The following is a 72,089-nucleotide window of genomic DNA, read 5'->3' on the forward strand; positions in this document are numbered from 1 at the left end:
CTAAACAGACATTCCTCCAAAGAAGACATACAGATGGCTGACAAACACATGAAAAGATGCTCAACATCACTCATTATCAGAGAAATGCAAATCAAAACCACAATGAGGTACCATTTCTTGCCAGTCAGAATTGTTGCTATCCAAAAGTCTATAAGCAATAAATGCTGGAGAGGGTGTGGAGAAAAGGGAACCCTCTTACACTGTTGGTGGGAATGCAAACTAGTACAGCCACTATGGAGAACAGTGTGGAAATTCCTTAAAAAACTGGAAATAGAACTGCCTTATGACCCAGCAATCCCACTGCTGGGCATACCCACTGAGGAAACCAGAATTGAAAGAGACACATATACCCCAATGTTCATCACAGCACTGTTTATAATAGCCAGGACGTGGAAGCAACCTAGATGTCCATCAGCAGATGAATGAATAAGAAAGCTGTGGTACATATATACAAGGGAGTATTACTCAGCCATTAAAAAATATTTTGAATCAGTTCTAATGAGGTGGATGAAACTGAAGCCTATGATACAGAGTAAAGTAAGCCAGAAAGAAAAACACCAATACAGTATACTAACGCATATATATGGAATTTAGAAAGATGGTAATGATAACCCTGTATACGAGACAGCAAAAGAGACACACATGTATAGAACAGTCTTTTGGACTCTGTGGGAGAGGGAGAGGGTGGGATGATTTTGGAGAATGGCATTGAAACATGTATAATATAATATATTAAATGAATCGCCAGTCCAGGTTAGATGCATGATACAGGATGCTTGGGGCTGGTGCACTGGGATGACACAGAGGGATGGTACAGCAAGGGAGGTGGGAGGGGGGTTCAGCATGGGGAACACATGTATACTCGTGGTGGATTCATGTTGATGTATGGCAAAACCAATACAATATTGTAAAGTAAAAAAAAAAAATAATAATAAAAAACAAAAATCCTAAAAAAAAAGAAAACAAAGATCATGGCATCTGGTCCCATCACATCATGGCAAATAGATGGGGAAACAATGGAAACAGTGACAGACTTTATTTTCTTGGGCACCAAAGTCTGCAAATGGTGACTGCAGCCATGAAATTAAAGACACTTCCTCCTTGGAAGAAAAGCTATGACCAACCTAGACAGTATATTACAAAGCAGAGGCACTACTTTGCCAACAATGATCTGACTAGTCAAAACTATGTTTTTTCCTGTAGTCATATATGAATGTGAGAGTTGGACCATAGATAAGGATGAGTGCTAATGAACTGATACTTTTGAACTGTGCCAACGGATGCCAAAGAACTATGGAGTTGGAGAAGACTCCTGAGAGTCCCTTGGACTGCAAGGAGACCACACTAGTCAATCCTAAAGGAAATTAATCCTGAATATTCATTGGAAGGACTGATGCTGAAGGTGAGACTCCAATAGTTTGACCACCTGATGCGAAGGGCCAACTCTTTAGAGAAGACCCTGATGCTGTGAAAGATTGAAGGCAGGAGGAGAAGGGGACAACAGAGGATCAGATGGCTGGATGGCATCACTGACTCAATGGACATGAGTTTGAACAAACTCTGGGAGATGGTGAAAGATAGGGAAACCTGGCATGCTGGGTTCCATGGGGTGGCAAAGAGTCAGACACAACTGAGTGACTGAACAACAACACAGACAGTGTAGATACTCACTATCAGAAGGGTGGTTGCATCCATATACACATACCTGCATGTGTTAGCTGGGGCCACCTTTCTTCCCTCAAGAGCACACTTGATCACTGTTTCCTGTGAATGCCTACTTTTCATGCCATTTTGTCAACTTTCTTTACAGCATGGATGCCCTGATGTTCAAAATATTTGCTTTCATAAATTTTTACCATTTAGATGAATGCAATGCAGAAGATGCAGTTGTTGTCTCAGTCCCTCTCTTCACACCCAGAAATACATTGTTAGTAGGTCCTCCTTCTCTGTGCACATTGTACAAACATGTATTAACGTTCACCTACAGATTTTAGCTCATTCATTATCAGTAGCAAATGTTGTGTTCATGACAGGAGCTATCATTTCCCTAATAGAGCCACGTGTGTACGACTTTGTTCACACATACCACTCATAGATCTAATATGAAGTAGATGATGGCCACACAGATATACTTTGGGCATCACCAGCACAAACTTATTCCTGGTCGAGGTTTTGAGTCTTGTGCTCCAGGGAACTCTGTGTTCTGGCTCTCAGAGCACAGGTGTCATGTGACGACTCAGCAAAAGAGAGAAGGAGAAACTGGTGAGTGAGCCACTGCAGTCTCCCTGCATTAGCCCATCACACAAACTCAGGGATGGCTGAGTTACCTCAGCCCCAACCAGTGAGCTCCCCATACCACAAGATACACACACATGCACTTACACACACTTTCTCTCTCTCAGCGTGACATTAGAGACCTAAGATACCCTATATGGTTGCATATCATCCATGCTTTCTGCCCCTACACATGCATGCACATGATTCTGCTTCCAGGGTAGATGTTATTTTCAGCTCCTTCTAGTTTGTGATTTTAAAAGGACACTTGGGAAAATGTAAAATCATGCTCACAATCCTAAAATAGCACCAGTAAACTAATCACCTAGGAATACTTAATGTAGGCACATCAGTCCAAGGACTCTAGAATTTTTATTCTAGCCATACCTGTGCTGTATATTAAAAAGTTTCTAAAAATTGTATGACCTACTTCAGTATTCTCTCATATTTAGTTTTGTGTACATTCTTTCAAGAATGAAACACTTTCTTTGAGTGCTTTCACTGCACAACCAAGATGCCAATTGTAGTTCTTTTTTTCTGATTACTACAGCAATGCTCCTTAAGCGGGACCATCAGAAGGAAAGGGTGTTAAGTGACAATATTACGCATTAAATGTCCCTCCCAGCATTCGCTTTGGCACATTGCCCAAATACCTTCCATTCAGGTTTGGTACACAGACATGCAGAAGAATTTCTTTTCATATTTTGCACTAACTGGTGTGCAATACTCTTACAGGTAAGGTGGATGACAAATGACAACAAGGTAGATAATGACTTGTCAGTATGGATCACCTTATGCACAGGAGGAACTATGTGTTAACAACAGAACTTTGAACTAACCTTTAAAGTAGCCTGAATTTTCATAGGGCTTGGAAAAATTAAAATGCATCCAATGTTTCAGTTCACAATCAAATCAAACATGTCTGTAGAGACAGAATGCACAGAGGACAACAGATCGGAGGCTGAATTAACAGTCACCCTGCTGCCAGAACTTCACTGTCAATTTCAGACCATGGAGAGGTAAAGCCCTCAAACGCACAAGCTTCAAGTTCCTAGGTCCCGGTGCACCTCTTGTTCTATTCCAGTTGTGCCTTAGGTGAGGGACCCAAGAACATGATGGCACAGAGCTTTTATTTCTCCAATCAACAAGCCTGATGCTATACAACTTACCAGAGGACATGAAAGACGTGTAAATGCAGTGGAAAAGTCTAGAAAGGCAAACAGGAATGTCATGACATGGTTCCATCAGAAAGAGAAGAGGAACAAGGATGGAAATGTGTGGTGAGGGCAGATGTTACTTTTCAAATCACTTTGCAAGTCAGTACGGGGAATCACACATTTACATGTCCACAGGCACCAAAATCTTAATTTTACAAAGATGCTGAGGGGATAGGAAAGGAATAGGAAACATTAGGCTACATGAACAAACAGAAAGCAAGTGTAGAAAATGGTTCCATACCATTACATAGAATGCAGTGAGGATACATTTGAAATGTTTGGCATGTCTTCTGAGGTACATTTTTATTCAGAAAAGGAAATATTCACTTTTAAAATGTGTGTACACCTAGCCACATAAGAGATGTTCAATTGAAGAGAGAGAGGGGATACAGAACATGCATACTGAAGGAGCAAAGAGCCGACAATTTCACAAATAGAAAATTTCCAATGTGGGGAAAATATCACCTCAATGTGCTAAACTCCAAGCATAATATGTTCACACACACACACACACACACATGTGCACACACACACATGAGATATGCAAATATACACACAAGCAGTAACAGTAAGGCTTTACAAAACCAAAGCAAAAGGAAAGACCTTAAGAAATAAAGACAGCACAACTCACCTGATTATTAGGCAGGGTCCACTTATTATTTTCATTAGAGGGAGCTTGATAGAATTATCTGGAGTCCAAAAAAGACAAAAAGGGAGCAATGGGACCAGAAGGAGGGCACCCTGGTAGGAAGATTGGGGCACTGGTCTTTCTGGAAAAAACTCTGGAAGATACCTCAGCTCCTAGAACCCATGATCTTTGGAAGAGAAGGCCTCAGAGCTTGGGCTCAGACTTCTGAGGAAAGGGGCTGTCCAGCTCTGTGAGGTTCCTCAAGGATGTCAGGGGAAGGGTGCATGAAACTGAGACCCCTCACAGGGAAGTTGGGAAAAAATGATGAGCCTGCACCACAGGGTCAGGATCTGAGAGGAGGCCCTTCTACCCTGTCCTCCCCACCAACTCCCCCTGGGGCTCAGATCCCTTAGGAGAGAGTTCTCCAGTTTACTGATGCTGGTCTTTCTGTGGGCAGCCATGGAGACAGCCCTTGGAGTTTGGAGATGAGCCACATTATGGACCAGTTGCTCCTACTGAAGTCACACGTCCCTATCCCTGTTGTGTGAAAGGGCAGTCGTGGGGGTGACCCTGAGAGGAGCAGGAACAAACAGGAAGGTAGAGCCAGTTGTCTTGCTTCCAGACCACCTGTCACACCCCACCAACCCCACTGGCTGACCCTCCCAGGGAGCCAGATGGCAGAGTGAAAATGGGGTTGGCAGAACCCCGTCTCAGCACCACTCAGCAGCACACAGAGCTGGAGATGAGAAGCGTTGACATCCTTTACCTGGAGCCTGATTCTCCTGACAGCACTTCCCTACCCTGATGAAAACTGCAACAGTATATCCTGTAAATGCTGTTGCAAAGAACTGACTCATTGGAAAAGACCCTGATGTTGGGAAAGATTGAAGGCAGGAGAAGGGGATGACAGAGGACAAGATGGTTGGATGGCATCACCGACTTGATGGACATGAGTTTGAGCAAGCCCCAGGAGTTGGTGATGGACAGGGAAGCCTGACGTGCTGCAGTCCATGGGGTAGCAAAGAGTCGGACATGACTGAGTGACTGAACTCAATTGACATCCTATAAATGCTCCATTTTCTCTAGGAACAAAGAAGACACCCCCAAACCATAACATCAGCAGCATCCATTTCTAAACATGCTGCTAAGTCTCTTCAGTCATGTCCGACTCTGTGCGACCCCATAGATGGTAGCCCACCAGGCTCCGCCATCCCTGGGATTCTCCAGGCAAGAACACTGGAGTGGGCTGTCATTTCCTTCTCCAATGCATGTAAGTGAAAAGTGACAGTGAAGTTGCTCAGTCGTGTCTGACTCTACTGGGGTCGCTAGGAGCCCACCAGGAACCCACCAGGCTCCTCTGTCCATGGGATTTTCCAGGCAAGAGTACTGGAGTGGGGTTCCATTGCCTTCTCCGATTTCTAAACATAACCACGACCAAAACCAAACAAAATAAACTTACCCCACAGTCTTTTAAGAAGGAGCTTGTGTTCATGCTTCCATAATAAAGGAGCCACTTCACTGCTTTTAATCCAATTTACCTAACCGTAATTAGTGGTGTGCTACAAGGAAATCTGACTTTTAGAGAACATGTTTCTTGGTTTGCCTGTGCCAGCTACTCAGGGTAGGTATCTGATGATGTCCTCCCCTGGGCTATGCAAAGTTACCTTAGATCTTTCAATCCTGTTCACCTGTCCCATTTGCTGACTTCAAAATTTCTCCCTTATATCATACACATCAAAACACTTCACTCTCAGTAGGTGTAAATGATGAGCAAACTGAAGATCTTTAAGAGCTCACACAACAGACAACCATTGTGAAGCAAAGGTGTAGGATGAGAAGTGTTTGGGGATGCCTGCTTTCAGGGACTCAGGTAACAATGTCCTCACACAACAGGTGTGACATGACATGGGGCAGGGTATGACAGGTTACTCAGGCACCTTAGCACCCCACAAAAGGAGGAGCTTCCATGCTCTCTTTTAAATCAGGAGGGATCAGAGCTCTTAATATCCAAGTAAAGACCACACCACCGGCACCACACACACACACACACACACACACACAACTCACATTGAGCAGACACCAACTAGTGTCCATGTCTCTACACTTACTCCATCTCTCCAGTCAGTTTTCTTGTGAAATGTTTCTGCCTCTGGGAAAGAGTGCCTTACCCTGGTTGTCATGGAAACAAGAATGCCATCACAATGTTCTTTGTGCTGTTAGCTTTCTGTGGAAATCAGGAAGGATTAATACATCAGATGCAGAGTGTTGGTCTCCTTTTTAGACAATGACCCAGAGATAATCCAATGAATGAATGAACAAATGAACAACCAGACCACTGGACTATTAGAGACAGCATCTTCATGGAATAGGCAGTGGGGGACAGGAATTGTCACCAAATGGGTTATGGAGGGAGTAAAGTGAAAGCACAGGAGCTTCTGTTTCCCTTGAGACACATACTCTTAGGATGCAGGTCCCATTAAGGACCACCTTTCAACCTGCCATGACACACGAGGCCAGGGATGTTTGTGCAGATGGGATCCAAGGACTCAGGGTCAACTAGAAAAGACCTGCAGAGGGGAAAATGTGTGAGGATGACACACCTGGATGTCAGGGGGAGGCGAGTGAGAAACTGGAATGCCCAAGTCAGCTCTCCTGAGGCGACCTCTAGTTAGAGACAGCCCCAGGACCACCCTGGACTCAGGACCCCAGAGTAAGACAAAACCATGCTGCTCCATGTGCAACTCACAGGAGGAGAGCCAGCCAGACTTTCATATCACTGTGTACCAACCAGGTGAAGGCTTTCACCAGCTTCTTAGCATGGAGGAAAGAGAGGGACATACCAGGAAGTGCCATCTAGCCTGTCTATTTTTGTTGCTATTATTCAGTTGCTAAGTCATATTTGACTCTTTCCGACCCCGTGGACTGCAGCCTGAAAGGCTTTCCTGTCCTTTGCGATGTCCCAGAGGGTGCTCAAATTCATGCCCCTTGAGTCAGTGGTGCTATCTAACCATCTCGTCCTCTTCTGCCCTCTTCTCCTTTTGTCTTCATTCTTTGCCAGCATCAGGTGCATGTACGTGTGCCTTGTGGTATGGGGAGCTCACTGGTTGGGGCTGAGGTAACTCAGCCATCCCTGAGTTTGTGCTATGGGCTGAGAGGTCCTGATTCAGGGAGACTGCAATGTCTCACTCACCAGTTTCTCCTTCTCCCTTTTGCTGAGTCATCACATGACACCTGTGCTCTGAGAGCCAGAACACAGAGTTCCCTGGAGCACAAGACTCAAAACCTCGACCAGGAATAAGTTTGTGCTGGTGATGCCCAAAGTATATCTGTGTGGCCATCATCTACTTCATATTAGATCTATGAGTGGTATGTGTGAACAAAGTCGTACACACGTGGCTCTATTAGGGAAATGATAGCTCCTGTCATGAACACAACATTTGCTACTGATAATGGATGAGCTAAAATCTGTAGGTGAACGTTAATACATGTTTGTACCATGTGCACAGAGAAGGAGGACCTACTAACAGTATATTTCTGGGTGTGAAGAGAGGGACTGAGACAACTGCATCTTCTGCATTGCACGCAGCTAAATGGTTGAAATTTATGAAAGCAAATATTTTGAACATCAGGGCATCCATGCTGTAAAGAGAGTTGGCAAAATGGCATGAAAAGTAGGCATTCACAGGAAACGGTGATCAAGTGTGCTCTTGAGGGAAGAAAGGTGGCCCCAGCTAACGTGTGCAGGTGTGTGTATATGGATGCAGGGAAACTGTGTGGGAATCCCATATACCACCATACTGAGAGTGAGCATCTACAGTGTCTCCTGTATATATCTCTCTGCACGTTTCAGATTCTCTGAAATCCCACTTGATTAGTTCAGAAGCACAAGGAAACATACAAACACTATGGGTCCTGTGTTTGGTATACACACACACACACTGCTGCTGCTATTAAATCTCTTTTATTGAATTATAACTGACACACAGTATTATATTTTTTCAGGTACACTACTTAGTGATTATGTGTTTTTATACATTACTCCATGATCCCCACGACAAGTCTAGTTACCTCCTGCCACCATACAGAGTTATTACAATATGATTGACTGTATTCCCTATCCTAACATTACATCCTCAGGACTTTTGATTCATTGCTTGTTCTTTTGGCCTCAATCCAGAGACATCACTTCCAATCCCAATGTCAAAGAGCTTATGGCCTATGTTTCATTCTAGGAGTTTAATGGTTTCAGGCCTTATTTTGGTGTGATAAAGGGGTCTAGTTTGATTCCTTTGCATGTAGCTCTCTGGTTTCTCCAACAGCACCTGTTGAAAAGGCTGTCTTTTCCCTGTCATATACCCTTGCCTCCTATGGCATAGATGAATTGACCATGTGCCCCAGGCTGTATTTTCTACTAGTGTGTGTGTCTGTTTTCATGCCAGTACCATACCTGTTTGATGACCATAGCTTTCTAGTGTCATCTGAAATCAGGAGCCTGATTCCTGAGGCTATATCCTTCTTTTGAAGGCTGCTTTGCCGATTCAGGGTCTTTTGTGGCTGCTTCTACTAAACATATGTGTACAGGCAGATGAAGGCTCTCATGGAGCTGGTCATCCCCACTCCTCTGAGACAGGAGGGAGTAGCAGAAAGTCAGCAGCTTACAGTGGAAGTATTTCAAAATGCAACAGAAGGGAGAAATAAACATGAGCTCCACATTATAAGTGAGATTTAACTAACATTTCTGTTTTAGAGTGGCATGCACTCCAAACTTGGGGAAGGGAGTATGACAAACTAATCTCTGGTTCAGTGGCTTAATTTCCTATCTTCTTTTGCATTTTCTAGATCCACTTTGGAGGTGCTCATGTCCTGGGTCTGTACAGCTGATGCTGTTTGACCCCTGAGAGAACTCTGTGCACTTCAGAAGCACCAAGCAGGGTGAAGGGTCTGCCAGACATGCAGTTTGAGTCTGGGAATCAACAGATCCAGCTCCAGAACCACAACTGCCACAATCCACACTCCCAGGGTAAGCCTTTTCCCTTCTCCTAAACATTTCATCTGGAATCAGTTCTCTATGCAACTCTGGATTCCAAGCTCATGCTCTTCAACATAGCAATGCACTGACACCCAGTATATCTGTACACTGGTGATCACCTCTGGCTCCCCTGGGTGCATGGGCAGTGAGGGCACTGGCTCCTTAGCAAAGAAAAAGTGAAGCATTGCCCTGGGATCAGCCACAAGGAGTACAGAAGGCACAGGACATCCAGTGACACAAATGAGATCCTGGTCATGAGACTCCCTCCCACATGGTTGCCCTTTCCTGCACAGTAGTAACAAATTAGGCAAGGTGTTGGGTTGGAGGGCTTATAAAATGCCTCCAGAATCTTTGGCAATTTCTCCCCATGTATCTGCCATGCACCTACCCCATAGGCATGTGGATGCGTGGCCTTTATACTTCTTTGCTTTATTGCTCATCAATTAATTCTCTTTGGCCAAGCCTTCTGCTTTGACAAATAACTTGTGGCTCAGATGGTAAGGAATTTGCCTGCAATGCAGGAGGAGACCTGCATTGCAGGAGACCTGGGTTCAGTCCTTGGGTTGGGAAGATCCCCTCGACAAGGGAAAGGCTACCCACTCCAGTATTCTTGCCTGGAGAATCCCACGGACAGAGAAGCCTGGTGGACTAGAGTCCATGGGGTCGCAAAGAGTCAGACACAACTGAGCGACTAACACTTGGTGACATTTAAGCACCTACCCAGGGCTACCATTGGCTGGAAGGGTGCCTTGATGACCAATCAATGCCTAAAGGTGTGGATGCTCGTTGCCCCAGGGAGAGTTTAAGTGAAGGAGGCCATGAGCCTGGGATAGGCCACTAGGAGACTATGGCCATGGTGACCCAGAAACCACAGTGACTGAAAAACTGACCGCAAGCAACAAAGGGAGGAAGAAAAGAAAGCCCTCCCCACTCCCCCACCCCACCCTCCTACCATCAACCCAGGTCCACAGGCACTTTCATAGTGAGATGACCCCATCCAAGCTCTTCATCCTCTTTCCCACTGAATACCCCCACACACACACCAAGACTCTTTCTGCATGCTTCAGACTCTCTGAAATCTTACTGTGTGTGTGTCTCTCAGTGTAACTCTAAGTGCCTAAATCTTTCTCACTGGTGTCTCTCAGTGTGTTTTTCTCTCTCTCAGTGTGGATGTCTCTCACTCTCAGTGTGTGTGTGTCTCTCTCTCTATATGTGTATGTCTCTAAGTGTGTGTGTGTATGTCTCAGTGTGTGTGTCTCACAATGTTTGTGTCTCTCTTTCAGTGTGTATGTCTCTCTCAGTGTGTGTGTGTCTCTGTATGTTGTGTGTTAACTCTTTCACAGTGTGTGTCTCTCTCATGTGTGTGTCTCTCTCAGTGTGTGTGTGTTTGTCTCTCTCTCTCAGTGTGCATGGCTAACTCTCAGTGTGTGTGTGTCCCTTTCAGTGTGTGTGTCTCTGTGTGACTGTCACAGTGTATCTGTTTGTGTGTCTCCTTTTGTGTCTCTCTCTCAATGTGTGTATTTCTGTCTCATTGTGTGTCTGCCTCAGTGTTTTGGGTCTCTTCTTTAGTGTGTGTGTGTGTGTGTCGCTTGATGTGTGTGTCTCTCCCTCTAAGTTGTGTGTGTGTCTCTCTCTCAGTGTTTTTGTGTCTCTCTAAGTGTGTGAGTGTGTGTCTCACTCCCTGTGTGTAAGTTTCTCTCTCTCAGTGTGTGTGTCTTTCACTCTCAGGAGTGTGTCTCTTCCTGGATGAGGGTGTCTCTCTCAGTGTGTGTGTCCCTCTCAGTTTGCATGTCTCTCTGTGTCTCTTTGTGTTTCTCTCAGTGTGTTTTTGTCTCTCAGTGTGTGTATCGCTCTCAGTGTGTGTCTCTCTCATTGTGAGTGTCTGGTTTTAGCATGTGTGTGTGTTTCTCTCTGCATGTGTATGTCTATCAGTGTGTGTGTGTCTCACTCTGTATGTATGTGTTTCTCGTGTGTGTCTCTCTCTCAGTGAATATGTGTCTGTGTGTCTCTGTGTGTGTCTCAGTGTGTGTGTCTCTGAGTGTGTGTCTCTCAGTGTTTGTGTCCCTTTCAGTTTGCATGTCTCTGTGTGTCTCTCGGTGTTTTTGTCTCTCTCTCAGTGTGTGTGACTCTCTCAGTGTGTGTGTCTCTATCAGTGTGAGTGTGTCTGGTTCTCAGTGTGTGTGTGTGTCCGTGTTTTTGTTTTTCTCTCTCTGTAAGTGTATGTCTCTCAGTGTGTGTCTTTCAGTTGTGTGTCTCTATATGTCTGTGTGTGTGTCTCTCAGTGTTTGTGACTCTAAGTGTATATGTCTCTCTCAGTGTGTGTATGACTCTCAGTGTGTGTGTGTCTCTCTTTGTATGTGTATGTCTCATGTGACTCTCAGTGTGTGTGAGTCTCTCTCTGTATGTGTAAGTCTCTCAGTGTGTGTGTCTCTATGAGTCTCTGTGTGGGTCTCTCAGTGTGTGTGACTCTCAGTGTGTGTGTCTCTATGTGTCTCTGTGTGTGTGTCAATGTTTGTGTCTCTCTCTCAGTGTGTATGTCTCTTTCAGTGTGTGTGTGTCTCTCACTGTGTGTTTCTCTCTCTCATTGTGGATATCTCTCTTTCTCAGTGTGTGTGTGTCTTTCTCAAAGAGTACATAATTCTGTATGTTGTGTGTTCACTGTTACACGTTGTATGTCTACTCCCATAGAGTGTGTGTCTCTCTCTTAATGTGAGTGTGTCTCCATTGTGTTTTTCTCTTGGTGTGGATGTTTCTCCCTCTCTCCCAGTGGTGATGCTTCTCTTGCTTTCAGTGTGTGCATCTCTGTATGTGTATGTCTCTCAGTGTGTGGCAGTGTTTCTCTCTCTGTGTGTCTCTGTGTGTTTCTCTCTCAGTGTATGTGTATGTCTATCTCTCAGAGTGTGTGTGTTTCTCTCTCAGCGTGTATGTGTGTCTCTCTCTCAGTGTGTGTGTGTCTCTCTCTCCATATGAGTATGTCTCTCAGTGTCTCTGTGTGTGCCTTTCAGTGTGTATGCCTCTTTCTAAGTGTGCGTGTATCTCTCAGTGTATACGTCTCACTCTCAGTGTGTGTGTGTCTCTCACTGTGTGTTTCTCTCTCTCAGAGTGGATATCTCTCTTACTCAGTGTGTGTGTGTTTTCTCAAAGAATATGTGTTTCTGTATGTTGTGTGTTCAATCTTACACTGTGTGTCTACTCTTATATAGTGTGTGTGTGTCTCTCAGTGTGAGTGTGTCTCTCAGTGAGTTTTTCTCTTTCTTGGTGTGGATGTTTCTCTCTCTCTCAGTGGGGATGCTTCTCTAGTTCTCAGTGTATGTGTGTCTCTGTAAGTGTGTGTCTCTCAGTGTGTGTCGGTGATTCTCTCTCTGTGTGTTTCTCTCTCAGTGTATGTGTATTTCTGTCTCTCAGGGTGTGTGTGTTTCTCTCAGTGTGTGTGGGTAACTCTCTCTCAGTGTGTGTGCGCCTCTCTCTCCATATGTGTATGTCTCTCAGTGTCTCTGTGTGTGCCTCTCAGTGTGTATGTCTCTTTCTAAGTGTGTGTGTATATCTCAGTGTGTGTGTCTCAGTCTCAGTGTGCATGTGTCTGTCAGTGTGTCTGTGTGTTTGTGTCTGTGTGTGTCTCACTCTGTAGTTGTGTGTCTCTCTTTTCAGTGTGTGTGTCTCTGTGTCTCTCTAAGTGTGAGTGTGTCTGGTTCTCAGTGTGTGTATATGTGTCAGTGTGCATGTGTCTGTCTCTGTATGTGTATGACTCTCAGTGTGTGTGTCTCTCCATTGTGTGTCTCTGTGTGTGTCTCTCAGTGTTTATGACTCTAAGTGTTTAAGTCTCTCTGAGTGTGTGTCTCTCAGTGTGTGTTTCTCTCTCTCAGTGTGGATGTCTCTCTCTCTCAGGGTCTGTGTGTTTCTCTCTGTATGTGTATGTCTCTAAGAGTGTATGTGTGTGTGTCTGTGTGTGTCTCTATGTGTCCCTGTGTGTGGCTCACATTGTTTGTGTCTCTCTCTCAGTGTGTATGTCTCTCTCAGTGTGTGTGTCACTCACGTTGTGTTTCTCCTTCTCAGTGTGGATGTCTCTTTCTCTCAGTGTGTGTGTCTCTCAGTGTGTGTGTCTCTGCATGTTGTGTGTTCACTATTTCACAGTGCTTGTCTCTCTCATGTGTGTGTATTTCTCAGTGTGTGTGTGTTTGTCTCTCTTTCTCAGTGTGTGTGGCTAACTCTCAGTATGTGTGTCCCTTTCAGTGTGTGTGTCTCTGTGCATGTTTGTCTTTGTGTGACTCTCACAGTGTCTCTGTTTGTGTGTCTCCCATTGTGTCTCTCTATCCATGTGTTCCAACCAGTCCATTCTGAAGATCAGCCCTGGGATTTCTTTGGAAGGAATGATGCTAAAGCTGAAACTCCAGTACTTTCACCACCTCATGCGAAGAGTTGACTCATTGGAAAAGACTCTGATGCTGGGAGGGATTACGGGCAGGAGGAGAAGGGGACGACAGAGAATGAGATGGCTGGATGGCATCACTGACTCAATGAACGTGAGTCTGAGTGAACTCCGGGAGTTGGTGATGGACAAAGAGGTCTGGCGTGCTGTGATTCATGGGGTCACAAAGAGTCAGACACGACAGAGTGACTGAACTGAACTGATCCATGTGTGTGTTTTTGTCTCATTGTGTGTCTGCCTCAGTGTTGTGGGTCTCTTCCTTAGTGTCTGTGTTTCTCAATGTGTGTGTCTCTCCCTCTAAGTTGTGTGTGTCTCTCAGTGTGTGAATGTGTGTCTCGCTCTCTGTGTTTAAGTTTCTCTCTCTCAGTGTGTGTGTGTATCTCGCTCTCCAGAGTGTGTATCTCTTCCTGGATGAGGGTTTCTCTCTCAGTGTGTGTGTCTCCCTCAGTTTGCAAGTCTCTGTGTGTCTCTGTGTGTGCCATCTACCCTCACGGACCCATGGATTTAAAAAAATGGGCTTCTGTGCCAATGCCTGGGCTCCTGCTATAAGCTCAAGGCATGGAGCATGCAAATTCAGTTGCTTTATCTTTGTGGTAATGAGAATTAATGATCCATTTTAATATCCATTGCTATGTATCTGACATCTCCATGCCTTGGGAAAGTTAGAAAGATTAAGAAGGCAGAAATGGTCAGAGGAGGAAAAGGAAAAGAAATACTTTACAATGTCTTGACACATTAAGTTTAGCACCTCATTTTTATATTCATACCCTCCAAGCACTGCATGGAGTTTTTTGCCATGGAAGCTCTTACTACCAACCACTTTTAGTTAAAACTGAAGCTGCAAAAAGAAAAAAAAAAAAAAGACAATACAATTAAAAAATGGTCAGAACACATGAATAGACATTTCTCCAAAGAAGACATAGATGTCCAAAAGGAACATGAAAAGATGCTCAGTATTCTTTATTATTCAGATCAGATCAGATCAGTCGCTCAGTCATGTCTGACTCTTTGCGACCCCATGAATCGCAGCATGCCAGGCCTCCCTGTCCATCACCAACTCACGGAGTTCACTCAGACTCACGTCCATCGAGTCAGTGATGCCATCCAGCCATCTCATCCTCTGTCGTCCCCTTCTCCTCTTGCCCCCAATCCCTCCCAGCATCAGAGTCTTTTCCAATGAGTCAACTCTTCGCATGAGGTGGCCAAGGTACTGGAGTTTCAGTTTTAGCATCATTCCTTCCAAAGAAATCCCAGGGCTGATCTCCTTCAGAATGGACTGGTGTAGACATATGCAAATGAAAACTTCAATGAAGTATCACCTTACACTGGAAAGTATGGCCATCATCAAAAAACCTACACAGAAAAAATGCTGGAGAGGGTGCAGAGAAAAAGGAATCCTTGTATACTGTTGGTGGAAAAGTGAATTGATACAGTCAATATGAACAGTATGGAGGTCCCTGAACAACTACAAACAGAACTACTATATGATCCAGCAATCCCAATCCTGAATGCTATGCTATGCTAAGTCACTTCAGTCATGTCCGACTCTGTGTGACCCCATAGACGGCAGCCCACCAGGCTCCCCCATCCCTGGGATTCTCCAGGCAAGAACACCAGAGTGGGTTGCCATTTCCTTCTCCAATGCATGCAAGTGAAAAGAGAAAATGAAGTCACTCAGTCGTGTCCGACTCTTAGCGACCCCATGGACTGCAGTCTACCAGGCTCCTCCATCCATGGGATTTTCCAGGCAAGAGTACTGGAGTGGGGTGCCATTGCCTTCTCCTCCAATCCTGAATATATACCTGGAAAAGACAAAAACTCTAGTTGAAAAGATACTTGCATCCCAATGTTCATTGCCACACTATTTACAATAGCCAAGATGTGGAAACAATGTAAATGTCCATCAACAAAAAATGATAAAGAAGATGCAGCACACAAACACACACACACACACGTGTGCACCCAGAGGAATACTACTCACGCATGAAAAATAATGAAGTAATACCATTTGTGGAACCATGGGTGGACCTAGAGATTATCATATTAAGGGGAGTATGTCAGAAAGAGAAAGACAAATATTCTATTCAGTTCAGTTCAGTGGCTCAGTGATGTCCGACTCTTTGTGACCCCATGAATTGCAGCATGCCAGGCCTCCCTGTCCATCACCAACTCCCAGAGTTCACTCAGACTCACGTCCATCGAGTCACTGATGCCATCCAGCCATCTCATCCTCTGTCATCCCCTTCTCCTCTTGCCCCCAATCCCTCCCAACATCAGAGTCTTTTCCAATGAGTCAACTCTTCACATGAGGTGGCCAAAATACTGGAGTTCCAGCTTGAACAACATTCCTTCCAAAGAAGTCCCAGGGCTGATCTCCTTCAGAATGGACTAGTTGGATCTTCTTGCAGTCCAAGGGACTCTCAAGTCTTTTCCAACACCACGGTTCAAAAGCAACAATTCTTTGGTGCTCAGCCTTCTTCACAGTCCAACTCTCACATCCATACATGACCACAGGAAAAACCATAGCCTTGACTAGACAGAACTTTTTTGGCAAAGTAATGTCTCTGCTTTTCAATATGCTATCTAGGTTGGTCATAACTTTCCTTCCAATGAGTAAGCGTCTTTTAATTTCATGGCTGCAGTCACCATCTGCAGTGACTTTGGAGCCCAAACAAATAAAGCCTGACACTATTTCCACTGTTTCCCCATCTATTTTCCATGAAGTGATGGTACCGGATGCCATGATCTTAGTTTTCTGAATGTTGAGCTTTAAGCCAACTTTTTCACTCTCTACTTTCACTTTCATCAAGAGGCTTTTTAGTTCCTCTTCACTTTCTGCCATAAGGGTGGTGTCATCTGCATATCTGAGGTTATTGATATTTCTCCCGGCAATCTTGATTCCAGCTTGTGTTTCTTCCAGTCCAGCATTTCTCATGATATACCCTGCATATAATTTAAATAAGCAGGGTGACAGTATACAGCCTTGACATACTCCTTTTCCTATTTGGAACCAGTCTGTTGTTTCATGTCCAGTTCTAACTGTTCCTTCCTGACCTGCATACAGATTTCTCAAAAGGCAGGTCAGGTGGTCTGGTATTCCCATCTCTTTCAGAATTTTCCACAGATTATTTTGATCCACACAGTCAAAGGCTTTGGCATAGTCAATAAAGCAGAAATTGATGTTTTTCTGGAACTCTCTTGCTTTTTCGATGATCCAGCGGATGTTGGCAATATGATCTCTGGTTCCTCTGCCTTTTCTAAAACCAGCTTGAACACCTGGAAGTTCACCGTTCACGTATTGCTGAAGCCTGGCTTGGAGAATTTTGAGCATTACTAGCGTGTGAGATGAGTGCAAATGTGTGGTAGTTTGAGCATTCTTTGGCATTGCCTTTCTTTGGGATTGGAACGAAAACTGACCTTTTCCAGTCCTTTGGCCACTGCTGAGTTTTCCAAATTTGCTGGCATATTGAATGCAGCACTTTCACAGTATCATCTTTCAGGATTTGGAATAGCTCAACTGGAATTCTATCACCTCCACTAGCTTTGTTTGTAGTGATGCTTTCTAAGGCCCTCTTGACTTCACATTCCAGGATGTCTGGCTCTAGGTCAGTGATCACACCATCGTGATTATCTGGGTCGTGAGAATCATTTTTGTACAGTTCTTCTGTGTATTCTTGCCACCTCTTCTTAATATCTTGTGCTTCTGTTAGGTCCATACCATTTCTGTCCTTTATCGAGCCCATCTTTGCATGAAATGTTCCCTTGGTATCTCTGATTTTCTTGAAGAGATCTCTAGTCTTTCCCATTCTGTTGTTTTCCTCTATTTATTTGCATTGATTGCTGAGGAAGGCTTTCTTATCTCTTCTTGCTATTCTTTGGAACTCTGCATTCAGATGCTTATATCTTTCCTTTTCTCCTTTGCTTTTCACTTCTCTTCTTTTCACAGCTATTTGTAAGGCCTCCCCAGACAGCCATTTTGCTTTTTGGCATTTCTTTTCCATAGAGATGGTCCTGATCCATGTCTCCTGTACAATGCCACGAACCTTATTCCATAGTTCATCAGGCACTCTATCTATCAGATGTTGTCCCTTAAATCTATTTCTCACTTCCACTGTATAATCATAAGGGATTTGATTTAGGTCATACCTGAATGGTCTAGTGGTTTTCCCTACTTTCTTCACTTTCAGTCTGAATTTGGCAATAAGGAGTTCATGATCTGAGCCACAGTCAGCTCCTGGTCTTGTTTTGGTTGACTGTATAGAGCTTCTCCTTCTTTGGCTGCAAATAATATAATCAATCTGATTTCGGTGTTGACCATCTGGTGATGTCCATTTATAGAGTCTTCTCTTGTGTTGTTGGAAGAGGGTGTTTGCTATGACCAGTGCATTTTCTTATGATACCACTTATATGTGGAATCTAAAAAGATGATACAAATGAAATAATTTGCAAAGCAGAAACAGACTCAGAGAATAGTTTTGGTTACCAAAGGGGAAAAGCAGGGGAAGGGATAAATTAGGAGTTTGGGATTAAGAGATACACACTGCTATGTATTAAATAGTAGCGCTGTCGTGCTGGAGGCAATGGCACCCCACTCCAGTACTCTTGCCTGGAAAATCCTATGGATGGAGGAGCCTGGTAGGCTCCAGTCCCTGGGGTTGCTAGGAGCCAGACACGACTGAGTGACTTCACTTTCACTTTTCACTTTCATGCATTGGAGAAGGAAATGGCAACCAACTCCAGTGTTCTTGCCTGGAGAATCCTAGGGACGGGGGAGCATGGTAGGCTGCTGTCTATGGGGTTGCACAGAGTCGGACACGACTGAAGTGACTTAGCAGCAGCAACAGCAGTCCTGCTGGAGAAGACTCTTGAGAGTCCCTTGGATAGCAAGGAGACCAAGTCAGTCAATTCTAAAGAAATCAACCCTGAATATCCATTGGGAGGTCTGATGCTAAAGCTGAAGCTCCAATATTTTGGCCACCTGATGTGAAGAGCCAACTTACTGGAAACAACTCTGATGCTAGAGGGTGCTAGAGGATGAGATGATTGTATGGCATCACTGACTCAGTGGACATGAGTTTGAGCAAACTCTGGGAGAGAGTGAAAGACAGGGAAGCCTGGTGTGCTGCAGTCCATGGGGTCACAAATTCAGACACAACTGAGCAAAAGAACAAAAATGTATAAAATACATAAATAAGGTCTTACTGTATAGAACAGGGAACTATACTCATCATCTGCAATAACCTGTAATGGAAAGGAATCTGGAAGTGTTTTATGTATGTGTGTGTATATATATATATATATATATATATATATATATATATAAAGTCAATCACCTTGCTATACACCAGAAATGGACACAACATTGTTAATCAACTATGTGAAAGTTAGTGAAAGTCATTCAGTCATGTCCGACTCTTTGCGACCCCATGAACTATACAGTGCACAGTTCATGGAATTCTCCAGGCTAGAACACTGGAGTGAGTAGCCTTTCCCTTCTTCAGGGGATTTTTCTGACCCAAGAATTGAACTGGGGTCTCCTGCATTGCAGGTGGATTTTTTACGAACTGAACTATGAGGGAAGCCCTAACTATACTTCAGTTTTTAGAAACAAACACACAAACAAACAAACAAACAAAAAAACTAGTGAAGTTGGAAGAGCGGGTGAGGACATCACAAAACAAGCAAGCGTCACATTACTGTCAAACCCTAGTGTCATTTCACATGTAAAGCTGGCCCCTTTCCTAAAGCCTCTTCCAATTGTCATTTGGGAACACTAGTTGGGCAGTACAACAGGCCAAGGTCACCTGCCACACATCATCTTGTCTTTACTGCCTCCACTATTCCTTCAAAGGCAGTAAGCAAGAGGCCCACACTGGTAAACTCCTCCTGGTGCTTGAAGCTTCCACAGCTCAGGCCACTGGGGAGTTGGTGTGTTCAAACCTGTATCACATCTTCCTTCTCTGCACGATGCATCAGCAGCAGCCACTCTGCTCAGCCTGGGTGCCACAGAGGGCAAATCAACCTTCTTCTGGGGGCCAGGAGCATCTGGGCCCAACTCCCTCACCTCTGTGTGTGTGCAGTTGCTAAGTCATGTCCGACTGTTTGTGACCCCATGGACTGCAGCACACCAGGCTTCCCTGTCCTTCACCATCTCCCAGAGTGTGCTCAAATTCCAATCCATTGAGTTGGTGATGCTATCTAACCATCTCATCCTGTATCCGGGCAATAACTCTCAGAACATGAAGACCAAATGTCATCTCTTGAAACTTTTTATGCAGTAACAAGGATTGGAAACCTCCACATAAGCCATGAGAAGTTAGCCTGCCAAAGATGGTGCCTGTGTCCAGTTCAGCGAGGACAGGCACCAGCTGCCAGAACCACTCATCCTGGAAAGAGCCATGCTGGTCATCACCTGACTCACCTGTGTGCCCCTCTTGTCTACTTGCTGCTTGACCCTGTGTATGGGAGGCACACAAAGTTTTGTCCAAACACTGACTAATCAAATGACTGAATCAGTGAATTCTTCTCTGGAAGGGAAGCAATGGCTTGCCTTTAAAACTACAAGTGAGGATATGAATCAACTGTATGAAGGACACAGGCCAGATGCCTTAGAGTTGCCCCTGAGTTGGACCCAGTCTAGTATCCCAGTCTCTTTCCCATGACCTTGCTCCAGCTACACACCTGGGCTCAGTTCCCTCCATGAGTCTGACCCTTCTGGGGGCCTTTCCCCCATATCCCAGCCAAGGAGACCCTCTTCACTACAGGACCCAGTCCAGACAGCCCTCCCATCTAATAAGCCCTCCATGGTCCCTTGTTGTGAGTCAGTGGTTGGTTCCCCATGCTTCATGCTCCCCAACATCTGCCTCATTTCAGGCTCTGCACTTTACAGGTCTGCCTGGAAGATGTGCTCCAGCCTCCCCACCCACCATCCCTGAGTAATGCAGCAGTGAATGGACATTTGACAGCCTGCATGGTGGAGGAGCCTTTGGCAGGACGGGTGTCCTTGGACTTGAATGCACTTTACCTTGTGAGATCTGGCACCCAAACCTGCCCTCTACAATCAGGCTGTGCTTACACTGGGGTTAGCAGATGGCTGGGTGGACACACTGGAAGAAATTCTCCTCCTCAACCCAGCAGTTGTCTGATTCAAAAGATACCAAGAGCTCCTCCCACCAGGCTGCATGCAAGGCAGAGCGTGGTGCCAACCAGGCAAAGGCACTTGGTGTCCTGTGTGTACACACAGCCACCACTCAGGCACCAATTCCTAGTGTCAGCTCTCCAGTTTGGTCACCAGCAATCATGAGGCCTCAGGCACTGTGACAGCCCGAGCACTGGGGCCCACTGTAGACACCTCCAATGCCTGTCTGTGCCTTGCACCTCCCAACAGGCCAGCAGGAACCATCAGGTCAACATCACAGTTGCAGGGATGCCCTGCCCACCCCTGCCTGCTTACTGTCCCCTTGATGGCAAATGTCCACCCAGCCTCCAGCACCAGCTTCCCCCCAACCCACGAGAACAGCCTCATGAAGGAACCATCCCAAGAAGTCTGGCCCTGGAGTGGTCCGAGGAGAGGTGGCGAGATGGGGTCTTGGTACGGGGTTGACATCCCCTGCCCCACTGGTTATGAGAACCCATCCTGTGCACTCAGCCTTGGTCTCAAGGCCAAAGCCCAGCTGCTAGAACTTTTGCTGGGCTGGCATGGGGAGAGGAATTTCCTGGCAGGTGAGCAGATCCAGGCATGTGGAACATGGAGGAATAGAGGGGAGTGACTTCTTTGCTTTGCTGTCTGCAGGGGGATGACCAGCTTAGGGTTAAGAACAGTGAGAACCAAGAGGGGTGGCACAGTCTCCCTGGTAGCTGACAAAGCTTCAGGCAGTGTACAGACATTGGCCCAGGATACAACAGAAGTGGCTGAACCTTAAAGACACTGAAGGTTCCGCCAAGGCAGGCCTGACCTGCTGGCATTGACGGTCCTCTTGGGAAAACCTGCATCCCTGACATGAGTGCCAGGGAGACTGGCAGGCAGACCCCTGAAGCCCAGGTCATCCCAGACATCTCTGAACTTCTGAGCCTGTGGCAGCAGCTCACCCACTTCATCCCAAAAAGTGTTTGTGTCCCCCCCGCCCCCAAGGGAGCAAATGGGACTGAAGTCTTCCCTCACAGGTGCCCTCCATCACAGGAAGCAGGGGAGCTGGCTGCACTGATCTGTGGCAGGACCCACAGCACTACCAGCAAGAGAACCAAGTTACCACAGGAAGAGCTGGCCACATACTACCTGCCTGCCAAGCAGAGCAAAGTCACCACACAATACAGACTAGGCTTGGCGGGCCTGGTGTTGGAGGAGATGGACAACACCCCCTCCCCCCAGCCCCCTTGTCCAGGGACTGCAGCAGAGGTCGTGGGTTTTCACTGAGCAGCCAAGAGCCAGGGACCATGACCAGGGTTTCTGCCACCCAGGAATCTAGACTCACAGACCAGGGCAGGTGGTCAGTAAAATGCAGCCTCCCAGAGGCTCGATAGGTGGGCAACCAACCAAGGTACAGTCTAAACGACACTGAGGCCAAAGGCAGCCACCCCAGTAAACAGGTCAAGATCCCTCGCCCAGGTTTGGCCCCTGAGCCAGTTCTCAGGTCTGGAACTGAGGAACAGGGATGGGGCGGGTCCCGGGGAGAAGGATGCTGCTGAACCACAGCAAGCAGATGCATGAACACCCCTCGCCCCTCCCAAAGGGACCTTGGGCTCTGCATCAGTGACCCCATGCAGGGTGGTGGGACCATCAGAGGGGTGGAGGTTGGCAGATACGGTCAAATAGACACCAACATGAGAGACATGGTTAACTTTGAGTCTGTGGCTGCTTTGGGAGGACCCCCTGGGCTGGGGTTTCTGAGCACAAGGGGTCAAGATGCAATGGACATAGGGCCAGTCCCAAGGATCTGTCAGTGGGTCTTGAGCTGGGAGAGCCTGGAGTGCAGTATCCCCCAGAACAGGTGCAAGGCTTGGTGAGACATCTGTCGAGGAGTCCTTCAGAACCTGGGGGAACATGTGACATGAGGAAAAGATGGTAAGGCCAATTGGAAACCCTGCATAAACTCCAGCAAGTAAAAGAGAAATGCACAGAAAAACAAGGGGATACTTGCCCCACTCATGAACTGGAGAACCTTCCCACCTCTGGTGGTACCTCATGGGTATCCTCTGCTCCTGACTCCTCACACCCTATCTATGCTTGGCCAAGTCACCACAGTGTGTACACAAGTTCTCAAAGGGTAGCCAGACAGGGCTCTCACCAAGAGCAAGACAGTCCACTCACCAAAGTCCTTTCACCATTGGTATGGGATGGCAATGCACACTCCACACTGCCCTCCCTGCTCCTCGATCTCACAACCAAAACAACTGGACCCATTCAGTGGGCCATAGACTGGTGTCCAGGACCCCCCTCCAGTGCTGGGGGGCCTGGCACCTGGGTAGTGGCCAACCTGCTCAGATGGAAGACAGTGAACATGTAGACCCAAGAGCTTGGGAATGATGGACACGTGCAAACCAGCATCTCCTGAGCCCAGGTCAGATGTGATATAAAGGCCTGTGATGTGAATGCAAGTGGCACAGCGCCAGAGGCTCACAGAAGCTCCCAAGGCCCCCCTGGGTGGTACCCCATACCCTGGGCAGGCAGGACCTGAGTAATGGCAGCAGAGTGGCCACCCGTGTCCACAGGTCCCATGTGTGCTGTGTCCTCTCAATGAACTGCAGAGAAACTGAGATGAAATCAGAAACGTATCTGGTTCTCAGGCTGGCCTTTGCATCTGGGCCATATGGAGAGGGGCACAATAAACAGGAGTTGCCCTGGGGACAGAGGGGAAGGCTGGCCAACCTCCTGGACCTACACAGCTGCACCTGGGCTTATCTGCCTTGCAGGAGTCCAAGGCCCAGAACTAAAGTTAGCCAGGGTCCAAGGGACTGACATAGGTGTAAAGGAGTCCCCTCTCACAGGCAGAGTGCTGGACACCAGGGCAGCGTTTCCTCAGGGGCTGTTAGCCACAGGTGCAAAGCCTGGGGGTGGATGGCAGCCCCCAGAGGGAGGGCCTGAGGAACACACACTGACCTGTGGGGCACGTACAGCTCTGAGAGACCAGGCAAGCACTGAGTCCATCACTAGCCTGCAAAGAGAAGAGGATGAATCTGAAACACAAACAACCAGGGCAGGATGAGCACCCAGACCCCAAAAGAGGTGCCCACAACTCGGCACAAATAGGACACCCAGCTCAGTGGAAAATGAGCAATAGGCAATTCATTGAGGAAACCACATCAGCCAAGGAGGACACTAGGGAAACCAAGAATCTGGGTTGAGTCCATTCCAAGACAGTGCTGCCTGCAAACGCACAGCAGGAGCAAAGTGGAACCCTCACCAAGCTTCAGAGACCCAGGTGGGGTGGGAGGCAGCACTTCCTGTGGCTTGGTCCACACACCTAGGCATGTGAGGAGAGCTGGGGTCAGCAGCAGGGAAGGGATGGGTGCAGAGAAACACCAAAGAGCAGGTCCTCACAGCTCTCCCATCAGCAGCCACTTGTCTCTTTACTGGGCAAGGCCTCGTTCGAAACCAGGATTTGGAGGAACAGCAGCAGCCCACCCACTGTTCACAGGACATACCTTCATGATCTGAAACCATTACCAGGAGGTTCTGGTATTGGTTTTTGGGGTGTCTGGAGGCAGCTAGTAACTACTCTTGGGGAGAAAAGTGGGGCACAAGCATGAGGGGGTTGGGTGTGGTGATTGCTCGGGTCCCCACAATGTTGAGGCCTCAAATCCGGGAGGCAGTCTCTGCCCCTCAATTCATGGCTGGGAGGCTCCTTCAAGGAGAGAACAGGCAGCAGGCTGGAAGAGAAAGCACTGTTCCAACTCAACATTCCCACGGCAGCAGTTGTGTGGGTACCCAGCTAATGGGAACCAGTGAGACACTGACCTTGCCTTCCTGGGACTCAGAGACCCTCAGGGGTCCAGATTTGTGCACAGCAGCCACAGCCGGGGAGGAAGAGGGGGCCAAAGATGGCAGAAGGAAGATTCAGGGCGTTCCAGAACTCCTAGATGAGAGCACTTGACACTCGGGCAGACAGCGAAAGGGATGTTACAGTTGGACCTTGAAGGAGGACAATAGGTTGTCAGGACAAGAGGAGCCAGGGGTCCAGGGGTGGGAACTGCACAAGCTGAAGTGTGGGGTCATGGATGTGCTCTGCACAGAGCTCAGGGCCAGCACAGCCACCCAAAGTGCTGGGTGATGAGGAAGGAGACCTAGGACCACTGGAAGCCCCCCTCCCAGGGCAAGATGGACAGGTTGGGGCTTAAACAGGAGGGGGCTCAGCTGCCCTTTCAATCCAGGATTGATGAGGACAGATGTGCATGCAGTGTGACACAGAACCAATGTTGTGCAATACCAGCTGGAGAAGGAGAGAAAAGGTGGGTCCAGTCTAGTGGGGAGCCTAGGTTGACAGCACCCACCCCAGGCCATGAAGTCTGAGCTCAGCTAGTAGCAGTGGGGACAGGAAGAGGAGCATTTACTCTGATCAGGCACTTGGGAGGCAAGGACACAGCAGGGAGGGTGGCAGTCAGGAGGAGAGTCAGGTGGCTGCTCTGGGTGGGTTGAGCCCCCAGACAAGACGACGAGGACAGGAAACAGTTTTGAAGGCAAAGCTGCATTTCTCTGGGATATCTCAGGACTCAGGGGCAGCACAAAACACAGTGAGGATTTTCCTTCTCATCTGCAAAAACAAAAAAAACAAAAAACAGATAGACTGTTGCTCAGCATGGGGCTAGCAGCCCCAGGGTGGCTACAAGGGGAGCCAACCTGGGCTTTCAGCCCAGAGATGAGGAACTGTGCTCAGAGGTCCCACCTCTCCCAGCTTCCCTGGCCCCTGGGGTCCACTGTGAAGCTCGGATGCATTCGCTGAGGACACTGGATCCAAGTCACTTTGACTCTTGCCGATTCTTGCGGACTGGACAACTATGGCAAGGATTCAAAAGGGCACAGTCTGGTCTCTTCCATGGAGCTGGAGGCTCAGCCTCCATGAGATCCCCAGGCCCACAGCTCCATCCCTGTCAGTCCTGCCCCACCCACCAGTGTCTCCACCCAGGGCCCTGCCCCAACCCACATTGGAGGCTCTGCCCCGCCACAGCCCTGATACACCAGTGGCTCTGCCCCACCCCAGTCCCTCCCCCGCCCTGCTCCCCGCTCCCCCTGGTGGCTCCGTCCCACCCTGCCCCACCCCAGGCCCCATCCCATGGGGGTCCCAATCAGCCCTGCCCCAGCCCTGCCCCAGCCCTGCCCCATCCCTGCCCCAGCCCCACTCCCCCGGTGGCTCCACCCCACCCCTCCCTGCCCCCTTCTACAGAAGCTTTTCCTCAGCCTGGTCTTTCCCACACTTCAGCCCCTTACTCCTCACCCTGCTCCTCCCGCTTGTGCCCCTCTCTTCCTGCTCGGCTGCTCACTTCCTGGTCCTCTTCCAGATCCAGCTCCAGATTGCAGGTCTCGAAGCTCCTCCCGGCCTGGCCTTCTGGATGCCTCATTTCGGGGGGCTCCTATTTTGTTTCTTAGGGGACAGGGCCAGTGAGAGAATGCGCGTTTGTTCACACGTGTATGTTTACGTAAATGTGTGCTTGCGTAAGTGTGTGCATACTTGAGTAAGGGAGGCTATACACACCGGAAATGAGGGGATTCAGGGTTTGTGGGCATGGCAGGGCTAAGGCCAACCACTGAAACTTGTCTGGAGTCTCATGTCCCGGTGGCAGACCAATGTCCTGCTGAGTGGCCACAGCCCAGCTATCCCGAAGCACCTGCGACTTGCTCTCCTTTCAGGAAAGCGGGACCTGCTTAGTGCATGGACGGTACCTCTGGGCAGAAGTTTCTAGGCTCTGCAACCAGGAACTTCTGCCAGGTGGCCAAGCCATACTTTTCTGGTCCCTTCCATGGCCACAGTCCCCGCCCGCCATCCCTCCATGTGTGTGTCCAAGTGATGCCCTGGGACACATGCAAAGACACCTGCAGACCTGCCCTCCAACCTCCTGCTCTGCCCCAGGACTGTGACCTCACTGGAGCCCCACCCACTCCTGGCGAGCCACCAGGACCCGGGCCTGACCCTGCAGGGCTCAGATGTTTGTCAGCGGTTCCCCTCCTGGTGGGGCCCAACCACGAGTCCTTGGAGGACCACCAACTGACTGTGGCGGCCCCTGGATCCTTCCAGAGTGGCAGTGTGAGGGGAGGAGTCTTGTTTTCTTGCTCCTTGCAGGGTCTCCTGGGCTGTAAATCAGCATCACTCCTGGGGGATGGGTTTCTTTGCTGTGGGCTGAAGCATCGTGGCATCCCTGTGCCAGCCCCGTGAGGACAGGCCAGCTGCTGTGATGAGCAGAACCCACCCTGAAGGAACCTGCAGGTGTGTTTCTCATCAGTTGGGCCCTTCTGGGTCCCCGTGGTTGTGGGTGCCTGCCAAGGAGAAGATCATGGTGGCTTGTCCAACATTGCTGTCTTGTCACAGGTGATTTTCTCCTTGTTCCTCTGGTCCTCGAGTGGGTGAAGATGCCCAGACAAGCAGGCAGAAGAGTGTTTTCTCCTCTGGCCACCAAGCAGGCACTCTCTGCTTTGAGTGGTAGGAGTGCTTACAGCCCCTTCTTGCTCAGGGATTCCACCCACACAGGTGAGATTTGGAGGCACGCAGGAGGAAGGGGTTCGCTTGGTTCAGAAACTTAATGGCAAAAACTGGACAAACCTGGGTTCAAGTCACATACCCCAGTAGAAGAGAGCAATGGCCATGACTCAGGGATCAACCAGGTTCCCTGGTAACCAAGCCAGACTCAGTGAAGAGGGTGACCCTTTGTCACCCAGGGGGTGGGCAGAGGTTCAATGGAATGATGATGCTTGAGGCCATCCAGGGCGTGAGGACATGGTACCCTTGCCTGTGGTTGGAGGAGTGGACACGGGGGAGCCTTTGCAGAAGACCATTTGCTGGTGTGTGTCAACACCTTTGGGGTGTGCCCTGTGCCCCTGGCCTCCTCCTGCATGGCTCTTCAGTCAGTGAGTGTGTGGTCCCATCGAGTGGCTGTATTGGCAGAATGAGATTTCCCTTCCCTTCCATCAGGAGGGAAGTGTCAGTAACTTGTTGGGCCCCCAATGCTGGGAGGTGTAAATAGACACTGTGTAAGGGGGAAAACAGACACATGAAGATGTGCAGATGTGGAGGAGTGAGCCCGAGGTGTTGGGGGTGGAGAAGCCATCCCCCATCCCCCTTTTCCCCTGCAGAGAGATGTCCAGGCAGGGCTGACCCTCTGTCTCCAATTGCTGGGAGTCACATCAAGATCGCATTGGGTGGCTCAAACTACAAACCATGTTGGTTCAGGAGGCCGGGAGCCAAGGTCGAGGTGTCGACTGATGTTGGTTCTCTTGAAGGCTGTGGGGAGAGTCTGTCTCATCTCTACCCCTCACTTCTGGGGCTTTGCTGGCATGGAGGGCGAGTCTGGACTTGGAGAGCTCTGCCTTCATTTTCACCCCAGTTCTTCTGTGTGCCTGTCTCTAAATGTGTCCTTTGTATGGGGACAGGCGTCCTGTTATAGCAGGGTCCATCCTAATGAGATCGCTTGACCCCCATCACCTCTGTGAAGACCTTTCCTTTGTCTGTAAGGTCAAGCCAAGGTACTTGGGATTGGGACTCCAGCACCTGACTCTGAGGGGACAGGATGTGACTCCTCACACCCTACAAAGGCTCTGAGAAAGGAACACACTGGAATGTTCCAAGGATGGAAGGACGGCTTTCATGGCTACCAGGGCTGAATCCAGGGGTGAGGAGAGCAGGCTGCCAGGGTAGGAGCCATATCATGTGGGGCCTTGTGGGCCTGGGAGAACTGTGACTCTGCTGTGCTCAGGGAAGGAAAGGCCTGGGAGGCCCTGGGCTGGGTTCCTCTGGGATCTTGTCCCCATCCTCACAGCCACATGGAAATGGAGTCTCCTTGCGAGGTGCTGAGACCCTGCTGAGGTTCAGATCCGCGGCTCTGCTCCTCCGCCTTCACCCTGCTCCAGTGAACAGGGACACCCCTCCAGGTACAAGAAAAGAAGTGAGAATGGAGGTGCATGTGGTCAGGTCCCCTGCAGTCATGGGCTGTGTCTCTATGTGTCAGCGCCTCCTCAGCCATGGAACAAGGTGACAGTAACCTAGCAGATTATTTGAGGTTTGAATTCTGTAATCCCTGTGTGGTGCCATCCCAGGCCCTGGTGATGACACAGAGCATGCCTGTTCCAGTAGTTTCTGCTCTCCTTTGTTCTTTCTTGAGGCTCTCAGCACAGGCTGGGGCATCTGCTGATAGTGGAGAAGTGGTGCAGGAAGGGCTGGGAAGAAGGTGACTCCCAATCACATGGGGAAGACACCTGGTAGGGCCATCTGAGGTCCAGGGCAGCCCCAGAGCCGAGGCCAGGTTGGTTAGCACAGATCTGCCTTCATCAGCCTTGGTTTAAGATGGAGGATCTACAGAGCATGGACAGAGATGAGGCCGGGAGCTCAGGGGTGGGGGTGTTCACTGGGGGTGGGGGAAGTCAAGCCCAGGACAGTGTTTGTCTGTGCTGGGAGAGGACTAAAGCCCAGCCTCTGGGCTGTGAAGCCAGGGGGCTTGACCTCCCTCCTCAGTGCTCCCAGTGTTTTGGGGCCCTCTGTCTTGGAACTCACTACATGCCTCTCTCCTGTTATAGTACCCTCCTTCCTGACCTCCCCACAGCCTCCGTGTGATAGATGCGCCCTTTGGGTTGCCACCCACCTGTCAGCAGACCACGTGGAGACGGATGGAAGGAGTCAGCCCTCTCTGACAACACCCCCCTCTTTCTGTGTCAGTAGACATGGAGGAAGCTCAAGCAAGTGAAGCTGAGGTCTGGCCCGGGGCTGAGGTCCAGCCCAGGGCTGTGAGCTTGGAGGCTGCTGTGTCAGGCTCCTAAACTTTGTGGTTCTGTGTATTTGCAGCCACATGAGGTCCTGGGAGCCCTGGGAGATGAAGTTTGGCTGTCTGTCCTTCCAGTAGCCTTATGAAGGTTTCATCTTAAACAGTGTCAAGACCCTGGGGATGCGGTGGTGGCCCATGCTATGGTGGCCACCAGCACTGTCTCCTGGCTGTCCACATGGTGCACTGGGACTGGGAGGACGCTGCCTGGCAGGAGCTGCTGGAGCAGAGGCTGGGGATGAGCCCTGCCCAGATCCAGGCCTTGCTACAGGATGGGGACAAGTTTGGCCGTAGAGTGATTGTGGGCAAATGACGCCCTGCCCTGCGCTGCCTCCAAGGCCCCGGGTGCTGCCCTCTATCTCAGCCTGGTTGTGCTTGTTTGTTTTCTTTTTAACTGGTTGTGGGGGGGAGTGGGGGAGCTGAGGTTTCTTCATAGGGACAGCAAGGGTCCCTGGGCTGGGAGACGGTGGCTGAAGTGCTTGACCCCCAGTCTGGGCCCCAGTCCCTGTTTGTGCTCTGAGGAAGAGGCACATCCAGGTCTGCACATGGCACTTGTCTCTGTGTGTATCTGTGTGTGTATCCCCACATGTGTGTGTGTGTGCCTGGCAGAGACCATAGCCAGGAAGGTACCCAGCCTGGGTTCCATACCCCCACTTCCTGCAGCCGGGCCTGAGCAAGTCCCCTGACTCCCCAGGAGTGAGGCCCCACAGCAACACCTGTCTGCTGGTGAATCCCTTAGGGACCTGATGTCCGCAGGCTCCCTGCCAGGGCCCTCCTGCTCTGTCCCTGCAGCCTTCAGTGGGCAGACTGAGACCTGCCTATGGCCTGGTGGGTTCATGGAGCACCAGGCCTCTCCCTTTCATTTCATTCCCTCCTCACTTGGCCTAACCCCGAATTCCCTTTGCCCAGGTGAGTCCATCTGAAATGTTCAACCAGAGGACCCAGTTGACCTCAGGTCCCCTCCATAATATGGTCTTAATCTCTAGCAAGTGTGACTTTGAGTCACCTTGTTCTCCTTCTATGTCCTGTCTTTGTACACAGGTCTCATGGACATTGGGGACACTTTGCTGTGCCCAGAAAACCTAGACTTGATGAGGTGGAGGAGCTGGAGAATCAAGCCCTGCTATGCAAACTGGAACAGAAGTACCTGACTGTGCTCACCACCCCTGCTGGATGCTGCAGCCCATCCCTGGGAGGGGTGGTAAGGATATCTTCTAGGTGGACATCCTGGAGCACCTGATCCCCTTTGAGGAGGAGGCCTGTCCAGGCTGGGCTCTCGAGAGGAAGGTGACCAAGAGACCTGCACATAGTGACACTGTCCAGTCACGGCTGTGCCCTGGACATGGTTCAGGTCTAAATCAGCCCCACCCTGGGATGTGCTGCAAACTTGGTGCAGGTCGGGGGGCCGGGACACCCCTCATGTGGTGCTGCTCTGGACTCAGCATGAGTCTCCAGGACCTTGACCTTTACAGTAAAATGGTGTCACCACTCGTTTTGGCCCTGCTGGGTCTGGGTGGTTGAGAGAAATGTGTTGTTAGGAAACCAGTCAGTGTTTTTCCCTCTATGTTCTGGTCCAATCTCCCTGATGTTGGAACAGTGACCAGGGGGTGATGGGGAAGGCTGGGGGCTGGGCTGAGCATGAGCAGCCGGTGAGGCCTTTGGCAGGCAGAGAGGCCCAGTGGCCCTGAAACAGGATGCGGTGTGTCCTTGCAGGTGACCCTTGCCCTACTGTAAAGTGTCCCTTGGGTCACAAAGTGTGTGAGTTGGTTACAGTGTCTGGCCATTCCTGATCCAAAGACAGGCTCCTAAATACAGCTGTGAGAGCAGAATGACAAGGGCTAGTGTTCACCTTGTGGAAACCTTGTACTTGTTTTTGGGTTTGGGGTCATGTGCTTACAAGGCCCTTGGCTGGTGGGGTGACCCTGCTTTCTGGTGGGCCTCTTGGGGAGGCCCTTGGATCAGGAGCTGGAGACAGATGCTCAGCTGCTAACCAGAAACTTGTGGCATCATCAGGGGACCCAGGAGGAGCCCCTTCTGCTTCAGGGTACATGACTCATTAAAGGTGATGCCCCCATGGTCAGGAGCCAGACTGGCACTTCTGCTGTGTGTCAGGCAAGGCCCAGGGACCAGCCCATCCTGGGCTGGCCTCAGCGCTCTGCTTGGGAGCCACACTCTTGGCTGAGGGTGTGAAACGCTGCTGCTTCAGATGAAAAGGGACCATGGGGACTGGACTGAGGCCTGCCTGGGGCGTGGGCTTCCAGCCTCATCTGGCTCACCCAATGCCGTGTGTGAATAGCATGGACAGATAGAAAGAACACAGACTCGCAGTTCTCATTCGATTCTTTATTTACTCCTTTGGAGTTTTGCTATACTTTATTAGACCCAGAAATATATTTTTGATTACAAGAGAGTGCTTTTGAGTGTCATTGGGGTCCTGGCAGCTCAGGGATTGGGGTTGTTCTTGAACTGCTCACAGAGGGCACATTTGTAATCTGAGGACTCCTACTGCTCCTCCTCTGCCTCTGTTGCTGCTGCTGCTGCTGCTAAGTCTCTTCAGTCGTGTCTGACTCTGTGCGACCCCATGGACGGCAGCCTATCAGGCTCCCCTGTCCCTGGGATTCTCCAGGCAAGAACACTGGAGTGGGTTGCCATTTCCTTCTCCAATGCATGAAAGTGAAAAGCAAAAGTGAAGTCACTCAGTCGTGTCTGACTCTTATCGACCCCATGGACTGTAGCCCACCAGGCTCCTCCATCCATGGGATTTTCCAGGCAAGAGTACTGGAATGGGGTGCCATTGAGTGCCTCAGAGGCCTCATCTTGGGCCACAACTGAAACAGCCGCCATCATTACGAAAAATAGGTGTACATAGTCATCATTGAACCATAACCTGGGTACCCTGGGGGGCTCTTGGGCAGTTACCCTGAGGTGTCCCTTCCAGCAGTAGCCAGAGATACAGATGTGGCGTTACTGGACATGCCCTCACCACTGAGGCCGTCCTGCTCACTGGGGAGATGGTTTGCTCCAGCCTGCAAGGCTACACTGCCCATAAACCAAAGGCCACAGAACGCAAATGAGAACTGGCCAGGGATTCCTTGAGCAGCTGGCATTCTCTCCTGGGCCTTCTTGTCAGCCTCTTGGGTGGACTCATGATGGAATCGAGGAAAGTGTCTGGTCGCTACTGCATGCTTCTTTCTCTTTGGGCTCGTTGTTGTGCTGGTGATGAGCTAAGCAGTTGTTCTGGGGTTGTCTTTCCACCGGATGTTCTGTAGGAGGAGAGGCTCTCTGAAAGTTGGAGTTGCGATAGATCTAAAAGGAAATGAATCACTTTAGCCATCTTTGGGGAGAATAGCTGTTCCTCACTGCCCTCCTTCCCACCACCGTCCCAGCCTTGCTAACTATGAAGACAAGGTCTCTTCATTCCTGGCAGGTTATGAGGCCCAAGCAAGGGCTCTCCCTAGATCTCCCCTGGGGCCAGCCTCAGTTGAGGTGTTACTGATGGTCCCTGACATCAACTGGCCTCTCAAGGTCTGGAGTCACCCCTGTGGGTCCTAAGGGGATTCGTGGAACATGATAAGCCCTGCTTTCTCCTCTTTCCTTAACTACCATCTCACGAGAAAAAATTCTAAGAAATGAAACCTGTCCAGCACTTGGGTCATCAAGTCTAGTCTCCCCGGAAGGGCTTTCTATATTACTATCATCTTCTTCTTCCCTGAAGAGTGACCCAGAGGGCGGATGTTACTGAACCCTTACAGGTTCAGTTCACGGATGAAGCTTTTGATGCTGTCTGTCTCAAAGATGCTGTTTGTACCTCTGTGCTGAAGGACCTCCTTCTGGAAGAGATCTGCTTCGATGACCACCGTGTCTCCCTTCTTGTTCCAGTGCACAGAGGTGAAGGCTGCATCCTCCATGATCATCCGGAGCTTCCTGGGGAAGGACAGCCTGAGGACGGTGTTGTTCTCTTCCTTGTTGGCTGTTACTGGGTTAGGGCCCTGTGGGGGGCGGGTTATCTTGGGAGCCTGGATCTAGGCTCTCTGGTTGGTCCCACTGCTTCTCCAAAGCCTCCCCTGAATCTACTTTTGGATCTGGGGAGACATCAAGGCAGTGCCCTGCTGCAGGTGCCCCATCAGTTGATGGGGCCAGCGGGGCTGTGTGTGCCTCATGGGAACTCTGAGTAGTCATGGAGCCAATCTAGTTCAGGAGCATTCTCTACCGAAGCAGTGAGCACTCAGGGCAGAAGGGCCTCAGACCAGGGTTGAGGTGCCCCATAAATACTCTCTGGAAATTCTAGAATCTGGGTCATGGGACAGGCAGCCAATTAAGTGGTCAGCTTCCTTAACTGGTTCATGATGTCACAGAGGTGATGTGGAGAGGCAGCCCCAGCCCAGTGTTGGGGAGGGAGTCTGGGAATGGAGATGGGATCCCCAGCTTATCTCTTGTCTGAAAGTACAGAAAAGTATGTTTCAGGTTGCCTGAAAAGGCTCCCATCTGCTGCCAGGCCCCTTGTTTCAGAGGGCCAGGCCCTGGATGGGTTGACAAATGTGCCCCTGTTCCACCCCCCCTCCCTACCAATGGGGAGGGCTGTGGTTGGCTTCTGCTAAAGGGCCAGGCCCTGGAGAGTCCTGGCTTAGCTATCACTGGGAGAGACCCAATGGGTCAGATAGGCCCCTGGCAACTGTCCTTTCCAGAAGATGGGGTCCATAGGGGGCTGTTTGGCCTAGCCTGATTTGGTGGTCCCACCCCCCATACCCTCGGCTATGGTCTTGCCCCTCTTCTGGATTTGGTCTCTTCTGAATGGTACTGCCGGTTGGTAGGTCCCATTCAGATGGCCCCAAAGTCAGAGTCCTGTGGTCCTGCCCCCATTGCCCCTCAGATCAAGCTGTCCCCACAGGAGGGCTGTGCTTGAGCACAGTGGGAATGACTTCACATTCCACTTGACTGTTCCCCAAGTACCTGAGACACAGACTCCCCAGGACACTGTGTGGTAGGGTACAGCCAGGTGCTCTGCTGAACTTGCAGCCTCCTGAGCTCTGCCTACTCCCAGACATCATCCCACTGCAAATCACAGGGTGCTGTCTTCAGTTTCCATTTTTTCCCATAAAGATTGCTCTTGTGGCCATAGAGTCCTCACTTTGGGAACACCTGTGTGTGTGCTTTTCTCGTCCCCTTTCCAGAGCCTTGGATTCAGCCACCCTGGAGACTGCCTCAAAATGACTGTTTCCTTTCATCAGTGGAGTGATTGGGCTTCTGCTACCCCTGGTCCTGCCTCCCATGTCCAACTTGCATGTCTGTGGGTACCTGCCCTTTGAAGGACTTGATTAGGGGCTCAAGGTACAGCCTCTTTTGTTTAAAACAAGCACTTCATTGGTCCTCTCTGAGACCATCTCTTATCTTCTCTGCTCCTGTTGCTGTCCCCACCACCACTGTGGACCTGTTCTCCCTTACCCAGATGGCAGGTATGTCAAATGATTTAGTTGGCTCACGGGTTGGGCACTTTTCAAAGGGCCTCCTTTACACACACTCACTCCCAGGGACATGTCTGACTTGTTGAGTGAGATGTAACCAAAGGAAGCCCCATCTACCTATATTTGAAAATGGGTGAGAGTGGGACAGGATGAAACTCCAGTGAGTGTCATCTGTCTTCACCACACATGGGCGATAGGGCAGAGGGTTTGAAGATGTATGTTCTCTGACCTTTGTGGGTCACTGGTCTTCAAAATCACCGTGTAGGGGATAGACTGGTACCTTGGAAAGGCCCATGGTGTGAGGACCCTTTAGTACTGTCCCCGTAGAGACTGTGTCCCCCCAGTTCTGCCACTCAGCAAGGCCATTTGCCCTGTGTGAGGGCTACTGCCTGGTGTCTAAAAGGGAAGAGCTAAGAGGATGTGGAAGAGGCTCACCCAGGGCCTTTCAGTCTGAGGACTGGTGGCCAGAATAGAGGTCACAGGCCTTGACCTGGGCTTGCTCCCTTGCCTTTGTGCTCCTAAACAGGTTGACAAAATATTCTTTCAGATTGGCTCATTGGATTGGGACACAGCCCTGGAGGCTGTGATCATTTGTGGGGGCCCCTGGTGGGTCCTCTGAAGGGGACCAAAGACCATGGTGTCTGTGGCAGCCTGGTTAGGTGTCCTTTCCTGCCCCCCCCCGACTTGGGGCCCCTCCTCACTCCCTGGGTCCTGAGGGAGCTGCCTTTTCTGTCCCCTCCAGTCACCATCCGAGCCCTGTCAGTAGGTTTGCATGGGACCGAGGAGTTTCTGTCAGCTTTGGCTCAGGATATTTGCGTTGTGTACACACAAGCCCTCATGATGTCCAAGGCCTGCCCTTCTCAGCCTCACTCTCCTGCCCTTGTGCTTATGGTCCATGCCCTGGTGTGCCCAGCCCAGAAGACCTCCAGGTGCTCTGCACCCTCACTGTGCCTGTGGAGACCTGGAGCCTTGGGGGTCTGCCCATGTCAACTTTTCTCCTGTATTAGAGGAGGCTCCTGTAGGGGCCTTATCCTACTGGACACTGGGGCCATAAGGTCAGACCCTCCTTCCCTCCTTCTCGGTGAGAAGCTGGTCAGCCTGGCAGGTTCAGTTGGGCAGCAGGCCCCATGGCAGCAACAGGGACAGGGCGACGCCCTCAGGTGGGAGGCGCTGGGACTGGACAGAGATGCCAGCCCCTGGCAGAGTCAGTTTTCAGCAAATCACAGAGCAGCCCCACAGTGCTTCTTATTCTCCTTGTCCCCTTCCTTCCACAGACCTGCTTTTTGTCACCTGAGAGGTATTGTGTAGCACTGAGAAGAGAAAGGCATGAGAAGTTAGAAGGTGAGACAGTTTCCTGGGGTGGGCGGGAAGGGTGGGGGCTACAGAGGAGTTGAGACCAAGGCTCTGAGCCCACCCAGGCCCTCACTAGCATGTGATCCTGGGAAGATGCCCAAGCCCCATGGCCTAAGTTCGTCTGTAAAGACAGCTGGTTTGAGGAACCCATATACTGGGCTGCAGAATGTGCCTGAGGTATGTGATGCTGCTGGCAGGGCCTGGCGGCCATTGGCACTGTGATAGCATGGCAGGAATCTCTCACACTTGCCCACAGACACTTCTCCACTCGCCACTGTGGGAAGGGGTTGGCTGCTCTGTGGTCCAGGTCATGTCACAGAATATACACCTCAATAGGATGTGGAATAGCTAATCAGCCAAACATGATTATTCATAAATAAAACAAGGTAACTTTTTCCAGTTAGGCCATAGTGGACCATAGTATTATTAGCTCTGCTGCTCCTGCTGCTGCTGCTGTTGCATTGCTTCAGTCATGTCTTCAGTCGACTTTGTGCAACCCTAGAGATGGCAGCCCACCAGGCCCCCCCATTCCTGGGATTCTCTAGGCAAGGACACTGGAGTGGGTTGCAATTTCCTTCTCCAATGCATGAAAGTGAAAAGTGAAAGTGAAGTCACTCAGTCATGTCCGACTCCTAGCGACCTCATGGACTGCAGCCTACCAGGCTCCTCCATCCATGGGATTTTCCAGGTAAGAGTACTGGAGTGGGTTGCCATTGCCTTCTCCATTATTAGCTCAGTCATGTTCAATTCTTTGAGACTCCATGGACTATAGACCACCTGTGTCCTCTGTCCATGGAATTCTCCAGGCAAGAATACTGGAGTGGGTTGCCATACTCTACTCCAGGTGATCTTCCTGACTCAGGGCTTGAGCCCAGGTAACACACAATGCAAGCATGTTTTTATCCTTTGAGCTACCCCAGAAGCCCCATTTCCAGTTATAGGGCCTGTTAATTTTGGGTGTTGAGGAGTGTTCCAGCAGGCAAAGCAAGAACCAGTCTTTGCCTCTGTCCCAGCTGGTCTTCCATCCAAACCCTTATATTCCTTCATTGCATCCCCACAAAGTTAAAGTGTTTGATTAATGGCCAATTACAAAAAGAGATAATTTAAAGCTCATTAACACCTTGGGTTCTGGATCTGCAGTACCAGGAAAGAGAGGGTAGTTCCATGGATTGCTTAGGCATCACTTCAAGGGAGTGTGACCAAAGTTCTCCAGGATTCCTTGCAGGTATGGGGTGGAAAACACCTCCTTTACCCCTGCGGTCAACAGCAATGTGATAAGAGCCAGGACCCCTTCCTTCCTGCCCCAGAAAGAGATCTCTCTGGGCTTTATCCAAGATGCAAAAGGACACCTCACAGCAAGGATCCCTTTCAGACTTTCCCATCACCCCCAAGACACAATGCAATACTGAGGGGTGCCACCATCCAGCCTCATCACAATCACCTCTCACAGAAGGAACCCAGTTTTCCAAGGCCCCACACCATCCTGGCTCAGGCACCAACCTGCAGGTGCTCCTCCTGGAGCCTCACTGCCCTGCTCCATGTTCCCTTGTTCTATGGGACTAGTGGACGTCTCTCCAACTTTCTCTTGTGACTCTGGCTCCTAGACCATCGCTCTAGGAGTGAGGGTTGTCCTGCTTTTCCTAGTTCCCCACTGCTAACACAACCTTTCAGGGAGCAGAGGCTCTGTAAAGGTCTTTGGAATAAATTAGCCCTTGGGCAGGTGGCTCAGATTAGTTGTCTTCTACTTCCTTAAATAACCCAGACAAATCCAAATAAACAGAGATAACTTAATTTTTGAGAATGATACCTACAAAGGACAGAAACATGAATTCACTATGATCACTTTATTATTATTTAAATCTTACCCCATCAATATTGCTGCTAAGTAAGCTCATGTTTCCAAAACAGTTCTAATTCCAATTCCAATGAATCCCTTTCAGGATCACAGAACAAAATGGAAGAATGACCAATCTCTTTTACAAAAGAGCAAAACTCTTGTACTTGAAATGGGTAACCACAAACACATTTTGATCCTCATCATTCACAAACTAAGACATTAAAGGTTATTTAGCCTTCTATTAAACTGTCAAAGTTTGGAAATTTTGTAATGAAAACAGATATGAATCTCCATGTCATCATAGTCATGAGGAACCCAAAGATGCTACAAACCAGTCCCCCCAACTGGCCCGGTCCCTCACTTCTGAGAAGGCTGACCACCCCCTCTTCAATCACAGAGGGAAGTATCACCTGGCTGCTGCTCTGACTCAGGCCCCCTTTTCCTCCCTCAAAGCACTTTGGTTGACTCTGAGCAGAAACGCCATGACTTGCCACTTGCTGGTCTCCACATAGGCTTGGGGACCCCACAGGAACTCATAGCATGCAGAGTGGCTGCCCTCCCCAGGGGTGGAGGAGGCCGAGGGGGATGCAGCCTCACCTGCCTCAGCCCCCAAGAGCTGTGCCTCCACCGGGACCTGGGCCTCACCTGGGTCCTCAAGGTCTTACTCAGGCTCGCTTGGCTTCTCAGCTTACTCATCTTGACCACAAGCATGATCCCTGGTATCAAAACACAGACAGGAGTGACACAGGGGGACAGATTGGGACCACAGGCCTCGGCTGAGAAATGCACCCTGGATGGTCTGACACAGGCTGCTTAAAGTCTCCTCTTGAGTGGTCCCCTATGTCCTCCCTCAGGATACTCACCTAAACTCCTTCAGAACCTAAGAATCTCCTCTTCAATCTCTGAGGCCCCCTCCCCTTAAATCAACTCTCCAATGTTCCTGAGACCTTGTTCTCATGCAGCCCCAGGCTGACAGTAGGTTCTGGGACCTGTGGGGCTCCCTGTGTCCTTGATCAAGGTCCTCATCTTGAGTCCTGGCAGTTCCGGGGATGCCCCTTGTGTTGAATGGAGGTGGGACTCTCACACCAAGGCCGTCACTGCATCAAGACCCTCAGGGAGAGTCTGTGGACATGAAGTCAGGGCTCCATGCCCAGGGTTTCCCAGAGCTGAGATGATGCCCCTGGCCATCCTCAACCCTCCTTTTGCTCTTCACTTTGACTCTCAGCAGGTCTGGGTACCACCTTCTCACCTCGACATTGCTCCCCTTAGATCCAGCCCTCCCTAGCCAGGACCCCTGAGAGGCAAGTTGGAGTAGGTGGCTCATTCCCCCAACCCTGCTGGGGACTCCAGAGGCTGAGAACATTGATGACCTGGATGTCCTGGGGTCCCAGAGCCCCCCCCACAGGGTTCTACCTTGACTCCTAGCACAGCTGGGTTCCTTTACTCTGTTGTCCTGAACCCAGGTACCTAACCCAGGTCCTCACTTCTCCCCTCCCATTGGGATCAGTGATGTCACATCTGGACTCCTTCCACCCTGGTCTCCCAGGGCTGTCAGGAGGGCAGCACATATATTCCCTGGGAACCCTCAGTCTCCTCTGGTTCTCACCTCGAGTCTCTGCAGGACAAGGGCTCCTCCATCTGCCCACCTGTGACTGCTTCCCAAAGACCAAGCCTCTGAATCCCTGAGTTCACTGAGGAAGTGAGGGGGCATGAGGTCTCAGCCTGACAACCCAGACCAGGGCCCCCAAGAGGCCCAGTAGGGGTGGAGTTGTATTCTATGGGGCCTTCTATTCTGGGGTGCCTGGACCCCCTCATCCTCACTCAAGAAGGGGCATCCTTAATCCTTGAGAGAAAGGTGCAGTCCAAGCACAGATGCTGGATGGGGCATGCTATGCCCATGACCATGGGGGAGCACAGGGAACAACTCACCTTCACATGGGGGTCCCCTCAGCGGTCACCAGAAGATAACAATATCTTTTAGCCCAAGAGGATAAGGAGTGGCAGGTGAGTTAGCAAGAACTCAGCTGCCTGGAGATGGCCTTGGACCCTCAGAGTGACTTTAGACTCCCACTCTAAGTGTGGGTGTGTCCTGCTTCTCCCAGTGTCTCCACTGCTAACACAGAGCTTCCCACAGAACAGAGGCTCCATGAAGGTCTGTGGAATAAATGAGCCAGGGATTGTTGAGGTCTTTTAGTGGATTAGAATCTGGTGGTCCGGAGTCGACCAATAAGAAAGTAAAGGAGAGAGAAAGAGGCTGATATTCCTTGGTTTATGCAGAAAGCCAATAAAATGGGGCTTGTTCTGTTCATGGAGGCCTCAGGAGCCCTCTCGATGGGGTGAAGGTGCAGAGTGCCTTCTCGAGAGGGTCTTAGAAGCCTGGGCAGGAAAGTGAACTCAGAGAGCCTCTGCACTCCAAAGAAATAGCCTGAGAGAGAGAGGGAGAGAGAGAGAGAGAGAGAGAGGGAGAGGGAGGGAGGGGGGAGGGAGGGAGGGAGGGAGGGAGAGAGAGAGAGAGAGAGACAGAGACAGAGAGACAGAGAGAGACAGGGACCAAAGCTCTGATGGAGCAAAGGTGTTTTAATCAACATGGTGTGGGCATATATACTGTAGTTATTCTCAGCAAAGATAAAGATTAAAATTTCAGACTTACAAAACATAGGCAATCCATATTAAAGAGAGAGAGAGTTGTAAATAATCACTTTTACCATATGGTTCATAAAAAGGAAGAGGGTACTTATCACCGTATAGAAAAACTAATGAAGGGAATGCCTGGATTCTTCAGCCCTGGGAGAGGCTTGCCTCTCCTCTTAATTGCTGAATATTCAGGAATTAAAAAGGAACAGAGAATTCCTGACAGATCCAAAACAGCACACAGGAAGCCTCCTGCTAAATGCTTCCTGACAAGGAATCAGGGAGCTTATTAATCTCATCAATTTCTTCCTACTTTCTTAAATAATATCCAGCAAAATCCAAGTAAACAGACATGGGTTAGCTGTAGAAAAGGACAGACTAAAAGTATAAGAAGCAAGAATTCACTACAATAATTTCTTTTATTATTTTCTAATTCTTCCACCAACTGTATACTGCTAAGTAAGTTTACATGTGCAAAATAATTGTAATTCTAATCCACATTACCTTGCTCAGGTTCACAAAATAAAATGAGACAGTTTCCAATCTCTTTTACAAAACAGCAAAACTCTGGTCCTTAAACTGGGTCCTTAAACTTGAATCACAAATTCAAGTGTGATCAATTTCATTCACAATTATATATTGAAATTTATTAAGTTTTCAGCTGAAAAAAAAAAAATTTGAACAATTCCTAAAGAAAACAGAGATGAATCTCCATATCATCATGGAGAACAGGAACCCAAAAGTACTACACACCAGGTTTCCCCAACTGACCTGGGCCCACACTATTGAGAAGGCTGACTGCTTCCTCTTCAATCACAGACGGAAGGATCACCTGGCTGCTTCTCTGGCTCAGGGCCCTTCTTCCTCCTCCCTCACAGCCTCTGCAGATGGGGGTTGGAAGACCCTTGAAATCCTTTTGTTGTCCCTGAGCAGATACTCTGTTACTTGCCACTTGCTAGTCTCTGCATAGGCCCGGGGACCCCACAGGAACTCATAGCGAGTAAGGTCGCTGTCAAGCACCTGCCGGTACTCCAGGTAACCTTCCTGCACCCACACGTGGGTCTGCAGCTCCCTGGGCTCCCCAAAAATAGATTGCTCCCACCCGGGACATACCCCCATCCTGCTGAGTGCTTCCCAGACCACTTCCTCAGGGGTACAGTTTCCATTTCAGATGATCAGGCTGAAGACCAGCACCAAGAGTCCAGCCTTGGGCATGCTCTGCCCACTGCTCTGCATCGCATCGCAGGTAAGGCCCAGGGTGGGGACCAAGATGTAACCGTGCTCCCTGGAGTCCACCTCCTTCACCACCATGCCGAAGACCAGCTGCCAGGCATGAGGTGGCTTTATAGAAGACCACAGGGGTGGTCCTGATTACCCATGAGGATTGTATTCAGTACTTTGGTCTTAAAGGTCAGCTTCTTGGTACAATACTTGAAGAACAGAAACTTCACCAGGTTAGCCATCATCTCTTTCAGAGCTTCCTGGGGCAAGACCTCCACAGGGGTGGAGGAGGAGACTGATGGAGAGGATGCTGAGGGGGATGCAGCCTTCCCTGCCTCAGACCCCAGGAGCTGTGCTTCTACCTGGCCCTGGGGATTGCCTGGATCCTGAAGGTCTTCCTCAGGATTGCTCAGCTCACTCATCTTCATCCCAAGTGCAATGCCTGGGACTGAACCACAGACAGGAGTGAGGCAGGAGGACAGACATGGACCATGTGTCTGGAGGAGAGAGGGGGTGTGAGCGGCCTCACCTTAGAAACACATCCTGGGCAGTCTGGCACAGGCCACTTACAGGTCTCCTCTTGAGGGGTGCTCTTGAGCCTCACAGGGTCATGCTTCCTGTGCAGCTGGACACCTGACTACCTGAAGGAGGGGGGTGTCTCCCCAGGGTACAGGCAGCACAGCCAAAGGTTCCTGGGCTGACATGGTGTGGGGATATGGGCCTTGTGGTTTCCCTTCTGTTCTGGGAAGGGGAGCCCCTGGTGCACACTCAGGACGCCCTCCTCACCTTGACTTCTGGCACTGCCTGGACCTCCTCTGATCTCTGACCTCAGGACATGGTCCTCAGACCTCTGCTTCGCCTCCTGGAGCTCCTGTGAGAGACATGGAGGGGACACCTCAGGGGTAGACTGAGACATATCCCTGGGCCTTCCGTGCTGGTAGGAGGGGGGGGAATCTGTGAGGTCCCCCAAGTTGTGGGGTGGGAGGTCCCCTCAGGGCTCCCTGTGTAGTGCTAACCTTTCACCTGGCATGACCTATTCCCTCCCCTTTGGGGGCCTGCAGGGAAACAAAGAACAAGACCTGAGTCTGAACAGAAAGTGCTGATGGACCCCACATGTGGCTGCACCTGCCCAGGGCCTCCTGTGGATCCTAGGCTGGGGAGATGCCCGATCCTCAGCTCTTCCTCACCTCCCTCCTGGCCTCCCAAAACTGACCACAGGGGTGGGACAGGAGTTTGCTCAGTTATCCCTCTGGATCCAAGGAGTACACCCTCTGCAGGCCTGAACACTCCCCACTGTGGCCGAACACCTCAGATCCTGAGGTCCCTAAGCCATAGGTCAGGAAACTGTTCACTCTACTCTGAGGCCTCTAAGACTCCCATCAAAGGCAAGGATACCTCCCTGTCTTAAGTTCTAACCACCTCTGTCATTCCTAGCATGGAGTCTGGACTCCAGGCAGGGTCAGTCATTTTGAGACCTCACTGCTTTCACAAGGTCCCCAGTCCTCTGAGACACCCATGTCAAGAATTCAGACAGGCCTAGTGTGCTTATCTCACACCAGGGTCTCCAAGGGCTGACTACAAGGGTTGGGATTTGTGGGGTTCCATTGGTCCTCACTCAGGGTCCCCTATGTCCTCTTTCAGGCACCTCAACTTGCCTCTGGGCAGGACCTGAGCTTCTCGCCTCTCCCCAGCTGAAGCCCTGCCCCTTACACCAGGGCCCCATCTCTCCAAGATCTGGATGTCAAGAAGTCAGACCATGTCCGTTGCACTCATACTCCATGATAGCCCTGAACTGACAACAGAGACAGGCTTCTCTGAGGTCTCATTTAATTGGGGTACAGGGTCCCCTAGTTCGTCCTCAGGGTCCTCAACTTGAAACCCTGAAGGACCTGGGAATTGGCCCACCTGAGGCCTTGCCACATATACGAGGTCCCCAGTCTGAGACCTGGATGTCAGGAAGTCTGACCATGTCTAATGCACTCATCGTAACCCAGGGCCACCAAGGACTGACAGCAGGGACCGGCTTCCCTTGGTCTCCTCTGATTGGGGTCCAGCATCCCCTCAGTCCTCCCTCAGGGTCCTCACCTAAACTGCTTCAGAATCTAAGACTCTCCCCTCCAATCTCTGAGGCCTCGCCCCTTATATCAAGTCTCCAGTGTCTCTGAGACCTGGTACTCACGTCCCCACCAGAGTCACCCTGGGCTGACAGCAAGTTCTGAGATCTGTGGGATTCCTTGTGTCCTCCATAAAGGTCCTCATCTTGAGCCCTGGCAGGTCTGGGGATGCCAATTCTGTTGACCAGAGGTGGGACCCTCACACCAAGGCCATCACTTTACTGGGACCCCCAGGGAGAGTCTGTGGACACGACATCAAGTCTCCATGCCCAGGGCTTCCCAAAGCTGAGATAATGCCCCTGGCCATCCTCAACCCTCCTTCTGCTCTTCACTTTGACCCTCAGCAGATCTGGGCACCACTGTCTGTCCCTGACCTTGCTCCACTTCGAACCAGGCCCTCCCTAGCCAGGACCCCTGAGAGGCAAGCAGGAGTAGGGGACTCATTCCTATAACCCTGCCAGGATCTCTCAGGGCTGAAAGCACTGATGACCTGGATGTCCTGGGGTACCAGAGCCCCTTTCAGAGTTCTACCTTGACTCCTATCACAGCTGGGTTCCTTCACTCTGCTGACCTGAACCCGGGCACCTGACCCAGGCCCTCACTTCTCCCCTCCCATCAGGATCAGTGAGGTTACATCTGAATGTCACACCCCCTGATTCACCAGGACTGTCAGGAGGGTGGCACGTGCATCTCCTGGGGACCCTCAGTCTCCTCTAGTCCTCACCTCGAGTCTTCACAGGATGCGGGCACCTCCCTCTGCCCACCTGAGACTGCACCCTGAAGACCAAGCCTCTGACCCCCCGAGTTCACTGAAGAAGTGAGGGGGTGTGGGGTCTCAGCTTGACAGCCCTGACCAGGGCCCCCAGAAATCCCAGTCGGTGTCGAATTGTGTTCTATAGTGTCTGCTGTTCTGGGGTGACTGGAACCCCTCGTCCTCTTTTAGGAGGGTCCTCCTTAAACCTTGAGAGAAGGCTGCAGCCCTAGCACAGATGCTGGATGGGGGATTGCTGTGCCCATGACCAAGGTGGGGAAGCACAGGGAACCACCGTCTTCCCATGGGCACCCCTCAGTGTCACTGGACTTCAGAAACTTGTGTAGAAATGATGTTGTTTTAGCTGAAGTGGGTGAGCAGCAGCAGGTGAGTTAGCAAGAACTCAGTAGCCTGGAGATGGCCTTGGCCATTCATAGTGAGTTCACACTTCTCCTACCTGAGGTATCCCCAGGGTAGTCTCCTGGTGTCTCTCTTCCACTGGTCTGCATGGATGCCCTCCCCCGCCATGGGTCCTTCCTGTGCAGAGTGGCCAGAGGAGCTCTCGGGGGCCAAGAACTCCTGAGTCATGGGTTCTAAGTCCCCACTGGTCGGGCGACTTTAGACTCTTCCCCCAGGAAGGAGAGATATTCAAGAGGAGTGTGGGTGGCTGACCTGCCTTGCTCTGCCCCTGGGGTCCCTGAGGGCCAAGGATTTAGCCTCATTGCAGTCCAGCCCAACCCCCACGATGGCCTGGCTGCCCCCAGCCCCCCTACAACCTCCAAGAGCACTGCTCAGAGGTCAGAGGTGCTGGCTGAGACTTCAGCATCCCTAGGTTTGCTGAGGGTGGGAACATGCAGAGTTCATCATCTGGGGGATTTGCATGGGGCCTTGAGGGGCCCCCTGGCCAGGACCTCAGACCCTGGGCCTCAGACCCTGGACCTCAGAACCTGGACCTCAGACCCTGGAGATGGGAACCTTCCCTCCCTTTCCAGAGGCTCAGCGGATGGCTGAGCACCTTGTTGCCCGGTCACAGGCCCTGTTGTGGGGTCAAGCATGGACAAAACCCAGGCTGTGGTGTCTCATCAGCCTCCCCTGCTGGTTTGTAGCTCAATTCATCCCAGGGTCTTGGCTCATGACAGATCCCACGGAGTCCCAGATGGTTCCTCCTGCAGAGAGCTGGAATTCCAGAGCACCACCAGCTTGCTCACCACAGGCTAAGCCTTGTTTCTGTCATCCAGAAATCAGCCTCTTCCAGCCTCCCACCTCATCCCTGTTTGGTCATGGCACCTCTCTTTGTGAAGGGACAGAGCAAGGGAGCCCAGGGGATGAAGGGGCCACTGAGGATCCAAGATGAGCACTGGGTCAAGTGAGGCTCGGGCAGAGCTGATGGGAAGTGAGTTGGCCATGGATCACTGGCTCCCCAGGTTCTGCCCAGTCAGGTCTCCAGGGTCACCCTTACTTATTTGGAGCACTTGTGAGGCAGGCCCCCTCTCTGAGACACCCTGCCTGGTTGAATTTCATTTCCAACCTCCTAGACACTGTTGCCTGTGCAACCCCAGGGACACAGCTAAACCCATGCTTCTGGAGCCTCCTGGCCTCTCCTCTGGTGACCTGGGTGCGCCTGGAGCTTGAGACAGTTTGACTCTCCAGGGCCAGCCCATCAAGGCCATGCTCTCTCCCTCCAATCCTGTGTGACCTTAGGCTGCCGCCTCTGCCCGGCCCAGGAGGACACGTGCTTAGCCACTTCACTCTACAGACATCAGTCAAAAGCCACCAAGGACTGAGCTGTGGGAGTGAAGCACCTCATGGGTCTCTTTTGATATCAGGCAGCCTTGACATTGTAAATAAAAATTGCCTTTTGTGACAAGCAGATGACTTGCGATTGCAATCTGCACATCTCTGCTTTATGGATTTACAGGTAAGCAAGAGCCACACAGGCTGAAGTTTCTGGGAACGTAGATTTTAAATAGCAACATCTGCATGAGATTCCAGGTCAGGAGGCATACAGAAGTCAAGACAAAAAAGGGAATGAAACCTTCTGAAAAGTTAAGGTGTTCCGCAGGCAGTGAACCTTCATAAGGGGCTGCATTTTGGCTTGGAAATAAGCAGCCTGATTGGGCATCGTGGCAGTTAAGTGCCGGGGCTGACAGAGCCCTGGCCTGCACCGACCAGTGTCCTTTCTCAGGGCCTCCTCTGCCTGCTCCAGACTGCCAACAAGGGAGACCCCGCTTTCTGGTTCTGGTAGACTGGTGTGTGCACTCTCCCCTCACCTGGCCTCAGAGCCATTGTCTCTGCAGCATGACCCTGGAGGGCTATTTGCTATGCTCCTCAGGACAAACACTCTTTTAAGAGAAAGTGCATTATAAACTGGACACCCCAGCGAGCAGAGGGTGCTGAGATGTGACACCCTTGGAGTGCTCAGCTGAAAAAGGAAAAGAAAAGAGAAACAAGAAAAGGTCACCAGATTCAGGCCCTGCAATGAAGCCAAACCTTAAGCCTGCTGTCCAGGCACCAGCAAGTCCCCAAACTGAACAGCCACAGGCCTTGGGCAGAGACCACAGGCTCCAGTCCTGTGCGTCTCAGGACAGGAAGGGCTCTTATGGTGACCCCGACAAAGGGATACCTAATTTCTCCTTATCTGTTCAAGTGAGGAGCTTGCTGGACAGTGTCCCTGGGCCTGTGAAGCCACTCTGCCAGGCTCTTGTCAAGCCGTTGATGGGTCTTTTCAATGAGTGTATCCATATAAGTCCTGGAGAGGGGACTTGGCATTTGCAGCAGGCAGATTGCAGAAGCTTCTCTACTTTCTGTGCAGGTGTCGACCCCTGGCCTGCACCTTCTCTGCTGACCAGGACACTTCCCAGGAAAGGACCTGTGCTTCTCTGCACTAAACTTCTATTCCACAGTTATGGGAGTCATGTGCTTAGTCTCTCAGTCATGTGCGACTCTTTGTGACCCCATGGACAATAGCCTGCCAGGTTCCTCTGTCCATGGGGATTCTCCTAGCAAGAATACTGGAGTCGGTTGTCATGCCCTCCTCCAGGGGATCTTCTCAACCCAGGGATTGATCCCAGGTCTTTTGCCTTGCAGGTGGATTCTTTCAGGTCTGAGCCACGAGGGAGTTATTGGGGCACATAAACCCCTCCCCCCACCTGCTTCCCCCAGGGCCCGTACACCAGTCCTCAGTCCTGTCTTTGCACACAGCTTTCCCAGCAGGCCTGCCACCGTCCCTGGCAGTCCTGAGGTTGGTACCCACCCCACTCCCAGGACCCAGCCTTTACCTTGCTCAGGACACAGACAGGCGGCTCCTCTGTGAGCAGGTTGTTCAGGCAGAGGGAGATGAGCACATTCTGGCGTGCTTTGCTAAATCCGTACAGGCTAAGCTGGTGGATGAAGCTCTTCATACAGTCTGTCTCAAACACCTTGTCTGAGTCCCCCCTCTCCAAAATGTTCTTGAAGAGCTCCTAACTGATGCCTATGCAAGTGCCATCTTCCTCTCACCAGATGGACACAAAGTGGTGACTGTTGATGATGGTCCACCACTTCCTGGGAAAGGGGAGGGGGAGGAGGCTGCCCTCTCCCCCCTGGCAGGGCACCACACTCGGTGTGAAGCCTCTTCAATAAAGGCTCTTCACTCAAAGCTTGAAAAGTACTCTCTTCCAGGAGCAGCCTGAAGCTGCGGTGACCTGTGGGCATGGGCTGGGCCAGGGCGACCAAAAGGTCTGCAAGGAGCGGTGCAACTCCCTGAGCTGAGTCCCAGAGTCCATGTGTTTGGAGGAAAGGGAGGCCTCCCAAAGTCAGGGACCTCATCCATTGCAGGGCCCTCCTTGTCTACAGCCACGTGGAGCTGTAGTGCATCCCTCCTTCCTGGAAAAGGGACAGTGCAGTGGCCAAGAGCAGTCCAGGCTCACAAGGGTGCTCAGCCCTCACCAAAGGTCTCTGCTTGCTCAGGGCTGACATCACAAGGCAGTCACTAAGTGACCTAATAAAGGTCTGGCTGCACCCAGTCTGGTCAGTGTGTCAGCCTCCTGGTCCACGCTCACCAAGGCAGTGGGCACTATGACACTTGTGTGCAGGCATGTAGTCTCAGGCCGAGCCCTTTTGTAAACCTGGAATAGCCTTCTTGTCCCGGAGCCCTGGGCCTGGGAAGACACACCAACAGACGTGTGACCCTCAAAGTCAGCCCCTCCTCTGTATTTACAGGTGCCTTGAGGGTTCTGCATGTCAACCTTGCAATCAAATACAGCTTCATCTAGGGTGGGGTTCCACGGTCAAGGTACAGCCACCTGGCTTTCTGTGCACTGTTGCTGGCTAGGCAGCCAATCCCCCACACAGACCCTCTCTGGGCCCTGCCATTGGTCTGTGGGAACCCCAGGGTGGGGGCTATAGAACCATTGGCTGAGGTCTCAGGGATACAGGAGGAGGACAGGCCACCACACTCTGGGTTCTGCAGTCTGCCCATGTCCACCCCAAGCCGGCCTTGCTCTGCACACCCTGGTCCCAGGCACGCAGGAAGGGGCGGTCACCCTGGGCCTTCACACACAGTGTGGCTCCGTTTCTTGTGACCGCCATCCATGGGACCTCCATCTGTCTCTGTGTCCAGGCTGTGATAGTTGCCATCCTGCTCTGGGGCCTGGTATTCTAGCATCAAAGAGGCAGCCATGCAGGGTGGCCCACATAGGGGGCCCACCCCACTAATGTCCCCCACTCCAACTCTGCTCCTGGGGTTGAGGATCTTCCCGAGATTTCCAGAATCAGAAATGCCTCTGACCTTGAGGCATCAGCCAGTCGGGGCCCAGAAGCCCAGCCCAGTGAGTGAGAGAGAGGGCTCAGGTGAGAAGATGCCAAGGCGGGAACCTCAGCCTTGCTGATCCCCAGCTGCCTGGCTCACCCACTCTGAGCCTCTGCTTCCCCACACGGGTAATCCTAGGGGTACCTGCATCACGGAGTAGTGAGGACTCAGGGGAGGTACAGGAGGTGGCGAGGGTCCTGACACTCAAGTCTGCCACATGGTTACAAGGAAGCATGCTGTGTCTCAGCACAAGTCTGCATCTAAGGCACATAAGCACTGATCCCCCAGTGGATCTTGGCTCCATGCTGGAAGTCTCCTGTCACCAGCGAGGGGTGGGCTTCCTTGTTGATTCTTGAAAACTGGGGGCTGAAACATCACCTGAATTAAATGTCTGTAGACACAGCTCAGACAATTAGATAGAATTGCCCAGTGTGTCCCATAGACAGAAGCCCTACTCAGTGCCCTCCCATGTGACCCAGGAATGCCTCAGATCCCTGAAAACCCGAGTTCCATTTTAGACTGTCTGGGACCCCACAAACACTCTCGGCTGCCTCCTCAGCTGTCAGGATTGTGGCAGGGCACTCCCTGGCAATGGCTGAATCCCCAGTCCCCCTCTTCCCCTTTGTATATTCTGGTTGTCCCTGCATACTCTTGAGAGATGCCCACCCACCCCTGCTTCCCTTGGCTGCCTGTGGTAGCTAGAGGTTCCCTTTTGTTCTGGCTGAGAGACCATCTGGCTTCCTGGTCCAGAAACTACTAGAGCTCATTGATGAATTCAGTGAAGTTGCAGTATACAAAATGAATATATAAAAATCTATTCACATTTCTGTATACTAACAGTGACTAGCAGAAAGAGAACTTCGGGATATTATTCCATTTACCACTAAATAATCACATTTAACTGCATCAAAAAGAATAAACTATCTAGAAATAAACCTACCTAAGGAGGCAAAAGACCTGTACTTGGAAAACTGTGAGATATTGGTGAGAGAAATTTAAGACAGCACAAGATGGAAAACTATACCATGTTCTTGAATTGGAAGAATAAATTTTGTAATATGACTATACTACCCAAGGCAATCTACAGATTCAATGTAATCCCTATCAAATTACCAATGGCATTTTTCACAGAACTAGAAATTTGTATGGACACAAAAGACATCAAATAGGCAAAACCATCTTTGGAAAAAAGAACAACCTTGGAGGGACTTCCCTGGTGGTCCAGTAGCTAAGACTCCATTCTCTCAATTTAGGGTTCCCAGGTTTGGTCCCTGATCAGAGAACTAGATTCCATATGCAGCAACTAAGAGTTAGCATGCTGCAACTGAGATTCACATGCCACAACTTAGAGTTCACCTGCTGCAGCTAAAGACCCTGCATGCCACATCTAAAAAGATCCCAAGTGCTTAAACTGAGGATTCTGAATGCCACACCTGAGGATCCCACATGCCTCAATGAATATCAAAGATCCCATATACCACAACAATGATCAAACACTGTGAAATAAAGTAAAACAAACAAACAAACAAACAAAAGAACAGAGCTGGAAGAGTCAAGCTTCTTGACCTTAGACTATACTACAAAGCTATAGGAATCAAAACAGTATGGTACTGGCACAAAAACAGACACACAGATCAATGAAATAGGATAGAAATCATAGAAACAAGCTTATGCACCTATAGTCAATTAATCTACAACAAAGGAGGCAAGAATACAGTACACAATGGAGAAAAGAGAGTCTCTCCAGTAAGCGGTGCTGGGAAAAGCTGCATGTAAAAGAATGAAATTAGAATATCATCTAACACTATATGCAAAAACAAACTCAAAATGGATTCAAGACCGATAAGTAAGATTAAATATGTAAAACTTCTGGATGAAAACATGGGCAGAAAACACATTGACATAAATCACAACAGCATTGTTTTTGGAAAAGGAAATAAAAGCAGAAATGAACAAATGGGCTTCCCAGGTGGCACTAATGATAAAGAACTTGCCTGCTAAGGTAAGGGATGAAGGTTCAATCCCTGGGTCGGGGAGACTCCTGGTTTAGAGCATGGAAACCCACTGCAGTATTCTTGCCTGGAGAATTCTATGGACAGAGGAGCCTGGTGGGCTACAGTCCACAGGGTGGCAAAGGGTCAGACACGACTTAAGCTACTTAGCATAGCCCAGGGATCTAATTTAACCTAAAAGTTCTTGCACAGCAAAAGAAACCTTTGAAAAAATGAAAAGAACCTACTGAATGAGAGAAAATGTTGCAAATGAGTGATTTGGGGTTAATATTCAACATATATAAACACCTCAAAAACACAGCATCAGGGAAAAAAAAAAAACTTTTAAATGGGCAGAAAAACTGAATAGAAACTTTTCCAAAATAGATATACAGATGGCTAACTGGAGCATGAAAAGGTGCTCAACATCACTAACCCATCAGGGAAATGCAAATCCAAATCACAATGAAATGTCACCTCATACCTGTAAGAATACTGCTGCTACTGCTTAGTCTCTTCAGTTGTGTCTGATTCTGTGCGACCCCATAGATGGCAGCCCACCAGGCTTCACCACCCCTGGGATTTTCCAGGCAAGAACACTGGAGTGGGTTGCCATTTCCTTCTCCAATGCATGAAAGGGAAAAGTGAAAGTGAAGTCCCTCAGTCGTGTCTGACTCTTAGCGACCCCACTGACTGCAGCCCACCAGTCTCCTCCGTCCATGGGATTTTCCAGGCAAGAGTACCGGAGTGGGGTTCCATTGCCTTGGCTATCATCAAAAAGAACACAAATAACAAATGCTAGCAATGATATGGCAAAAAGGGAATCTTTGTGGACTGTTGGTGGGAATGTAAACTGGTGCAGTCACTGTGGAAAATAGTGGGGACGTTTCTCAGAAAACTAAAATTGTGCAATGTGACCCAGCAATTCCATTCCTGGGTGTATATCCAAAAAATAAAAAAAAACTCTAATTTGAAAAGATACATGCACTCCAATGTTCCTGGTAATATTATTTACAATTGTCAAGATATGGAAGCAATCTAAATGCCCATCAGTGGATGAATGGATAAATAAGGCGTGGCACAAACACACACACACACACACACATAATAGACTACTATACATCCATAATAATGAATGGCATTTTGCCATTTTTAGGAACATGGATGGATTTGGAGGGCAATATGCTAAGTGAAACAAGTCTGATAGAGAAAGACAAACAAAGTATGATCTCACTTAGACATTGAATTTAAAAAATAAAACAGACTAATAACCTCAGATACGCGGATGACACTACCCTTATGCCAGAAAGTGAAGAGGAACTAAAGAGTCTCTTGATGAAGGTGAAAGAGGAGAGAGAAAAAGCTGGTTTAAAACTCAAGATTCAAAAAAAAAAAAAAAAAAAAAAAAAAACGAAGATCGTAGCATCGGGTCCCATCACTTCATGGCAAGTAGATGGGGGAAACAATGAAAACAGTGACAGACTGCATTTTCTTGGTCTCCAAAACCACTGCAGATGGTTACTGCAGCCATGAAACTAAAAGACGCTTGTTCCTTGGACGAAAAACTATGACACACCTAGACAGCATATTAAAAAGCAGAGATTACTTTGCCAACAAAGGTCTGTCTAGTCAAGGCTATGGTTTTTCCTGTGGTCATGTATGGATGTGAGAGTTGGACTGTGAAGAAGGCTGAGCACTGAAGAATTGATGCTTTTGAACTGTGGTGTTGGAGAAGACTCTTGAGAGTCCCTTGGACTGCAAGGAGATCCAACCAGTCCATTCCATCCTAAAGGAAATCAGTCCTGAATATTCATTGGAAGGACTGATGCTGAAGCTGAAAGTCCAATACTTTGGCCACCTGATGTGAAGAGCTGAATCATTAGAAAAGATCCTCTTGTTGGGAAAGATTGAAGGCAGGAGAAGAAGGGGAGGACAGAGGGTGAGATGGTTGGATGGCATCACCAACTCATTGGATATGAGTTTGAGCAAGTTCTGCGAGATGGTGAAAGACTGGGAAGCCTATTGTGCTGCAGTCCATGGGTTCACAAAGAGTCAGACATGACTGAGCAACTGAACAACAATTGAATATTAAAATAGAAGAAGCTGACTCACAGACACAGAGAACAAACTAGTGATTACCAGTTGGGAGAGGGAAGGAGGAATGGGCAAGATAGGACTAGGGGAATAAGAGGTATAAACTATTAGGTATAAAACAAACTACAAGGATATATTGCAAAACATGGGGAATATAGTCAGTATTTTGTAACAGCTATACATGGAGTATAACCTTTAAAAGTGTAAATCACTATAGTGTACATCTGTAACATATAGTTCTGTATAGCCACTATACTTCAATTGAAAAAGTGAGATATCCACTGTATTGCCCCTCCCCTTTCCCTCTCCCCATGGGTAACCAGTAGTTTCTTCTCTGAATCTCTGAATCTGTTTCTTTTTTGTTATATTCATTAGTTTGTTTTATTTTTTAAATTCCACATATAAGTGATATCAAACAGCCTTTGTCTTTATTTGTCTGACTTCTTTTACTAAGCGTAATACACTCCAAGTCCATGTATGTTGTTGTAAATGGCAAACTTTCCTTCTTCTTAATGACTGAGTAGCAAACATCAAACCTTAAACATCACAGGAATGTAAATTCATAAGCCTGCTATAATCCCATTCCCTATACCACTGTTTAGGTTTTAGTACATATTTACCAAAGAGTAAAGATTTTACTTTGTTCTAATTTTTTTCTAAATAATAGAACTTGATAGGATATCTTAGAAAACTAGAATATAAAAACAGAGGGGAAAAGAAGAAAAGAATTAAAATAAGGTCAGCATCAGCTCCATATCAATTACCTCACTTTAGCTTCTTGGGAACCCTGATTTTGTTTTTTGCCCCCCAATTCAAAATGCACACAATATCAATTTCCTGGCTTTGATAATAATTTGCTGTAGTTGTGTGAGATCTCTTTGGGGAATGTGGATGATGGATACACAGCTCCCCTATTACTATTTTTATAACTTCTTGTGAGTCTTTAAAGATTTTCAAAATTAAAAGCTACAATAAAAATGGAGGCACAGAGGTGAGGACAGCCATACTACTGGAGAACAGAAACTAAGCATAAGTAAATGAGATGGAAACAACTATTTAATGATTAATTATAATCAGTTCTTTTAGCATAGATTCATTCAGAAACATGTAGCTGTTGCATAAATGAGTAAGATGCATTTACTGCTTTATAGGAGGTTTAGTCTAGAAGGTCCCCATTTACTCAGCATTTACCATATAGGCTTTAGAAACAAAAGTAAGAAAAAAATTAAAGATACAATCCTTACCCTCAAAGGAAAAATAAAAAGCTTTCAATCATATTCTTAGGAGCATGTATAGCTGAGCACAAACATACACATACTAAACTTGTTATAATCCAGGGACTGATATTTCAACTTGTGAAGTGCCTTCATGAAAAAGAAAAATAGTCTAATTTCCTACTTATTTATGACATTTTAAACTATTAGTCAATATTTTATTGAATAATTATAGTAAATTATTGACTAGAATTAATTTGTAATGTTTCATAGCTTTTAATGTCAGACCACAGTGGATATCTTTTCCTTTTTGACTAGTCTTAGTTTTATTGTATGATATAGTTTAGCACTTGAGTATGTATTGTTCTCTGTTTTACCACAGTTATCTTTTCTCTCCATCTGTATTTTGAGCTCATTAAGAGTTGTTTTTCCTTCTACCTCCATGTTTCACGGCACATAGTTGGTAATAAATAAATGCTAGTTGATTGGCACTTTGCCAACTGTATGTTACTTCCATAAAAAATTAGCTACCTGTATTTATATGAGACAAATTGATTAGATTTTACATCACTAATAAAAAAAAAAAAGTGAGATATCTCAAATGGTTCTGGGGTTTCTAGAATTAGCTCTGTAATCTGATTAGGTTTAAAGCTGCTAATGACTCTGTAGTAAAGACAGCATCGATAGTCTATGGCAACAGATACATGGAAAATATCCGCTTTGGATATGCCCGATGAACCACTTAAAAGAAGTGCTGGGTGCAAGGTGTTCTGTGAATGTGTATATGATACTTTTGAACATTTTTGGAACACTGTTAGATATGATGAGCTTTCTGGTTGCCCCGACTGTAGTTGCAAAGAGTGGTGAAAGGAAATGATTAGCTCAGTTTACAGTAAAAGACCTAAAATATTCCATGTGTACCCATAAGGAAACACATATCTCCTGTAGATACAGGGTTGATTGCTAATGATCCCATGCAAACAGCCTTCAACTGGTTGAATTAGACTTGAAGTTGAATTCTGCCACTAGAGTGCTTCCTGTTAAAATGAGGGAGCTGACTTGGAAAGAATGGGATTCTGTACATTGTGATAGAGCTGTGTGGGGAGACCCTGATGAAACTGGGGACACTGAGCCCATCAAGTCTGGTGAGTTATCCTTTCCAGTAGAAGAATACTCCCCAGCTCAGTGGGAAGCAGCACCATGACCCCCAGTGGGATCAGCCTCTGCACATAAAGCTAGATCAGGCCAAAATGATTCACTAAGCATAGATTCTACATTTAATACTACAACTCAAGGAGTTAGAAAGTGCTCTTATTAGTTTGACTGGTTGGTTGAAATATGGACCAAAAGTTGGCCCACAGTGAGTGGAAATGTCAGACCTGACTTGACTATTGGTGTGGATTTGTCATTTAATACCTACTCATCCATACTAGGGGAATCCCAAAGACATAACTTTCACCAAGATTGTGAAGGGAGCCCCAGCACCCTTGAAGAACTCTGTGATTGCTCTTCTCTGTGGCCAGAACTCACAGTAGGAACTGCAGTCACTGAACTGGGAAACCTAAATGCAGTGGGAGTATTTAGATCGCCAGATGGCGGGAGCCAAGTGGCAGCACACAACCACCAAGGGCAAGGTGGGACTGGTTACAGTAATGGAGACCAGAGTCAAAGCACCAATCAGAACAGTCTGACTAGGGCAGCTCTATGGTTTTATCTAGTTGCTCATGTTCTTTTTAGAAGTAAAAGAGTCATGAAGACCAGTAAGTTATTATTTGATATGTATAAGCAAAGATGTCACCAGTCAAATGTACAAAAATCTATTCTGAATCACAAAAACAGAGAGTCAAAGTCCTTTGATCAATTCCCAGACTTGAGCCATTAAAACTCTCAGAAGAAAATGCAGAGGTACATTTTGATGACATAGAATTTCAGAAATGGATTCTTAGATGTGACATCAAATGCATGACACCAAAAACAAAATGAAAAAAGACTGTGGGTGAACCTCGAAAACTTCATGTTAGGTGAAGGAAGCCAGCCACCAAAACCACATATTATGTTTCCACTTATATGAAATATCCAGAATACAGAAATCTACAGATAAGGAAAGAAGATTAATGGCTACCTTAGGCTGGGGTCTTCCCAGGTGGCACATAGAATCCACCTGCCAATGAAGGAGATGCAGGTTCAATCCCTGGCTTGGGAAGATCCCCTGGAGAAGGAAATGGCTACCCACTCCAGTATTGTTGCCTGGGAAATCCTATGGACAGAAGGGACTGGCAGGCTTCTGCCCATGGGATTGCAAAGAGTCAGACATGACTAAGGGACAGAACACAAACACACACAAGGCTGGGGTGGGCTGGGGGGAGGTGGTGGTGGATACAGTGTCTGTAAATGTTCATCCACTTTAGTTCTCATTGGTGTCCTGGAAATTTTCTAAAATTGATTGTGGTTATGCTTGTCTGATTTAGGTCATACCTGAATGGTCTAGTGGTTTTTCCCTACTTTCTGCAATTGAAGTTTGAATTTGGCAATAAGGAGTTCATGACCTGAGCCACAGTCAGCTCCTGGTCTTGCCTTTGTTGACTGTATAGAGCTTCTCCATCTTTGGCTGCAAAGAATATAATCAATTTGATTTCAGTGTTGACCATCTGATGATGTCCATGTGTAGAGTCTTCTCTTGTGTTGTTGGAAGAGGGTGTTTGCTATGACCAGTGCATTTTCTTGGCAAAATTCTATTAGTCTTTGCCCTGCTTCATTCCATATTCCAAGGCCAAATTTCCCTGTTATTCCCGGTGTTTCCTGACTTCCTACTTTTGCATTCCAGTCCCCTATAATGAAAAGGACATCTTTTTTGGGCGTTAATTCTAAAAGGTCTTGTAGGTCTTCATAGAACCGTTCAACTTCAGCTTCTTCAGCATTACTGGTCGGGGCGTAGACTTGGATTACTGTGATATTGAATTGTTTGCCTTGAAAACGAACAGACATCATTCTGTCATTTTTGAAATGGCATCCAATTACCGCATTTCAGACTATTTTGTTGACCATGATGGCTACTCCATTTCTTCTAAGGGATTCCTGCCTGCAGTAGTAGATATAATGGTGATCTGAGTTAAATTCACCCATTCCAGTCCATTTTAGTTCTCTGATTCCCAGAATGTTGATGTTAACTCTTGCCATCTCTTGTTTGACCACTTCCAATTTGCCTTGATTCATGGACCTGACATTCCAGGTTCCTATGGAATATTGCTCTTTACAGCATCAGACCTTGCTTCTATCAGCAGTCGCATCCACAACTGGGTATTGTTTTTGCTTTGGCTCCATACCTTCATTCTCTCTGGAGTTATTTCACCACTGATCTCCAGTAGCATATTGCACACCTACTGACCTGGGGAGTTCCTCTTTCAGTATCCTATCATTTTGCCTTTTCATACTGTTCATGGGGTTCTCAAAGCAAGAATACTGAAGTGGTTTGCCATTCCCTTCTCCAGTGGACCACATTCTGTCAGATTATGATTATACAGTGGAAGTGAGAAATAGATTTAAGGGACTAGATCTGATAGATAGAGTGCCTGATGAACTATGGATGGAGGTTCGTGACATTGTACAGGAAACAGGAATCAAGACCATCCCCATGGAAAAGAAATGCAAAAAAGCAAAATGGTTGTCTGGGGAGGCCTTACAAATAGCTGTGAAAAGAAGAGAAGCAAAAAGCAAAGGAGAAAAGGAAAGATATAAGCATCTGAATGCAGAGTTTCAAAGAATAGCAAGAAGAGATAAGAAAGCCTTCCTCAGCGATCAATGCAAATAGAGGAAAACAATAGAATGGGAAAGACTAGAGATCACATCAAGAAAATTAGAGATACCAAGGGAACATTTCATGCAAAGATGGGCTCGATAAAGTACAGAAATGGTATGGACCTAACAGAAGCACAAGATATTAAGAAGAGGTGGCAAAAATACACAGAAGAACTATACAAAAAAGATCTTCACCACCCAGATAATCACGATGATGTGACCACTGACCTAGAGCCAGACATCCTGGAATGTGAAGTCAAGTGGGTCTTAGGAAGCATCACTACAAACAAAGCTAGTGGAGGTGATGGAATTCCAGTGGAGCTATTTCAAATCCTGAAAGATGATGCTGTGAAAGTGCTGCACTCAATATGTCAGCAAATTTGGAAAACTCAGCAGTGGCCAAAGGACTGGAAAAGGTCAGTTTTCATTCCAATCCCAAAGAAAGGCAATGCCAAAGAATGCTCAAACTACTGCACAATTGCACTCATCTCACATGCTAGTAAAGTAATGCTCAAAATTCTCCAAGCCAGGCTTTAGTAATACATGAACTGTGAACTTCCAGATGTTCAAGCTGGTTTTAGAAAAGGCAGAGGAACCAGAGATCAAATTGCCAACATCCACTGGATCATGGAAAAAGCAAGAGAGTTCCAGAAAAACATCTATTTCTGCTTTATTGACTATGCCAAAGCCTTTAACTGTGTGGATCACAAGAAACTGTGGAAAATTCTGAAAGAGATGGGAATACCAGACCACCTGATCTGCCTCTTGAGAAACCTATATGCAGATCGGAAAACAACAGTTAGAACTGAACATGGAACAACAGACTGGTTCCAAATAGGAAAAGGAGTACATCAAGGCTGTATATTGTCACCCTGCTTATTTAACTTATATGCAGAGTACATCATGAGAAATGCTGGGCTGGAAGAAGCACAAGCTGCAATCAAGATGGCTGGGAGAAATATCAATAACCTCAGATATGCAGATGACACCACTTTTACGGCAGAAAGTGAAGAGGAACTAAAAAGCCTCTTGATGAGAGTGAAAGTGGAGAGTGAAAAAGTTGGCTTAAAGCTCAACATTCTCAAAATGAAGATCATGGCATCTGGGCCCATCACTTCATGGGAAATAGATGGGGAAACAGTGGAAACCGTGTCAGACTTTATTTTTGGGGGCTCTAAAATCACTGTAGATGGTGACTGCAGCCATGGAATTAAAAGACACTTACTGCTTGGAAGAAAGGTTATGACCAACCTAGACAGCATATTGAAAAGCAGAGACATTACTTTGCCAACAAAGGTCTGTCTAGTCAAGTCTATGGTTTTTCCGGTGGTCATGTATGGATGTGAGAGTTGGATTGTGAAGAAAGCTGAGCACCAAAGAATTTATGCTTTTGAACTGTGGTGTTGTAGAAGATTCTTGAGAGTCCCTTGGACTGCAAGGAAATCCAACCAGTCCATTCTGAAGGAGATCAGCCCTGGGATTTCTTTGGAAGGAATGATGCTACAGCTGAAACTCCAGTACTTTGGCCACCTCATGCGAAGAGTTGACTCATTGGAAAAGACTCTGATGCTGGGAGGGATTGGGGGCAGGAGGAGAAGGGGACAACAGAGGATGAGATGGCTGGATGGCATCACTGACTCGATGGAAGTGAGTCTGAGTGAACTCCGTGAGTTGGTGATGGACAGGGAGGCCTGGCGTGCTGTGATTCATGGGGTCGCAAAGAGTCGGACACGACTGAGCGACTGAACTGAACTGAACTGATGCTTGTCTGACTCTCCAAACACCCTAACAATGAGTACATTTTACAGTTTAAATGGATGAATTGTGTGCTATATGAATTTCTATTAATGCACATATTTCAAACAATGTTAAAAAGAAGAAATAGAATATCTACATAAAACTATTTAAAGTCAGGATTTTAGAGACTGCCCTGGTAGTCCAATGTTTAGGAATCTTCCTGCCACAGTGGGGAACACATGGTTGATCTCTGGTCTGGGAAGATTCTGTGTGCCATGGCACAACTGGGCCCATGTGCCACAAGTACTTAAGCCCGTGCACCCTAGAGCTCATGCTCCACAACAAGAGAGTGGTCTCCATTAGCTGCAACTAGAGAAAGCCTGCATGCAGCAAAAATATCCTAGCACAGCAAAAATTAAAAGAAATAAATTTTTTTTTAAAAATAAGAATTTTGAACTAGTATGTAAAAATTATTTCCACAAAGAAAAGCCCATGTTCAGATGTCTTTACTGGTGAATTCTACCAAACATTAAAAAAAATGAACACCGATCATCACACACTGTAGCAAAACATTAAAGAGAGGGGAAATACTTCCCAACTCATTCTACGCAGCCATACCAAACTGAATAAAGTCAGCACAAGGAAAGACAATGGTAGACCATGAGAAATGTACAAAATGCTCAACAATATGCTGAGCAACTGGATCCAGCACCACATAAGAGGGATGATACACCACAGTCAAGTTGGGTTTATCCCAGATATGCAATTGTTTTAACATGTGAAAATCAATTAATGTCAGTTCAGTCAGTTCAGTTCAGTTGCTCAGTCGTGTCCGACTCTTTGCGACCCCATGAATCACAGCACGCCAGGCCTCCCTGTCCATCACCAACTCACGGAGTTCACTGAGACTCACGTCCATCGAGTCAGTGATGCCATCCAACAATCTCATCCTCTGTCATCCCCTTCTCCTCCTGCCCCCAATCCCTTCCAGCATCAGAGTCTTTTCCAATGAGTCAACTCTTTGCATGAGGTGGCCAAAGTACTGGAGTTTCAGCTGTAGCATCATTCCTTCCAAAGAAATCCCAGGGCTGATCTCCTTCAGAATGGACTGGTTGGATCTCCTTGCAGTCCAAGGGACTCTCAAGAATCTTCTCCAACACCACAGTTCAAAAGCATCAATTCTTTGGTGCTCAGCCTTCTTCACAGTCCAACTCTCTTAATGTCATGTATTATATTAATGGAAGAAAGAAAAAAAAAACACAAGACTACCTCAATATATTCAGGAAAAGCATTTGGTGAAATCACACACCCTTTTATAATAAAAACTATTCAATGAGCTAAGAATAGAAGAATAACTCCTCAACCTGATAAGTGTATTTATAAAGAAAAACTTACAGCAAACATCATACTCAATATTGAGATGCATTGAATGATACACTGAAAACGAGTGAAGAGTAAATTTTCTGATATGTAAAATATATGCCAATAAAATTGGTAGATCAGTTGTTCATCTTGGTCTCCTGGGTGCTATTTCTGATTGATAGAGAGAAAGAGCAACTATCAGGAATTTATTGCTTGCCTCTTGGGAGAATAATTGAACTTGGTAGTTTCAATCACCATGGCACTTTCTCTTCCCTTCACCCTTTTGCACTCACCACTTGTGACCCACAGGTACCATCTTGGCTGGGTGCTGTGTGACCCTGGGAAAGGAGAGCAGAGAAAAGCAGAGGGAGTCGTATGTAGGGGAATGGAGCTGGGAGACATGTCAGTATGATAGAAAGGATGCTTTTAGCATTTCCACAATGATTTCCAACCATTTAAAATTCAGAGAGCGAGTGAGTGAGTGAGTGAAGTCGCTCAGTCATGTCCAACTCTTTGCGACCCCATGGACTGTAGACTATCAGGCTTCTCTGTCCATGGGATTCTCCAGGCAAGAGAACTGGAGTGGGTTGCCATTTCCTTCTCCAGGGGATCTTCCCAACCCATCAAAATCTGGATTTACAGCTCAGTTTAAAAAAGAAGGGAAGCACTGACAACACTTGGCCCCTGTGCCAGGCTTGTGTTTCCCCTGCAGCTGGGAAGCTTCATTTTTATCAGCCACTGAGCCCCCACCAGCATCTGCATTTATGTGTTCCTTTTGTCTTGCCTTGCACCACAACCTTCTGTTCTCGCCACAGAATGACCCTATTGGGACTTCTCACATAGGACTGCACTTCACACTTCTGGGTTAGTGGTGCATGCAGTGACCTTCCCCTCTCTCTCCTATTGTTAGCTCTTCCATGAAGCCTCCTCCCATTCCACCATCCATATCTGACCTCACTCTTCAGTCTCTCTTCTGAACCTTCCTCAGCTCTGAGTAGGCAAACCCCACACCTGCCTCTGCCCTAGGTATTTGCATGCTGTTCTAGGGCCTTCACTAGACTCATCCTGGTTTCTGTCGTACTGATTGCCACCTTGACTGCAGTACAACCTATATACCCTGTATACAGTAGGTGCTTAATATTTTATAGACTGGATGGTCCTGCTGGCCTGGCCTAATGCTGAGGAAGGAAAGTTGCTATCACCACAGGAAAAGATTCAGTACAGAAAATCATGGTACACTAACTCAGAGCAGTGACAAGTGAAGGAAATTAGCAGCAAAGACCACGGGGAAATGCTCTTTGTCTGAACTGAGCTAAGCCTGTTCAGAAATATTCCCATTCAGAGATATTTCACAACATGGCTCAGCGGTAAAGAATCTGCCTGCAAAGCAGGAGATGAAGGTTCGATCCCTGGGACGAGAAGAGCCCCTGGAGGAGGAAATGACAAGCCACTCTAGTATTCTTGCCTGGGAAATCCCATGGACAAAAAGAGCCTGGCGGGCTGCAGTCCATGCGGTCTCAAAGAGTCAGACACAAACGAGCAACTGAGCATGCAGGATCTCACTCGAACTGCAACTGGCCTCATTCCTTCCAACAGCAATGCTCTCCTGACAGTGGCTGGAAAATGGTGTGGTGGCAGCTGGGGGAGTGAAAGGTGATCTGGCCTGTGCAGCTAGTGCTTGCAAATGTGACAATCACGTTTTCTGACAACCCCATTGGCAAAGCACTACTTCTCCCTCCCACTAGAACACGCTAGCCTGCGGGGTTGATGTGCAGAGCGCAGAAATCACTATTTATTGCCTGTCTGCACCTGAGAAACCACTTGGAGAGTAGGAGAAAGCCAAGAACAGAGCTTTGAAGGTGGCCGGGGGCTGGGAAGAGAAGTCCTAACTTTTGTTTTCCTTTAAACCATTAAGATCATTTTTGTTTCTCCGTGGACTTTACTCTTCAGTCATGAAAAAAATGTCTTCTCAAGAATGAATAAAATCACGCTCCTAAGGAACTAAGACATCTTTGGCTATGTGAGTAACTAACTGGAGCTTCTAGAAAGTCTCCACTGAAGAAATCAGGCTCGATTACTTCTGACTATGGGTGCATGCTAAGTCATCCATGGACTGTAGCCCACCAGGCTCTTCTGTCCATGGAATTTCCCAGACAGGAATGCTGGAGTAGGTTGCCAAGGAATTTTCCGGACCCAGGGATCCAACCCTCCTTTCCTGCAGCTCCTGTATTGCAGGAGAATTATGTACCAATAGGTGGCGGTAGGAGTTAAAGAACTGGCTTGCCAACACAGGACACTACTGAAGCGACTTAGCAGGCATGCAGGAGCCACTGGGGAAGGCACTCCTGACTATGGAAGACAGAATGACCCTGCATTCACGGTCTATACAAGACAGAGGGCCACAGCACAAGGGCAGTGAACACGTGGTGGCTTGCCCCCTCCCCCTCCTGAAAGTGAACATGTCAGTCTCTCAGTCATGTCCGACTCTTTGCGACCCCAAGGAAGCCGCCTGTCTCCTCTGTCCATGAAATTTTGGGGTTGTCATTACAGTATCTAGGGGATCTTCCAGACCCAGGGATCGAACCTGGGTCTCTCACATTGAAAGCAGAATCTTTACCATCTGAGCCAGCAGCGACGCCCCTTCCCCTTCTGGGGATCTCCTTAATATGCAGATCTTCTCTGCATAGCTGGGTGGAGCCTGAGATCTCAGGTCTCTTCTCTGCACCTAGGTGATGAGGTGCTGCTGGTCCAAAACCAGCGCCTGCAGAGGAGGGCAGGAGTTGGGGTGGGGGAGTTGGGTGGGTTGCAATGGAGACAAAGCAGCCAGAGTGGGCCTTGCTCACTCCAGGCACAGGTGGGAGTACCCTGGTGGCCATTGAGAAAGCTCAGGTTTTGTTCAAGCAGCCCTTTCCCCGTGCAGCTACTTTTGGCTCCTCCCTTCTTAGAGATTAGAGATGCCCTGGTGTCTTGGGATCATGGTAAAGCACCTGCCTGAAGTGCAGGAGACCCGGGTTCAATTCTAGGGTCAGGAAAATCCCTTGGAGAAGGGAATGGCAACCCATTCCACTGTTGCCTTAAGATTTCCATGGATGGAGGAGACTGGCAGAGAGTCGGACACGACTGAGTGACTTTCACTTTTCCTTAAAGATCCACAAAAGTATGGTGATGGCCCTGGAACCGGTCACTGTGTGCAAAAAAATGTCAGCATGTAATTCTGGGCATGGGATGGGATGGGATGGGCTGGGACTAGCGAATGACCTCCCCAGTCTGTCCTTTCCCAAAGTACCAGAGAGATGAGTGGGATCTTCTTTTAGCAACGCCCTGAGGAACATAGGGGAGACCCCCACACCTCTCCCCAGTCTCTCTCCTCAAAGAGACCCCAGGTCCACTCTGGAGGTGCCCTGCAGTGCCTGATAGTTCTCCCTCAGCCTTAAACTTCTTTGATTCCCTCCAGCCAAGGGCAGAGCCTCCCAGCTGCACCACACAGAAGGAGTCGCAGGCTGAGGTCCAGGGGACCCGGTGTCTCTGCCAGACTGGGCAAGCCCTTGGCCCCAAACGTGCAGTTGCCCCAGGGATGCTGGACTGCAGAAGTTTCCTCCCTGTCAGGGTGTCTCTCCTCATCCCTTCTTCAGGACCCCTCAGCGCCCCCTCCACGGGACCATGCAGGCCCTGGTCTCCCCGGTGACCAAGGCCGTCTTCGTGGCTCTTTTCCTCTTCACTATCCTACTCATCCTCTACGTGATCCTGTGGTACATTTGTCGGGACCTGGACAACGACCCCATCTAAAGCAGGTAAGGCGCTGCCTCAGCCCCCTGAGGCTCCAGCACTGCAAACCCGAGTTCATCCCCGGAATCTGCATCTCTTCCCAGGACCCCATGCTCTGTCTATGGATTCTGTGTTGCTCCCTGGGACCCCAAGTCCTCTCCCAGTCCCTTATCCTTCCCCATACTCTGGGTGCTCCCATCTCCGACACCCCACTTCTTTCTGGTGCACCTCCCCAGATTCCTTGAAGGTGTTGTGGTCTGTGTGCTGACCTAGCATGGATAGAGGTGCTGTGGTGTCTTTGCTGATGTGGCAATGATGGATCTGGGGTGGTCTGTGAGCTGACCTGGCTGGATGGAGTTTGGGTGGTCTGTGTGCTGACCTGGCATGGATAGACATGGTGTGGTCTGTGTGCTGACCTGCATGGATGGAGGTGGTGTGGTCTGAGTGGTGAGTTGGCATGGATGGAACTGGGGTTATCTGTGTGGTGACCTGGCATGGATGGAGGTTGGTGGTCTGTTTCCTGACCTGGCATCTATGTAATTGCATTGGTCTGTGTGCTGACCTGGCATTGATGGAAGTAGGGAATTCTGTGTGCTGACCGGGTATGGATGGATTTGGGGTGGTCTGAGTGGTGTCCTGGCATGGATGGAGTGGGGGTGGTCTGGGTGCTGACCTGGCATGGATGGAGGTGGGGTGGTCTATGTCCTGACCTGGCATGGATGGAGGTAGGTCATTTTCTGTCCCCCTTCTGATGTCTATGTCAGAAGCTTTCTCTGTCCCTTTTCTTACATTAATAAAACTCTGCTACACAAAAGCTCTTGAGTGATCAAGCCTGGTCCCTGGTCCCGAAGCTAAATCTTCTTTGGAGATCATGAATACAACATCATTCATCGTAAACTATCAGAGGTGGGTTTGATTTTTCTGCTTGACCCCTTGCCCTTTGTAAATGAGAGACGAGCTTTATGTGTGTGTGAAGTGAGTATTAATTAGCAGCAGGTCACTCTGACTCTCATTTTCTTAAACTTAGAGCATCAAAACTATTTTTGCAGTGACTTGCATTAGCCCCAGGAAGCTCCACGCCTTGGCTCCATGCCTTGCTCCTCCTTCAGGGAGGTTTAGTGGGTCTGACTGGCAAGCCCTTGGGAAAGCCTGTGGAGTTCAGTGCTGACAGTGCATTAGCCCCATGTATTGGTCCATTCATTTACTTTAATGTGTACTTGGAAAAGCCATTATGAGATGTTCTCTTGAGATTTCTTATTCTCCTAGTAGTTGATGCAGTGTAGCTTGGAATAGAACCAGAAATCAGTAATTGGAACGTACTCTATACTTTTTTTTTTTTTTTTTGTAACAGTTTTATTTCATTTTTGTTTGGAGGATAATTACTTCACAATATTTTGATGGTTTCTGATATACATCAACATGAATCAGCCATAGGTATACACATGTCCTCTCCCTCTTAAAAACCTCCCTCCCACCTACCGCCCCATCCCACCCCTCTAGGTGTCACAAATTGGGGTCCCTGTGTCATACAGCAAATCCCCCCTGGCTATCTACTTTACATGTGGTAGTGTATATGTTTCCATTCTAATATCTCAATTCATCCCACCCTCTCCTTTCTGCACTGTATCTGCATCTCTATGTCTCTATGTCTGCATCTCCATTTCTGCCCTGCAAGTAGGTTCATCAGTACCATCTTTCTGAAAGTGAACGTGAAGTTGCTCAGTCGTGTCTGACTGACTCCATGGACTGTAGCCTATCAGGTTTCTCCATCCATGGGGTTTTCCAGGCAAAGGTACTGGAATGGGTTGCCATTTCCTTCTCCAACCACCCTTCTAGATTTCCTATATATATGCTAATATACAATATTTGTCTTTCTCTTTATGCTTTACTTCACTTTGTGTAGTAGCCTATAGGTTCATCTACCTCATTAGCAGTGACTCAAATGTGTTCTTTTTATGGCTGAGTAATATTCCATTGTGTATACTTACCACAACTTCTTTATCCATTCATCTGTTGATGAATATCTAGGTCACTTCCATGTTCTAGCTATTGTAAATAGTGCTGCAGTGAACCATGAGGTACATGTGTCTTTTCCAGCTATGGTTTCCTCAGGGTATGTGCACAGTCATAGCATTGTTGTGTCATATGCTAGTTTTATTCCTAGTTTTTTAAGGAATACCAATACTGTTCTCCATAGTGGCTGTATCAGTCTGTATTCCCACCAAGAGCACAAAAGGATTCCCCTTTCTTCAAGCCCTCTCTAGCATTTATTGTTTGTGAACTTTTTGATGATGGCCATTCTGACTACTGTTGGATGGCACCTCACTGTAGTGTTGATTTGCATTTCTCTAATAATGAGCAATGTTGACCATCTTTTCATGTGTTTTTTACTCATCTGTATGTTTTCTTTGGAGAAATGTCTATGTAGGTCTTCTGTCCACTTGTTGATTGGGTTGTTTGTTTTTCAATTATTGAGCTGCATGAGCTGCTTGTATATTTTGGAGATCAGTTCTTTGTCAGTTGTTTCATTTGCTACTATTTTATCCCATACTGAGGGTTGTCTTTTCACCTTGCTCATAGTTTCCTTTGTTGTGCAAAAACTTTTAAGTTACTTAGGTCCCATTTATTTATTTGTGTTTTTATTTTCATTACCCTAGGAGATGGGTTATAGAGGATATTGTTATTGTTGATGTCAAAAAGTATTCTGTCTGTGATTGCCTCTAAGAGTTTAATAGTTTCTAGTCTCACATTGTGGAGAAGGCAATGGCACCCCACTCCAGTACTCTTGCCTGGAAAATCCCATGGATGGAGGAGCCTGGCAGGCTGCAGTCCATGGAGTTGCTAAGAGTTGGACATGACTGAGCGACTTCACTTTGACTTTTCACTTTCATGCATCGGAGAAGGAAATGGCAACCCCCTCCAGTGTTCTTGCCTGGAGAATCCCATGGACAGAGGAGCCTGGTGGGCTGCCGTCTATGGGGTCGCAGAGTCGGACACGACTGAAGCGACTTAGCAGCAGCAGCAGCAGTCTTACATTGAGATCTTTAATCCTTTTTGAGCTTACTTTTGTGTATGGTGTTAGAAAGTGTTCTAATTTCATTCTTTCACAGGTAGATGCCCAGTTTTCCCAGCACCACTCATTGAAGAGGCTGCCTTTTCTCCATTGTATACTTTTGTCTCCTTTGTCAAAGATAAGGTACCCATAGGTGTGTGGATTTATCTCCAGGCTTTCTATTTTGTTCCCTTGGTCTATGTTTCTCTTTTTGTGCCAGTACCATACTGTCTTGATGACTGGAGCTTTGTAGTATTGTAGTAAAGTGTGAAGTCAGGACTATAGACTTTGCTGATTGTGATGGTCAATTCCTCCAGCTCCATTCTTTCTCAAGATTGCTTTGGCTATTCAGGGTCTTTTGTGTTTCCATACAGACTGTGAAATTGTTTCTTGTAGCTCTGTGAAAAAAATATCATTGGTACTTTGATAGGGATTGCATTGAATCTATAGATTGCTTTGGGTAGTATAGTCATTTTCACAATATTGATTCTTCCAATCCAAGAACATGGTGTATCTCTCCATCTGTGTCATCTTTGGTTTCTTTCATCAGTGTCTTACAGTTTTCTGCATGCAAGTCTTTTGTCTCTTTAGGTAAGTTTACTCCTGATTATTTTATTCTTCTTGTTGCAACAGTGAATGGAATTGTTTCCTTAATTTCTCTTTCTGAGTTTTCATTGTTAGTGTATAGGAATGCAAGGGATTTCTGTGTATTAATTTTATATCCTACATATTTGGTAAATTCATTGATTAGTGCTAGTAATTTTCCAGTGGCATCTTTAAGGTTTTCTATGTCAAGAATCATGTCATCTACAAACAGTGAGTGTTTTACTTCTTCTTTTGCAATCTGGATTCCTTTTATTTATTTTTCTTCACTGTGATTGCCGTGGCTAGGACTTCCAAAACTTTGTTGAATAGTGGTGACAAGTGGGCACTCTTGTCTTGTTCCTGATTTTAGAGGAAATGCTTGCAATGTTTCACCATTGAAAATAATGTTTGGTGTGGGTTTATCATATATGGCCTTTGTTATGTTGAGGTATATTCCTTCTATGCCCACTTTCTGGAGAGGTTTTTTTTTTTTTTATCATAAATGGATGTTAAATTTTGTCAAAAGCTTTCTCTGCATCTACTGAGATGATCATATACTTTTTACCTTTCAATATGTTCATATGATGTATCACATTGATTGATTTGTGTATATGTTAGAATCCTTGCATTCCTGGGATAAATCCCATTTGTTCATGACGTATGATTTTTTTAAAAATCTGTTGGATTCTGTTTACTAAAATTTTGTTGAGGATTTTTGCATCTATGTTCATCAGTGATACTGGCCTGTAACTTTGTGTGTGTGTGGTATCTTTGTCTGGTTTTGGTATCATAGAATGAGTTTGGGAGTTTTCCTTCCTCTGTAATTTTGTTGAAGAGTTTTGGGAGGATAGATGTTAGCTGTTCTCTAAACTTTTGGTAGAATTCATCTGTAAAGCCATGTCGTCCTGGGCTTTTGTTTGTTGGACGATTTTTGATTACAGTTTTCAATTTTCATGTTTGTGGTTTGTCTGTTCATTTTTTCTACTGCTTCTTGGTTAAGTCTTGGAAGGTTATACTTTTTTAAGATTTGTCCCTTCCCCCCCCAGGTTGTCCATTTTATTGGCATATAGTTGCTCATAGTAGTCTCTTATGATCCTCTGTATTTCTATGTGTTGTTGTTGTTGTAACTTCTTTTTCATTTCTAATGTTATTGATTTAAACTTCTCTTTTTTTTTCTTGGTGAGCCTAGCTAACAAATTGTCAATTCTTTTTATCTTCTCAAAGCACTAGCTTTTAGTTTTATTGATCTTTGCTATTGTCTCCATTTCTTTTTCATTTATTTCTGCTATGTTTGTTTTTTGTTTCTTTCTGCTTACAAATATTGATGATTTCTTTACTTGTACTTAAGATTTTGTTGTTGTTGTTGCTCTTCTTCTAGTTGCTTTAGGTGTAAGATTAGATTATTTGATAGTTTCTTGAGGTAGGTCTGTATTGCTATAAAGTTCATTCTTAGCATAGCTTTTACTGCATCCCATAGATTTTGCTTGTTGTGTTTTCATTATCATTTATTTCTAGGCATATTTTGGTTTCCTTTTTGATCTCTGCAGTGGTCTGTTGGTTATTCAGAAGCATGTTGTTTAGCCTCCATGTGTTTGTGTGTTTTTATATATATATATATTTTTTTTTCTGTAGGTGATGTGTAATCTTACAGAGTTGTGGTCACAGGAGATGCTTGAAATGATTTCAGTTTTTAAAAATGTACCAAGGCTTGATTTGTGGCCCAGTATGTGATCTGTTCTGGAGAGTGTTCCATGTGCACTTGAGAAAAAAGTGAAATGTGTTGTTTTTGGATGAAATGCCCTATAGGTATCAATTAGGTCATACTGGTCCAATGTATCATTTAAAACCTTTTTTTCCTTATTAATTATATGTCTAGATGATCTGTCTATGGGTGTGAGTAGGGTATTACTCTCCCACAATTATTGTGTTACTGTCAATTTCTCCTTTAATATTTGTCAGCATTTGCCTTATGTATTGAGATGCTCCTATGTTGGGTGTATATATATTTATAATTGTTATATTTTCTTCTTGGATTGATCCTTCGATCATTACGTAGTGTCCTTCTTTGTGTCTTGAAATGGTCTTTAGTTTAAAGTCTACTTTACCCTATATGAGTATTGCTACTCCCTCTTTCTTTTGATTTCCATTTGCATGGAATATCTTTTTCCAGCCCCTCACTTTCAGTCTGTGCACATCCCTGGGTCTCAGGTGGGTTTATTGTAGACAGCATATATAGGTGTCTTGTTTTTGCATCCATTCAGCCAGTCTGTATGTTTTGGTTGGAGCATTTAGCCCATTTACATTTAAAGGAATTACTGATATGTATGATCCTGTTACCATTTACTTTATTGTTTTGTGTTTGTTTTTGTAGGCATCTTTTTTGTGTTTCCTATCAAGAGACGTTCCTTTAGCATTTGTGGAAGAACTAGTTTTGTGGTGTGGAATTCTCCTAGATTTTGCTTGTCTGTAAAGCTTTTGAATTTTCCTTTGAATCTGAATGAGATCCTTGTTGGATAGAGTAATCTGGGTTGTAGGCATTTCACAATCATCACTTAAGTATGTTCTGCCATTCCCTTCTGGCCTGCAGAGTTTCTGTTGAAAGATCAGCTGTTAGCCTTGTGGGGATCCCCTTGTGTGTTATTTGTTGCTTTTCCTTTGCTGCTTTTTGTGTTTAATTTTTGTTAGTTTTATGTCTTGGCATGTTTCTCCTTGGGTTTATACTATGCAGGACTCTCTGGGCTTTGTGGACTTGGGTGGCTATTTCCCTTCCCATTTTAGAGAAGTTTTCAACTATAATCTCCTCAA

General features: G+C 47.8%; 2 pseudogenes; one reads left to right on the forward strand and one right to left on the reverse strand.

Moving 5' to 3' along the window:
• Positions 1–29,582: 29,582 nt before the first annotated feature.
• On the forward strand, positions 29,583–30,749 carry LOC102274153 (protein EOLA1-like; annotated as a pseudogene).
• Positions 30,750–41,663: 10,914 nt separating this feature from the next.
• LOC106700609 (melanoma-associated antigen 10-like) lies at positions 41,664–42,457 on the reverse strand (annotated as a pseudogene).
• Between the last annotated feature and the right edge of the window lie 29,632 nt (positions 42,458–72,089).

This window comes from Bos mutus, unplaced genomic scaffold (genome assembly GCF_027580195.1).
Source record: "Bos mutus isolate GX-2022 unplaced genomic scaffold, NWIPB_WYAK_1.1 CTG212, whole genome shotgun sequence".
NCBI classification, from domain to species: domain Eukaryota; kingdom Metazoa; phylum Chordata; class Mammalia; order Artiodactyla; family Bovidae; genus Bos; species Bos mutus.